This window comes from Cinclus cinclus, chromosome 6 (assembly GCF_963662255.1).
Source record: "Cinclus cinclus chromosome 6, bCinCin1.1, whole genome shotgun sequence".
NCBI classification, from domain to species: Eukaryota; Metazoa; Chordata; class Aves; order Passeriformes; family Cinclidae; genus Cinclus; species Cinclus cinclus.
In genome coordinates, this window is record NC_085051.1 from 48163916 (window position 1) to 48235442 (window position 71527).

At 37.3% G+C, this 71527-nt stretch overlaps 1 protein-coding gene across 2 annotated transcripts; it reads right to left on the reverse strand.

Annotated features, from left to right (window-relative positions):
* Positions 1-15889: 15889 nt before the first annotated feature.
* On the reverse strand, positions 15890-60659 carry DICER1 (dicer 1, ribonuclease III). 2 transcript variants are annotated; one of them, XM_062495518.1, is made up of 27 exons: positions 60611-60659; positions 54682-54874; positions 53627-53789; positions 53085-53215; positions 52064-52198; positions 51165-51325; positions 49749-49917; positions 47203-47675; positions 43501-43633; positions 42324-42566; positions 42069-42223; positions 40620-40752; positions 40091-40166; positions 38838-38977; positions 35087-35266; positions 34003-34216; positions 33768-33921; positions 32077-32259; positions 31657-31762; positions 31385-31560; positions 30335-31118; positions 28770-28925; positions 24779-25655; positions 22487-22755; positions 19802-19964; positions 19625-19700; positions 15890-19328 (listed from the first exon to the last, which is right to left on the reverse strand). In XM_062495518.1, exons 2-27 carry the CDS (start codon positions 54823-54825, stop codon positions 19163-19165), a joined length of 5760 nt encoding a protein of 1919 aa, XP_062351502.1. In that variant the 5' UTR covers positions 54826-54874; positions 60611-60659; the 3' UTR covers positions 15890-19162. The 2 variants fall into 2 exon arrangements, with proteins under 2 accessions (XP_062351502.1, XP_062351504.1); XM_062495520.1 differs by lacking the exons at positions 53085-53215; positions 54682-54874; positions 60611-60659 and having other exon boundaries at positions 53627-53659.
* Between the last annotated feature and the right edge of the window lie 10868 nt (positions 60660-71527).

A 71527-nucleotide genomic window follows, 5' to 3' on the forward strand; every position in this document is an offset into this window, starting at 1 on the left:
CCCTCACCTGTCCACTGTCAACCATTTCCAATGAGTTTCTTGTGCTGGGACCACAGGGCTCTGTACAGATGCATGTACAGACACATCAGCTCACCGAGTAACCTGAGCCCCAGGGCAGCAGCTGGTCCTGGTGACACTGCCATGGACGGTGTGATGGGAGACAGGTTGGGAGCACGTGGACAGAGGTCTCACAGAAGCTCACAACCAGGGGCAGGGGAGATTGCTGTCAGCTCATGCTTCCCCTGCCTTCTCTCTCCTGTTCATGTCAGTGCTCCTGAAATTATGCAGTAATTCAGATGAGGAACCTGATCCAGCTTAAAGCTAACATGACCTTAAAACAGAAAAATACTAAAAGATGGGCTATGACAAGAACAGTTCCCTTGCCCAGCTCAGTGTGCAGGCTTCAAACACTGCTGCTGGGGTGGCAGGGGCAGGAACACAGTGCTGGGAGGACAGGAAAGCAAAGTTGGAGGTCAATCTACATAGTGATTAGATTACAGGGATTGAAAAATGATAATCTTTTTCACCTTTTAGTCCTTTCATTTGGGAAACTCTAAACATGCTACCGACACAGCCAGCAGCCCTGGGTTTGCACAGCATGTTGTGCACAGATGCTGGCCCGTCAGCGAGGCTGAGTGCTCCCAGCACAGGCTGCACGGATCCCGTGTGCCCTCACAGCACAGGGACAGGATGTGAACGGGAACATGAGATCCAGCAGGAGCCTAGATAAGGGGAGCCTTGCAAAGAAAAGGAAAACAAGCAGCACAAGAGAGTCCAGGGACATGAAATCAGGAGAGAACAAGGTGAGCAAGAAGCAGATTTGCTTTCCAGAGTACTCAAGCTTTACCACAAGAGCTCTTAAACATCACATGTTCACTTGTTCTCCCCTTCCAGGGGCAGTAGCTGCTTGGACATGGTGGGAGGTGACATCTGATAGCCTCGAACCTCTCACCCAGATCTGAGAGACCAGACCAACACAATGGGCCCTGCTAGACAGGATGGGCATTTTCTTGCAGACCAGAACACCAAAGCTATTGTAACTGTGCTTAATGTCACCAGAATTTCAGTCTTATCTTAATGGATAGGCAGGCTCTATTTTTAGAATCAGTCAAGAATCTAAGATCAGTTCAAAAAACAGTTTCCTCCAGCAGCTAGGTTACATTGCTCTGATTGTGAGGAAAGAGAATAAACACAGAGACCAAAATTTTAAACTAGAAACACATGAACAGAGATATTTTAGGATATAATTTTCACAGGTCATGGAGCGTTTGATGGATGTGTCTGATGTGTGTTAGCATCAGAACTGCTGGCTCCTGATCCAGTAGTCTTTCCCTTCCATATTTCCAGAAGCTGAATATTTTTTTAGATAGTTTTAGTGATACATTAAGGATGGCAGCAAAGGGACAAGGACCATTGGCTCTGCCCCTGCTGGAGCTTTCCTAGGGAATGGTGCAATGACAAATGTACCCATTCCAGCCTTAAAGACAAAATCTGAAAACCTGGCCTTCATTCTTTCCCTCTGTAAATGTTGGCTTTTCCTTGCAAGCCAAAAATCATAGCACCTAAATACTTGGGAGAAGACGGTCATCAAGAACAGTATAAGCACTTCTGCTACACCTTGGCATTAGCAGTGACTGCACTGTTTTCTTTAGAAGCTTCTGAGTGGCAGGAAAGTGGATATAAAAAAGAAGAAATAGTTAGAAATTATACAAGATTCAAGGAGACTGTAATAATGTTAAATACCATTTTAAAGCGTCTAAACTACTTTAAAAACAACAAAAAAAGGACTGATTTACAATCTGCTTCACAGCTGAAGGGTGGAGTCCAGTAGGAATATTTGCCTTTGGATATGCTAGTAAAATAACAAACCTATATTAATCCAGTTTTGAACATAACTGCCAACATTTTGAGTGTATCCGTCTGTTAACAGTACAGCAAAACAGTCAAAATAGACTTTATTTTAAAAAGGAATAAAAAGATGAAGGCACCACTGAGACAGAAGTCAGTTATTCATTATAATATTTTTTTCAGCAGGGCTGGTGGTTTTCTTTGCTTTGTCATCAGATGTTTGACATGCAAGCCATAGATGAACAAGTCATGTACACACCCATTTACAGTGTGTATGTACATAAGTGTATGCATACAGATATATATGTACTGAAGATTCAGTTAGTGAACTTTTTTACTTGGGGAAGAAGAATGAGGTACAGACACAAGTTCCAGTGCACAGAGAAAATCATATTTTGATCGTGGTTCATGGGCACCGTGGTAGAATTAGGTCACCAATCTTGTACCCTCTTGTGACCAGCTTATCACAATGTCAACAGCTAATGGCTATGAAGCAAGAGAAAACTACCTTCCAAGCCATTGAACAGAAAGGCATGTTTGAATTGAAGTGTTGCATGGTGGGGTGCAATCATGACAGGAAAGCAAAAGGGGGAAGAGTTACCTAATACCAGCAGCTCCCACATTATGCTGCCCTGTAGGAAGAGATGATCTGCCAGAGCAAAGTGACTGTGAGAGACAGAACAGCTCAGCCATGTCTCTGCAAAACTCAGCTGATCAGATCATGGTGCTAACAGGCTTGCTCAAAATTGCAAACAGATTAAAATTATTCACACCACACAGAATACTGGGAGTGAGCTGAGATACCTCTTATGGAAACCATTACAGAGCAAATCACTGGGCCCTATCTTCTCTGCATAAATGAACAGAGCTTGACTGAGCCAGCAGAGGTTCCTCTTTTAACATGAGCAAAGAATGTGGTCCCCCTGCTTCAAGCCCTCAAAACATGCCAAAACTGTCACCTTTAAGGTCTCAGTGATCAAGGTTTGCTCTTTGCCTCCCAAACAATTCTTTCACCAAGCCCCTCAAGATAGGTAAATCAAAATAAATTGAAATATTCCAACTCACACTTGAAAAAAATTAAATAATAAAAAAGACAAAGTTACAGCAAGAGAACAGGTTGTGTTTGATTCTTGGTACCAAACTCTTCCTCAGTGAGAAGTTTGACTTTTGTCTGTTTGACATATAGTTGTAGACAATGTGGTGGAGGCATAGGCCTGCACCAGCACCTGGCAGATGACACATGGCACATGACAGGAGGAAAACACTTTTCTGTGATGTGCCAGGATCTTGAAGAGCCACACTTCTTATTGCCCTCACACTTGCCAGTAGTTTGCAACTAAATAATAGCATCCAAAGATGTCAGTAATAGCTTTTCACTGTGGGGATTACTCTAAAAATGAGTGAAGAAACCTTCCTTTCACCATGTAACTTCAAACACGAAAAGCAGAAGTCTAAGGGCATAAGCACAGGCAATTCTAAAATAAAACTATTTTATTATAACAGCTCCCTTACACACCTGTCCCAGAAAGTATTTGGGCATCCCTCATTGCTCATGGCAGCACAGGAACATTTTGGGTTGAAGACAAGTGCTATCACCATGCTTTTGTTTTCCTTCACAGTACAGAAAAGCAGCCCTCCACCTCAGCACCATTCTTCAGATAGCTTTCTTCTGGTACATCCCCATTAAATTCAGGATGACATTGACACCTCAGCTATCTTGGTCAGGTAGCTCCAAAACGACAGGTCTCATTTTAATGACATAAGTTTATAATTATGAGATAATTACCTGTGACTTGGGCTTCCAGGTACTATCCTTACATAAAGCAAAAGCTGGTGAGCTCCTGAATACACTGAAGCCAATGGGTCTGATGGATGGATGGACTGAGGCTGACAGTATGAGGTTCAAAATTTGGCCACAACAACATCAGGCAATGCCACAGGCTGGGGGCAGAGTGTCTGGAAAGCTGCCCAGCAAAACAGGACCTGGGAGTGATGGTTGACAGCAGCTAAACTCAAACCAGAGTGTGCCCAGGTGGCCAAGAAGGCCAGTGGCATCCTGGACTGTGTCAGCAACAGTGTGGCCAGCAGGAGCAGGGCAGGGAATGTCCCCCTCTACTCAGCACTGGTGAGGCCACACCTCGAATCCTGTCTCAGTTCTGGGCTCCTTGTGACAAGAAAGACATTGAGGGGCTGGAGCATGTCCAGAGAAAGGCAGTGGAGCTGAGGAAAAGGTCTGGAGCACAAGTCTTGTGAAAAGCAGCTGAGAGAGCTGGGGGTGTTTAGCTTGGAGGAAAGGAGGCTCAGAAAAGACCTTACTACTTTCTACAACTACATGAAAAGAGCTTCTAGCCAGGTGGGGATTGATGTCTTTTCCCAAACAAGGGATAAGATAAAAGGACCTAGTGCCAAGCTGTGCCATAGGAGGTTTAGATATCAGGAAGAATTTCTTCACTGAAGGAGCTCTGTATTAAGCTGCCCAGGAAGTGGTGGAATCACCATCCCTGGAGGTGTTCAGGAAATGACCGGACATGGCACATAGTGCTGTGGTCTAATTGACAAGGATGTGATCAGTCCAAGAATCAGCTTGATGATCTTGGAGATCTTTTCCAACCTAAATCATTTTGTGATTCTGTGACTTTCACCATCAGTATCAAAGGATCAGGACTTAGACCCATACTCTAGCTCAGCCTACATACTTGGCTGGGAAAATCACTTAACAAGCCATTTAGCAATTTATTGCTTTTGCGAGAGTTACTTACCTGCCTTTGTTTTTGCCTCCATGCAACACTCAGAGCTTTATAAACCATAATTAGCAAGATTTGAAAGCACTTAGAGGTCTTGAGATAACAGCACTCTACAGGTGCATGGCATATTTATTTTTAACACTTCAGGCCAGCAGTCATAGCTGGCAGAGTTGGGCTGCAAGTTCATTGGGAGTACAAATGGCTCACAAGTAGAAACTGTGACATGAACCTAGAAGTGGTATTGGGAGTGAGGTCACAAACCTGGTGGTGAAACCAGAAGAAATGTCCATCAGTTTTGCTAGTTTCTGAAGAGCTTAAAATAGCAGGCTTTGTGCTGATAAATATGTTTCCACTCAAGGCTACGATGCAAAGTCCCACAGACCTGCTTTTCTGTTGAGCTCTCCCTCAAGAACAACAACAGAAAGTTCTGCCTATGCCAGTGATCTACTCAATTAGATTTCACTTCAGTATGTGCTAAGAGATTGGAACAAGATTTTAAACAAATGTTTACCCCCAAAAAAAGAGCCTTAACAGACTCAAACCTATATTTCCCACGTGTATACATCATCCAAGTAATAATAATAAAAAAAGTCTCTGGGACATACTGTGAATATCAGTTTGGCTACCAGCTTTACTGCATGGAAAACTTCCCAGCAGGTGGTTGTAATCCTTGTAGAAAGGAACAGGGCTGGATCAGCAGTGCCTTGGGGTGTTAGGTGCCCATCTCTTATTGGATTTACACTGTGATAATCTAAGCACAAAACCATTGCTTCTTGGGTTACTTCATTAAAAAGCTGACATTTTGGTTCATGAAGCTGTGTCTAATCTAAGCACGTGGCTTGCATTCGGTTTATCAATGGTAAACAACTGTTGTCTTCTGCTTTTACAAAGCTTAGTGGTTTTTCTCTCTTTGTCCTACAAGTATATTAATTTTCCAGGAACATTATGTCCTGGAAAACATTTTTCATAGGGCAATAATAAACAAACAAAGAAATCCTCCTCCAAAGGGTTTTCATTTGTCACATGTAATTTATGCCCACATAAGATACATTCCTTAAAATAAGTACTGAAACCACAGAAAAAGCCCTTGTTCGGGTTTGCATAGGGGGAAAAGTGCCATGTAAATGGGAGTGGTGGTTCAGCACAGCCCGAGCCCCACTGGTACCCTCAGAGAGCAGAGCAGCAGACCGGGGTTTTTACTGGCCTCTGTTGTGTCTGTTGAACTGTTGCTCCGTCTTTAGTGAAATCTCAAGCAACAGAAATCCTCTATTAAAACCACCTGCACAGCTTTGTCAGCCGAGCTCCGTGCTGTCAAATGACTTAGCTTCTTAAGCCAATACAAGTCATTAAGAAGAAGGTGAATTAGAGATTTAGACGTTGCCGATAGTAACTATCTCTGATCAATTGATATCTTCCTCTGATAAAGCGGCGCTCCCCGGCCGACCCCCTTCCCTGCCTCATCCGTGCAGACCCCGACCACTGGATCTAATTATGGGTGAGGAACACCAGGCCCTCGTCAGCGCTGAAAGGCCATCAGTAGGCCTATCCATTAATAACTCTCCTGTGCGCTGTACATTGTAATTGTCAGACTGCAATTTACAGTAATCCTCCAATGCAAAAGCTTAAATAGCTGCAGCTGATTTGAAATTCATACAACCAGTTGAAAGAGAGAAAAACAAGATGCACGGGTTAAAAGGCCAAATTGTGCAAGTGTGTGCGCTGAGTGACAGACATTTTAGTACTAGCCTGGGACCATATTTTAAAAGGTCACTGAAAACTTTTGGCTTGGGCCCTCTGACAAACAATGAACTTTCCATATATTTATTTGCCATCTCTTTGTTTTTACAGCAAGCAGAATAAATGAGTTAAATGACGTTGTGCGGGTCTGCACATTGTCAGCACAGGTTATAAGTCATTATTAAACTCCATCAAATCAGACCAAACCCGGTCTAGGCAATGAGACTAAAAGTTATTTGCATTCCTTCTGTCATAAAAAATCATATCCCCTTACCCAAGACTTTCGTTTCTTTATTAAATGCAGCCACAGGAGTATTTCAGGTCTGGCAATGTGAGCTCAGGAAAACCTACTCTGTATAACTCAGTGTAACAGCTTAGAACCGATTCCACTAAAATGTCCCAGTTGAGTGTATCTGGGCACTCAATCAAGACACACATATTACTTTTAAATAAGATTAGCCTTTATATTTTGCTGCTTAAGTTAAAACTTTTCATGTCATTCTCTCATTTTATGTAAACTCCAACATAATTCTGTTTTAGAGAATACTTCAAACAAATTAAAATCCTCAACTTGAATGTGTCTAGCAAAACTCGCCTAATGGCATAGCAAGCTGTTTGGTGACACTAAAACACTTTTAAATAAGATGAATTTTCCCTGCGTTGCCCTGGCTTTGTAATTACTGCTGCTGAACAGCAGACGCCTTTGGTTACAATGGCAAAAGCAGCGGCTTGTGCTCTGAAACTTATTTGACAAATAACTTACAAGTGACCTGCAACATCTGTTTAAAAAATCGTCCTTTCGTATCTGCCTCAAGTTGAGTTCAGCATCAATTATGAAATGCAAACATATCATCTGGGGCCAAGGGCAGCTTTTACACATATACAAGGCACAGTGTGGGGAGGGAGTGGGCTGCAGGCGCCTTCCTTACGCCAGTCAAGGGGAAAGAAAATGTTTAAGACTCTGTCTGAGCTACCAGCTTGTAGCATCACACTAGTGAGATCCAATGACACTCAGCCACGGGCCTGATTGCAGTTGTGTTTGGCTCCTGGGCTCAGGAGGGCACGAGCCATGGTGGGATGCGACTTGGAGAGGTGGGCAGTGATGACCAGGACTTTCAACCACCTGGGCATCAACTGGAGCAGTAGGACCACAGAACCTCCAAAACCCAGCCATGAGCATCACTCATCTGGAAGGTGCCAGCAATGGCTACGGAGGTGTGTAAGTCACGTCCCTCCCTCTGGAGTTGAAAACACCTACTTAGCAAGCCAAGGACTCCACACTCCAAAGAACACCAGCAAAAGGCTTTCATAAAACGAATGACAGCTTGGTTTACACTCACAAAATCCTACAGTGATAGAGATGATGCTCTTCAGTCTCTAAAGCTCTCCTCAACCCTACTTCTCAACAGATTAATACTGTGCTGCTTGGCATAACATCAACTGAGGCTGAGATTTAGCTCATGGTACAAAAGCAGATGGAAGAGTGAAATAGAGCACTTCTCTCTTCTTCAGAGATTGGAAAAAAATTTTCAAGCTCTTATAAGTCTTTTTTATGTGGAAGTCAGTAAAAAATAAAAATAAGAAATTCTGACTGAATGTAATCCCGAATTACATTATTTTGGATCTGATTTAAAAGCTATACTACAAGGTTTGATTCAAATAACATGTGCAGTACAGATATCCCTTCACATCAATAAATATAAATAGTTTAACTGTTGAATATAAACTTTTAGAGAACTATTTCATTATTGCAATCAAAATAGTCTGCTTCTAACTCATGTGGAACCACATGTAAAATACAGGTTGAACAATACTGAAAATACTGATTTCTACAGCTTTAAAAGATATTTGCTTGTAAGAGATCAAAGGCAGACCTAAAAGTTTGCTTGTGCAGGTCTCTTTTTCTCTCTGCTGCTTTTTTCATTTACCTTACACATGAACTTAGTCAGCAACCAAGCTCAGCCATCAAGTGATAACATTTCTGCAGCTAATTGTAGCATATTGGAGTCTTGTAAGGAATATTATTGAACTGTCCTATAACTCACGTTTTGTGTGAAAAACTGGGACTTGAAAAACACCTGCCCAAACAATTCATAAACACACAGCACAGCAAATACCTATGGTAATTCACTGGATTTACAACCGTCATATTATATTAAACATACAGTATCAAAATTTATCACCTATTACACAGATTCCTGTTTTAATAATATCTTGTTCTTGTACAATTGCACCTTCTCTCCCAAAGGGTCCCAAAGCACTTTAAAATCATACATACAGGAATTGCTTCATTCACTGTGGAAATACAGCTGCCTCAGGGGTGGAGCGGGGGTTATGGGGGCAGAGGAATTGTGCACGTTGTGCACAGCCATTATAAACACTGACAGTCCAGAGAGGTGCCTGGGGATGGGGAGCGGGCAAAATTACACCCAAGTCTCAGGAGCATCGTATAAAAAGCACGATCACAGTTGCAGGTGAGGGAGGTGCACACGCACCTGTGGCAGAACTTAGCACAATTTGGGGCATTCTTGCCCTAAACACCACTGGTAAGCAATCACTGTAGGGCCAGCCCACAGCCAGTGGGTCATGGACAGGGAAGAGCCTCCCCGTGGTGCAGTTCTGGCTGGTGAAGGAGTTGAGCTGAAGGCTCAAAGGCTCTGTCTCTGGTAACACCACAGCGCAGTGCCCAGATTCCCCAGAGATAACCCCAGCTGGGTTTCTAGGAAACCACAGGAAAATGGGAGCACAGCGATGGATATCTCTGTGGTGGGCAACTGGATGAAATTGTAAAACAACAATGCAGTATTAGAACAGATCAGGAAATGCATGGATTTTTGCTAGGCTCTTTTCCCAGTTAGAACTTGACTGTCAAAGGCCACTGCTACCTACACCACTGAAAAACGTTTGTGCTCCTCTGCTGGCTTCACCTGCAGCTTCATCTCCTTCACACCTGCCAAAATTGTTAAAATAGTCTCTTGTGCCTTCACATCAGCCCCAAGTCTCTCCAGTTCACTCTCATCCAGGACCTTCTCTGACCCTCTTTGATCAAGGCAAGGAATCAACTTCTGAACTGTTAGATTTAGCTTTACAAGGAAATCAAGTGAGAAGCTTAAAACTGGCCCCTGAAAATGACTACCAATGGATTTATTCCTGCCTACTAGACTGCTCTGGTTCTGCCTGTTGGCACCACTGCCCAGTTCTTCCTCAAAATGCTCTCCCTTTTCTGGGGGTGTTATTTATGTGCTGGGTTGCCGAGGTTTATTTCCTTCCCTCTGTGTATTTGAAGTGTCTCTGAATCTTGGCATTTCTTCCAGCATATTTTCAGTCTACATCTTTCTCTATTTGTTGATACATTTCAGGTGTTTATGCAGGTCCCCCATCACTCCTTGCCTCAGTCACTGCTGTTTCTGGCATTTCCTGACACATATCAACACACTGTATTCCTACAGAAAAAAAGCAGCTGCTGTATATCTAGCCTAGACTACGTACTCATGTCTAGTTTAGCTCCTACAGCCTATGTGCCATAAAGCTCTGCTGCCATTTATTTAGCTGCTGCATTAAGTAACACTTCACCTTAGCTAACCTTCTGATATACCAAATCACCTTACAAGAAAACTTCCACAGAGGTTGCTGTATGGTTATTTTACAATAAATTCAACAGCTTGCAATTAAATGTTGAGTAAACTAAGGATTTCCCTCTCAACATGCATGCACAAGGATGTGTGTTTGATTCATCCCTGCAAGGTGGATGGGGAAGATCTCACTTGCTTTTCTCTGCCTTCTGAGAGTGACATTCTTTGGGAATTCAGCCTTCTGTGGCAGGCAGTATATTCCTGCTCTGTGCAGGGAAACTCTTCTAGCTGACAGATTCCACAGGAAGAACAACTTTTTAAAGCCCCAACAAAGGCATTTGGTCTAGCAGAAAATGGTTACTAGTTCTTTGACAGACCCCATCTCCACCACAAGCAATTTCAACACCATTGTTCAGGCAGAGTCCCAGGAACTTTTGCCCTTGTTCTATGCGAGACTTTTGCTGGCACAGCCCTGCACAGCAGCCAGCTGGCCAGACAGAGAGTACAGCTGCCTACGCCATGCTTTTTTGTATAATGAGATCTCTTTAGCCTAGAGCACATGTGTAAAGCTGGGAAAAAGGTGATGAGTGTTGCTGGTGGGAACATAATGCCCTGATATTGCAGCTAGAATCACACAGAAAGCAATAATTTTTAAATTTGAAATTGGTGCTGCAAAATAGCATAAATTGGTATAGCCGTGTGAGAATAGGGCAGATCTTAGAATAGGCAGGGAAGTTGTGGATGCCTAGTCCCTGGAAGTGTGGAAGGCCAGCCTGGATGGGGCTTTGAGCAAACTGGTCTAGTGGAAGGTGTCCCTGACCATAGTGGGGCAGGGTGGAACTACACTTTAAGATCCCTTTTGTTTAAACCATTCCATGATTCTCTAATCTTAGCTATCAAGCTCCTGAGGCTCTACTGAATTCAGGGAGGGCTCCATTCACATACTTCAGACAGACAGGTCTTGTCTAAAGTTAGGTGGTGTCTGGAAGATGAATACATAAAAGTAAAAATAACTGATCTAAGTGGCTGTAGTATAGGAACATGGAAGCAGATGTCTATGCTCAACAAGATGTGTTTGCTGCTTTTTTTCTAATGATGGTAGTGAGACAGGCAACACTCACAAACAGGAGTGCTCTCCTCTCCATGCTGCTGTATAGATGAGAAACTAAGTAGTTAAAAGCCTTACCCTAAAAGTGATGTGAAAGTGCCACTCAAGTACTTCTGTGATAACTGCTTTTTTAAAGGAATAGTTGAGGACTGGACTGATGATCCTGCAGTCTCCTCATGGAACTCAGTGCCTCAGTTAGTTAAGTCTGCAACTTAGCACCAGCTTATTAGAAATGCTGGAACAGCTGCAGCAGCTCATCTCCCCTGCTTCAGGCCAAGTGGCTGTAAAGAGAGGATGACCCTCACTTTGGCAAGAGATGAGAGTGATCCTGGAATAACAGGTGATTCCCTGGCCATCCTGCACTCTGATGAAATCTTCTTTTCTCCTTGTTCCATTGCTTTCCCTGGAAGAACACTTCCAGCTTTAAGCTACTGTGTGAGAGCCATGTCATCAGCTGAGTGCCATCCCAAGGTTAGGGAGGAAGGGACCTCTTTGTCATTCAACTCACCTCATTTTGAAAGGGTGATCTCTGGGCAGGAAAACCAAATGGTGCCCTGCAGCTCCACTGACAGCAGAGAAATGGGTGGGAGTTAGCCCCAGGGCTGTCTGCAGAGGGCATACCTGAAGGGGAATCGTCAGAATCACTGAGTTGTTTAGGGTAAAAAAGATCTAAGATCATTAAGTCCAACCATTAACCCAGCACCACTGTGTTCACCACAAAACCATGTCCCCAAGTGCCACATCCACGTGCCTTTGGAACACTTCCAGGGATGGTGATTGTACCAGCTCCCTGAGCAGCCTGTTCCAGTGCCTGACCACTCTTTCAGTAAAGAAATTTTTCCTAACAGCCAACAACCTGCACAACTCAAGGCCACATCTTCTAGTCCTGTCACTTGTCATTTAGAAGAAGAGACTGGGTTATCTCAGAAGTAGGCAGCTAGTGAATGTGCCATAGTTTATTTAAAAGCCCAAAAAACCAGAAACAGAACAGCAGATGCTGCCTTTGCACATCCCTGTGTTCCTCACCTTTTACTTGACATCTGGAATTTATACTTATCTTGTCTGAAGGACTTTTATATTAAATTCAAATACACACAAGTTACAGACCCCAAGTGGATGTCTTCCCAGTGACTTCAGTGAGAGCCAGACAGGAACTCAGAACTACAGGAAATTTTCAAGCTAACAGAAGAAAATTACTTCAATTTAAAAGCTAGCACGAGATTTCCAACAACATAGACATAAAATAATGTTAAAACTATAGCATAAGCCAGGTAAGTGGAGACGGTTAAGCAGCAAAGTAAATTATAGTTTTCTTAAAACTGGGAAGGTTCTCAGTTATTTTGCTCACCAAAATGAAATTGCTGTTCACATTCTTCAATAAGGAAGGACCTAATCACTGCCACGAAGAAATAAAATTTGCTTACACATCAGCACTGCCTGTGTCCACTGACATGGAGATTTCCTTTAAGGAACAGATCCTGCACTTGGGACTCTAGCAGCAGCTTGAAGGGAAGCCCCTACACCAAACCTGCTCCTCTGTGTTTCTGGATTGGAAGTTATGATTAACTTTGTTACTGCCTCCTTTCAGTCCAAAACTAACTCCCCTCAATTTTCAAACTCCTTTTTTTTTTTGGTAAGATTTTACTTGAGAGTAATAGCTAACCAAATTATTTCAACTTATTTCAACTGATGCAATCACGAAACATGTTTCTCCTTGTATTAAAGAGAAACCAGTACCTGTTCCCTCAGCTGGACAGGTGTGTTCTCCCTTCAATTCCTATAGGGTAAGCACTGAGGATTTGTCAGAAGGACAAATAGCAGAGCTTCAAACTAGCATTGAACGGGGAAAGGGACAAAACCAGGCTCAGCAGTGAGGGATGGGATGATGCGCCAGAACTTGAGGAAACAAGCACTAATGGGATCTCTCAATCTGCTTCACCAGGCATTGGCTGAACTGCATGACAAGTGAGATGCTTCTACACTAATGCACACACCATGAGGAGCAAACGAGGAACTCAAGGCTTTGACCTAGTCCCAGAGATTTGACATCATTGGTGTAAGCGAAAACTGGTGGGATGAATCCTGTGGCAGGAATTGCCCTGTTGGAGGGTTCCAGGCCCTTCAGGAGGGGCAGGCAGGGGTGGTACTGTAGGTAATAGAAGGGGGAGTATGTATGGAGATCACACCCAGCAAATGGCACAGTTGAGAGCCTCTGGGTAAGAATCAAGAAGCAAACAAATAATATAGATGGCATCGTGGGATGGATCTCCAAGCCAGGATGATGGCAATCACAGATTACTCTTTGAGGAACAAAGTGTCACTTCCAAGTCAACTTCCCTTGTCCTTACAGGAACTTCAGCTTGCCAGGAATCAATTGGGAACATCACACAGCTGATACAAACCAGGCCAGAAGATTCCTAAAAAACCTGGATGACTTTATGAAAACCACTCCTAAGTGAGCCAACTCAGAAAGCTGCCCTCCTTGATTTGCTGCTTGTCAGCAGAGAGGCTCATAAGCCAAGTGGAGACTGGTGACCACAAAGTGATCAAGTTTGTAATCTCTGGTGTCACAAGGAAAAACCACCAGCAAAACCTCAACTCCAAACTTTGGGTCGCATTACTAGTAAGTAAAGTCTCCTGGGACAATGTTTTTGCAGGTGCTGGGGTCCATCAAAGCTGGTCACTTTTGAAACATCACCTCCTCATCAGAAGCTTTCTGATTTGACTCACTTGCTAGAACTGGGGAGGTGGGGGCTGTGTTGTCATCCTGACTAGCCTACACACTGGAGCCTGAAGGGCCTTACCCTTAAAGGCCCCTTTTCCAAATCCCAGAAAAACCTAACATCATGGCTACCAGCAGCCCAGCAGGCTTTTCTCCGTAACTTAAGATACAATGGGTAGTAAAAGATGCTCAGTGCAGATGCCAAATAAGTGACTGCTACATTGTGAAGTTTTCAGAAAGCAAGACTTCTGATCTTTGTCTGGCAGGTCTGACTTGTCTCAATAAAAGATGCAAGACACTACTGTGGCCAGTCAGAACATTCTACAAACACACTGCCAATATTCAGGATAAGCCAAATACTAACAGAAAACAAACAGAAAAATAATGAAATTGACATTATTAATGCTGAGACTATTAGCTCATATTAACATAAAATTCTTAAAACAGGCACCAGTCATGCAAACCTGTCTTCCAGAACCCTTGTGCTCTGGGGCCTCCCAGCTACCACAGACATTTTGCAGGTATAATGGTCAACACAGAGATGAAATCATACCACATACACCATCATTTTTAACCTGAGTGTCCCTTAAGAGTCTTCACATAGCTCTGAAGACAGTTCATTCATCAGAGGAAGGAGACAAGCAGACTTGTCTTTAAACAAGGTGAAGAAATACTGTTTTCGCAAATGTTCTCACAAATTTTTAAAACTGAACAGCAATTTTTGGTAAACTGTAAGATTTATGGAGATATTACCAGGAATTTAAAAATACCACAAAACAACAATACAAGGTGAACAGACCATAACTTTATTGGAGATATACTCAGCTACAATTATTACAAAAAACTATTAAAGGTAATTGTGATCCATAAGGTGCAGATTGCAAACTTCTGCAGCATGATTACAGTATGAATGAATTACATTTTATGTCCCTTAAAGACAGCTGCAGCATGTGATGGTAAATATTTTATTGTCCATCAAATTATATTTGTTTTTCTTTCTACTTGATTTTAACCATCTTTTCAGTCACACTATTTACAATAAAAATGCCTGCAATTTCCAATTATTGTTCACAAACATTTTTCACCCCAACTTGCTGCTGCAGTAAATTCTGAGTGCATCTACAAAGCAATTAAAGTAGTCTGTGGTTGCCATTCAAATAAAAGAGTGAAAACCCAAAGGACTTTATTGGATGAAAATAATTTTTAAGAATTGTAGTTAGCTTTGACAGAAGTTAATTTTATCTGCTAGTGGAGTATACTACAATGACCTCTAGATATTTGCTAACATAATTCATACTGAGTTACAGATATTTAGATTACATTTGTTGGTCATGAACTGTAGTGTTTAAGGTTTAAATCTAATATGAAAGAAATTAACTTATTGAATATAAGAGCAATTGAAAAAGGATCAATGTCAGTAATTAAGTACCGAAAATCAAAATGCTTCTTGCTTCATTCATATCAAAAATACAGAGCTTTCAGCAACAATGTGTTCATGGGGAACCCCATCCAAAACAAACCCAGAATACTGTCAGAGTCAAGTGCAGCATCACAGCAGACCACAATTCTATTTGTCATTTTTGGATTGCGTGTGCTGCTGTGACTGGGATACAAAGAATTCATTTTCTGTACAGATAAATGCATAGAATATGTAGCATATGTTATGTCATATGCAGTAACATAAACCCCCCACATTTTCCAGTTGATGGTTCTGTATCTGCTCACAGGGAGGAAAAACGAAACTCTGCAACATACATACAAGCACAAGATCTTCAGGTATGTAAATGAATGCAGTTCCATTGACTAAAATGATACAACATCAATTTGCATTAGCTGAGGATCCAGCACCCCGTCCCTGGGCCACCGCTACATTCCTCCCCAGCACCAAAACTGGTTCTTGTTCAAGTTCTGTACTCGGCAGTTGCAACATACTACTGTCTAATGAGAGTTAAAAATAGTAGGCTCTTTTTTTTTTTTTGTATGGACTTTAGCAGCATCATGCTGAACAAACACTTCAGAAGTCACTACTGGGCATTTCATATTCCGACTGGAAAGATTTAGTTGAGGTTGACCAAACGACTAGGGGCTGGCTTCTTCCAAAAATTACATTATATGTGTAAAATGTTGGTTTGTTCAGAGATAATTACTGGAGTGTCAGTCAGAGGTCATTCTAATTTTAATTACTTCACATAACAGTAAAATGATGTAGTAGAAAAATAATAGCTTTAAAATACAATCAAGAGTTGTTACACATCTTTCTTGTATTTTCCACGTACAGTAAAAATGCCACAGACGTTACAAATGACCTATTTAAGTTGTGCAAGTAAATGACATTGCAGGCATTAAAAACTATCTTTTTCAAAGTCATTAAATCAGAACAGCAGCAAGGCCAAACCACATTTTTCCTCTCTGTTAAGCATTTTTTCCTTGAAATGAGGTAAAGCATGGTACCAAGTGCAATGCTTATTTGTGCTACATGAACAGAACAGCGCAAAAAAAAAAAAAGCCATAAAAATAAAAACGCAGCATAGTTAGGAGGACTGTTTAAAGTACAGTATAACAGGACTTAGATAAAAAACCCCAAGGTTCATGCCAATTAACCCCCACACTATTTATGATGAGCCTGTGTGGCTGCTTTTGAAGATGGGCTGCAACAGTCTGCTCACACTTGTGCTTATAGCATGTCAAGTGATTTCTATCCCAACCTTCAATTGATCAGATTTAGGTCTTTAATAGCGTATGCTGTCCAGTATCCAAATCATATCAACTGTAGGGCAAAACACACAGATGGATAACATGGAAACTAATATGGATTTTCTGCCTCAAAAGATAAATGTATTTCAATGAGGTCACACTGGAAAAAATCGTGGCATTTTGAACACATTTAAAAATGCATCAGCAGCAGCAACTACTTTATAGTCAGCCACCTCACATTTTGGATGTCAAATTCATACACTTTATCTAGTAACAAAGTGATCATTAAACTGTTCTGAAACACAGAGTAGGTTCAGCTGATTTTGTCTGCACCCAAACACTCCATAACCACTTCACTGCTAACTATTACCTGAAACCCCTGAGAATCTATAACCTTGTAACAATCAGTAAGAATTTTAGGCATTCAAAGAATAAGTGAAATTTTAGCTTTTTATAATGCAATTAAAATGACTTTCTAGATGGTCTGATTTAATCTGCTGATTGATGTCTGGCCAGAAACACAGAATTGTTGACATCAGTAATCATGTATTTCCACTAAAAAACTTCAGTCCTACCACAGAGAGCAAGCTATAGCTTAAGTCAGTGACTTTTTTTTTTTAATTTTTTAAACAGCTAACACAAAGCAATTTACATTTGAGAATTTGGACTGCACGTTTTTATTGTTCCATATCACCGTATCATCAACACTTGCAGTTCTCATACCTCCTTTCATGAATGAAGTACCAAACAAATACTAGACTTTTTTATAAGCTAGTATTTTAATTCTTGGTTTGACTCCTATAACAAGCAGCTTTCAAATACAAGAATAGTCCTTTTCACAGGCTGAAAAGTGACTGAGATAGCAAATATATATATGAAGTTTTGAAGACTGTATTTCAGAAAAGCTTAATGTCTGCCCCTTGTCACTAAGGCATTTACTTTATTTTTTTTGTTAAGAAAGCAAGAGCTGACAGCTTTTGTTTTGTTTTAGTGTGCATTTGTGAGGAAAGAAACAGGGTTTAAAAGCAGGAAATACAGTATTTGTCTGTAATTTAGTTCATAAGACACAGCATCAAGTTCAAACTATTGTGCTGGAAAACATTAAAACACCTTGCTCTGCTTTCTCAAACTTCAAGCATAATTAACAGGGCAAAATTGCAGCAAACCTCTACTGATACTGGTGGGAATACAAGACCCACAGCTTCTTTTAAAAGGTAAATTAAGAGGTATTATAGTTACAGTGCAAAAAATTAAAATTTCAAGCATAATATATAAACATAGCACCAAAACAGAAAAAAACCCAATGCATGCAAAAACAAAAAGGAAAAGAAGAGAAAAAAAGAACTGAGGTATTTAAGTGAAGAGTGCCTACAAAACTCTAATTAAAGAAGTATAGGCAAAGCCTAAAATATACAAGTATGATTTCCCCCCACGCTCCCAGTAGACCAAAACACCAATGAGCTAGTTTCTCTAAATTAAGGACCTAAATCACAGATGTATCAAAAGTACGGCAGTTATATCTCCAACATCAACTTTCATGTTATTTAACAGCACAGCTTTGGTAGATGAAATATGCATGCAACTCTGAAAAGTACAGTAAGAAATTTACGTGGAAATATCTCTAAGTGTAAAGGTGCTCTGTTTGTTAAATACGTAACCAATTGACTATAAAATCTGCAGCATATCTTAGGTGTGATATGTCTAAGGTTATTTTGTTAGTGACAGTTTGCACTGTGCAATTATTTGTTGCTGTTTCCAGTATTGGAACTATCTAGCTTGCAGGTTTGTGTAAAATTGGAATTTTAGCCAAAGACCATATTTTGTTTATGGTATTAAAAAAACTGTAGACTAACCACCTCCTCAGAATTGTTAAAAATAACCTAATTACATATATATGAATATAATTTCTATTATTATCCTGTAATAAGTCACAGCTATAGTAATGAGTTGTACTGTAAATATAGAGCTGTATCACTGTAAAATGCATAAGAAAATGAAGGGAATGTAAAACAGTTTGTTCCAAAAAAGATCAGAAATTAAAGATTATTAATGAGGGTTTATTTATTTTTAAGGCAAGAACCTTTTTTTATGCAAGACTGTGTGGCATAAGGAAACCAAAGTTTCACTCTACCAGTATGCCAGCCATTTCAGTTAAAATCTGTCCCTAACAAATAAGTGCAATAATGATTGGGAATGTCATCTTAATGTAAGAAGATGACATGGAGAGAAAAAAAAAAAGAAAATAAAAAGGAGAATACTGGCACACTTAATCTTTCTTATACCCAATCATCCAGTACAGTTTATCAACTGCTTTATGACTGGCACTAGTGCACAGATTGAAGAATTCCAAGATTACTATATATAAATCTAGCAACTGCATTAGGCATAAGCTCCCTGGCCTTCTAATACTAAGCAAAGCTGTACTGACAAGAAAAGTAAACCAAAAAGACCTGACAACAATTATTCTGAACACTTGCTAAATGTCATCATTAAAGCACTCTTGTGATTAAACAAAGCAGAAGTGAGGAAAGAAGACAAGATTGTGTTTGCGCAAAAAAATATAACTACAATTAGTTCCAAAATTTTTTACATGTTAAATGTTTTGTTATCTATTCTGTTATCAAACAAACTTTAAATTGTCTTCCAATTTGTTCCTCTCAACATCAAATTTTTTTTTTAACTTTGCTTTATTTGTATGTTGTTTTTTTTCCCGTTTCATTTACTTTTAAGAGGAGTCTCAGCTGTTTGGGACCTGAGGTTGATTTGCTTTGAGGCTTCGCAGTGCTCTTCTTGCTGCTGCAGATTTGGCAATCCTGTAGCTTCTGCCAACACCTTTAAACTTTCCCTTTCCTACAACTTCCACTGTAACTCTGACCTTTCCATCGTAAGTTCTTTCTGCAGGACTGCAAAAATATACACAAGAATTACTTACTGCCAAGGCAAGGTAATGTGAAATAAGAGACCTACATTCGTTTTTCTACAGAAGTTAAAGCAGTAAAATTAAACAGAAATCATTACATTTCTCAGAAAGCCATGCAAGGAAAAAAAAATAAAGAACAGTGGACACGATGATTAGGTTAGCTGCTTAGTGCAAAAGAAATTACAAGTACTTTGTGACATATAAAAATTCTCTGTACTTCATGAAACACAGTTTAGGAACACCTTCTCCCAGTGTGTATGGAAGAAACCATATTCTTACCTAAATTTGGCTGTCTCTGGCTCCATTTCCAGCAGCTCTCGCACTGGGGAACGGGGCACATTAGCAGAAAATTTTTCTATTTGGAAAAAAAGGTGAAAAACAAAAATTAGTTTTCTTTTCATAGTTCTTTTCATAGCAGATGACAATTATTAGTAATTTTCTGAAAGCTGGCAATACCTATTAGTGGCCTCATCATTGGATAGTACACTTGCCAAACCATTTCCAAAGACATTCCACTATCCATATAAATGGCACCAGCAAGGGACTCAAATATATCCCCCATGGCCTTTGGTACTTCAATGTCTTCCTCTTTTTCTTCATCTTCTTCAGATCTTCTGAGCTGTTGGCAATTAAAAAAAGACAAGGGTGTGAGGGAGAGAGAAGGGGAAGGGAAAAGAGAAATGATTGCTTCACTTACAGTAAAACAAAGATCTTCAGAAATGTAAGCTCTCTTACATCCTATATCTTATGCTTCCTTTAAGTTTTTGACTGACAACTTTCCACACGAAAACTGCTGTTTTATTCTCCAGAGAAACCAAGCTGCTGGTTATATAACTTTTCAAATATAGAAAAAAAAAATCCCAAACACCATCATCTACAGGGAACTTTTATACTTTGTGAATTCCTTCTGTGATAATTCTGTAGGATTTCACCACAGGTCTGTTTTGCCCAGTCAGAACCAGACTTCTATCAGTTAATACTAGAAAGCTACTCATAAAAAAGGAAGAGTTCACACATTACGTATCTCCCAAAAAGAGACTTTTAAAATCTCTTAAGTCCAGTCTCTGGAAGAAAGTTGCATGTACCTCTCCTTATCTTACTTACCCCTGAAGACAAGCATCAAAGAAGCACTTGGAAGACATTAATAACTGAAAAACACCACCACCAGACTGAGCTAACAGACACATTTAGGTGTTTAAGTGCAGCAGGAAGTGTATTCTTCTATGCTACGGATGTAAGACAATGGTCTATTCTCATTATCCAAAATGAACATTCAGTGTACGTCTTAAAGGTCTTGAGCTAATCTAATCCTTTACTAAAATACTTTAAACACGTAATATACATTTGCCTAACTCCAAACTAAGTTTCCCAACTTGGAAACAAAGATTTTGACCATTACACTACTCAACCTGAAGAGAAATAAGTTTCTGCCAGTCTTCTCCCCCAGCAGCTACGCTCTCACTCCATCTGGGGTTTAAAATCCAATTCAGTCCTCTTAAGAGTGACCATAATACTTCATAAATGTGTTCCACCCAATATTTCTACCTGAAGTAAATCACACACGTAGTCAGACCTGACACATACAGAAATACAAACGGGAATTCTGACGTTAAAAATCAAGTTCAACTGTTTTGAATAGGGTATTTCATACCAAGTGTAAACTGAACCACTTCTGCATTATACTGAAATAACAGAAGAGAGAAACTAAGAGCTGTAAGGCAAGGGACAGATGTTTCATGAGTGAGATTTGAAGAAACAGAAAAGCAGATGATGTGGAGACACACATGGAAGCCAGTCTAGCTGGCATGAACTGCAGAAACAAAGACTCTTACATCAAGTGATGAAATAAGAGTTTCAGTAATTCAGTGCCAGACCAAGATAGGGAGCAGGCGCAGGGAGAGTGAAACAAGGATTTTATTTGAAACAGCTATCGCACAATTTGGTCGCAACTTTGGTGAAAGTTTCTTTTTGCATACTTGCAAAAATCGAACAAAGCAAAAAACAACACTGTATGCTCTGAAAACAAGTTCCTAGCCTTTTCACTCATATTGTGGAGAAAACAAGAGAGAGGAGAGTTTAATTCTCTAAGGTAATTTATATTATCTAAACTTTAGTGACAAATTTCTTATTCAACGTTTAATAAATTTTTCCCTTAAAACATGGTTTTCACTCTGCAACAGAGTGCAAGGGTTGTGAACACATGTAACTTAAGTATTTTGACTCCTTAAGTTTTAAATTGTCTATCAGAAAAAAAAATACTAAATACAAAAATAACATGCTTATTTAGTCCTAGCATGTTGTCAGACAGAATATTTTTTAAGAGATTGATCAGTTTTTCTGAAGACAAATTATTATGGATATCTACTGGGTAATATTCTTCAAGAAGGATAATGAGAAGTCAATCTCTTCCAGATCCTGATCAGAACTCAACTCACAAGGTCCTTCCTCTCACAGATTTTCTAACCAGCTTATGTAAATAAATTACTTTTACCACATCCTCCAGAAAACAGAGGTTCATTATCATCAGCTTTCCTGCACAGCACAAAATACGACTTGTGTTTGCAGGTCTTCAGTGAAACTATTTTTCAAGTGGCTTACTTGAAAGATGCATATACTGTTTCCCTGGCTAGCAGAATGCCTTTAGGAGCATGTCAGACATACTTGAGTACAGTGCAGTAACAGCTCCTCCAGTAGAAATCACAAGACAAAAAGCAGAAACCTCTTGTCAGTGCACTACATTTAGTAACCCCAGCATTGTGCCATGGTAGCTTTGTTCATGGTGGTGAATGGATACCCTACCCTGAGTCAGCACTACGTGACTGAGCAACTCTTCACAATTTTATGTCACAGTAGTACTTCCTATCAACTGGCGAAAGCAGCAAGCTAAGCAAGCAAAACAACTAAAATCAAGTGCCACAGAGAAACCTAGAGGCAAATGGTATTCAAATTAATTAATTTTAGTAAATTCTAACTGATTTTATACTTTCTGAAGGCTGCATTTTACTTTGCATATTGCATCCTTTGATTACTGGGAGGTTGCTTCTTTGGCTGCTGTGTGCACAGAACATTACAAAAATGCTAAGAAATCCAGTGACATGCTTCAAATCAGATACTGAACATATTTCTTCTACTTCCACTAACCTCAGAATCCATTCCTTGCATTTCATTCTTTTCCATTTGAAACTGCACAAAGTCATCAATAACATGAAACAGTTCAGGAGAGACAGCTTTGAAGTACTTGTGGTAGTCATACTTTACAGCTAACGATGCAAAAATGGTATTATTGACTAGAGCAGATCGTAGGTCAGTAAGAACTCCTGGAGAGTGCTGCCGTGGGTCTTCATAAAGGTGCTTGGTTATGAGGTAGTCCAAAATTGCATCTCCCAGGAATTCTAAGCGCTGGTAACAATCTTAAAGCATTGGAAATAAAAGAATGTACAACACCACAATTAAGTTTAACACACACATTCTTTCCAGGCTTTCTGGATAAGAAGCTTGGTACAGTGCCATGTAAATTCCACAAAACTAACCAATGCTCAGAGAAGACAATCTGCTACTTAAGGAAGTATCCTTGTATTTAAAGAGATTGCTAAGGAAATACTAAAAATAAGAAATCAGGAAAGCCAGGAGCTATGCCTAATAATAAAGCAAATTTTGAACAAAATGCTGATTTGAGAGCTAGAAAAACAGCTGTGCTTATAATCAATTAATGTTTTTACTCAAGACCTTCACGTGCTGAGAAATATCAAAAAGTAAATTTAAGAGATTCTGCCAGCAGGCTGATCTGAAAACTGTAACAGCTAAGAGTAAAAAAAATAAATTTTTGAAAAGTAAAAATTAACAGAAAAATCAATGTATTAAGAGCAGGGGAACACAAAATCTGAGTTTTTGTCTGATTTGTGTTAAGACACTTTTAACAAAGATCCCTATTTAGGATATGCCTTTTAAACTGGAAATCAAAATTGTCAAGCCTTTGCTTTTTTGAAAATTGACAGGGGCTATGGGAACAGAGAGCTAAGAACATCTATTTTTAGAACACAAACAAAAGCAAAAACCCTCTTGCAAATACAGGTACGCAGACTGAGAAGGAAGAAGACAAACTACTAGAGAAGTTACCATGAGAGTGAATTGACTAGCACTAAGCTGCTTTTACAGCAGCCAAATATAAGACACTGCCAGGTCTCAACTGCTAGCTACTCCTTAAAGAGAAAAAGTCACAGATAACAGATATTCAGTTGTCTCACTTGATAAAGGGAAATGAAACAAACAGTTTTTCTACAGTTTCAACAATGTAATTTTAACTGGACACTATGCCCCAAGGTTTCTGGTAGTGTATATATGTATTTATTTATGTCTAAAAATGAAGGAATCATTTACTTTCAATATGTTTTGTGAAATATTTGTAAAAAGTAAATACATATGTGGGCAATATGCCCTACAACGAAAAACCAAAGAAGTGCTTCTGTGTTTTGTCAGAACTGTTTCTCAGTGCAGTAGCATTTCAAAATTACTTATTTCTTTAATGAAAGCAGAGCTTTCTCACTCCTTGGAATAAGGGCCTAATTCACTATGGGAAAAATTTCGACTGCTGACTGCAAAGAAATTTGCCAGTCGCTACAAATAGGGTTGGAATTTTATCACTGTTTGCTTTTGATTGCACATTATTGTAGGAAAATATAAATGTTTTAGAAGAAACAAATATTACATTAATTAATATAAGCAAGAGCAATTAAAGATCACAGAAATACAAATTTCTACGGCTGTACAATCTTTTATGAGATCATGTACAGAAACATTAAATGTTAATCTGAAACCAATATTTAGTCTGATTTAGTCAATTACTTCAAACTTTGATTTTAAATATTTACTCAATAAAATGCCTAGACTTAAATTGAGACTTTGAATTCACAGCTTCAAAGGGAAGTCTCCACATTCTGCACTCCTACAGATTATTCAGCTAATAAAAGCTGCAGTCTACAGTTAGTGTTCAGAAGTACAGACAAAGTGTAATTCTTGGGATTCAATTACAGAACAAATTTGCTAAATATATTTGGAAAATATGACTGCTATTTCCTGAAGTACATGGCAATTTTCCAGAGTTCTACAAGAACTTATTTCCATTAAATGAGGATCTAATGTCAGTCATACACAGCTAGCAACACAGCATTTATCATTGATGCTGTTTCTTAAAACTTGGTGAGGCCTCAGTAAAGACATTTTATCTGCATCAAGTCAAAATATGAATAATCACTGAGAAAATTTGTGCAAATATTCCTCTCTAAATAGTGAGAATAAATATTTAAGATATTGTATTCAAGACTATTGTAATGTGATGTCTAAAGAAGCCTCTACATATATGGGAACACAAGATAGTACTTCTCTTGCTTTTGCAATATGGAGGAAAAACAATAGAGCTTTTTGAAAACAACTTACCAGTAATGGTATTATAATGGTAAGAGGCATGAGTAAATGCCTGAAGAAGATAAGCCTTGTTCCTAAAACTGTAATTTATTTTCTTCTCAAAGTTTTCAAAACCAGAAATAAGGTGATTTAGGGTTTTTTCAGCATCTGGGTGATCAAACATACACCTTGGTGGAATCTTCAAACAGCCATACTCCAGGTCTTTACACAGAGAAGGCTCTGAATTAGCTACAGAAGCAGAATTTGGTGAAAGATTTTTCTGCTCACTGTTACAGTTCTCTCTGGTGGCACACAGAGTGCCTTCCCAATCAGTCTTTTTAATTACAGGGAGCACCTTCAGCCCCAATGAACACAGGAAAAGCTGAGCAGCTCTTTCACCACAGCTGGTCAGATAGCAGCCCAACAGGGCTTCCACACAGTCTGCAATGCTCTTGTCAGCAATACACTGCTCTGTATGCAAGTCATAGGAGATTGACTGTTTTCCTGCATCAACACCACAGTTTTCTTCTGATGGATTCCAGAAGCCCACTACAAAATCATCCTCTTCAACAGCCTTGCTAGGATCCAGATAGCACATGGCATCCCAAGAGCTATAGTCAAAATCATCAAAATCTGATGAACATTGAACATTACCCATGGATGACTTTTTGGGTGCTTTCCATTCATAGTTTGAATCAGTGGTTGAAAAGTGTGAGAGTGAAATTTTCTTCACAAAAGCGCCTGATCCCATTAACATATTATCAATGAATTTGATATGCTCCTGATCATACTCCAGAAAATCATCTTCAAAGTCTGTTTCTTCCTTGGGCAACCTCCACATTAGGTCTTCATTCTCTTCATCATCATTATAATCATCAAGTTTACCATTAGCCAACATGTTTTCCTTTGTCTATGAAAGAACACAAAAAAACTGGTGTTGAAGAAGGAGATACTTTTACTGCAGAAAGATCAGAAAAGCAGAACTTGAAAAGCCTCTCCTAATAATAATACAGATGTTTTAATGTCCCTAAGTACACTGTCTGATCAACACAACCTCAACTTAGTCAAGGACTGGAATACTTGTCCTGGAACACAAACTCTCTGTTAGCAACCTACACCTACACATTGCTGCATTTCATAGGAACTCGTGCTTGTACTTGAATGTGAGGTGCAGAGAGTGAACTTTATATACATTAAACATTACACACTTGCACATCAAAGTAAACAACAGAAAATCCTAAATTAACAAATTTGGTAAAAGGAAGTATCAGAAAATTCTAGGTGTATCCATCTCTCAAGCTGTTAAATAAGGCTATTACAAATGTTGAATCAATGCACTTTTGAAGATTTTTTTTCCTACATCTTTCTATATGGAAAATGCATTTAGTGGGGCTTTTCAGGTTTGTTTTTTTTACCAGCTCTAGTTCTAGCCCTAACTAATAAAAGGCAAAATTGTCATCAATACTTTCTAATACTTAGACATCCGTAACAGCAAAATTAATTGTCTTATGTCTTTTCCCTCCTCATATTGAACAAATTGGTATGGACTGACATAAATTACAAATTGAACATAACTATTCCCAAACTACGTAATTCTTTATAATTTCCCATGGCCCCTATCCAGGAAAGCACTTAAACATACTAACTAAATGCACTGGTAGTCTTCCTAACATCAAAAGGCCTACGAACAGGCTCAACACAGCAGCACTGATGTCAGCAGGAATTCTGCCACTGAATTTGATAGGAGCAAGATCAGATTCAATGCACTTTCCTGAATTGGGTCCTGAAAGCCAACAGCATCTTGAATCTTGAATCAAGTGAAACAGCCTTTATCTGCCCTGAACCTATGCATGTCATATTGTAGGGCTCAGTCTCTAAATCTTGCAAATCTCTGAGCCAGATGCTACCATGGGGGATGCTTCCCTTTGGGCAAAATGCACACCCATCCAGAGGTGGCAGCTGTAAGGGGCACCAGACAGCACTTCAAACTGTCTAAGGATCAAACAGATCTCAGTGCTCCTCATTGGGATGGACCAGGCTTAGTCAAGTTTAGAGAGGAGAGGGAAAAAAAGTGGCTACAAAAGTTCTTAGTTGAGACATTTCTGCTGAAAGAATTCCTGCTGCTGTAATTAGCAATCTCACACACACAAGGGATTTCTGTAACTTAAACAGATCAGAGATATAAAAGTGGATTTAAGATAGTTATTTTAGTTATTTATACTTGCAGTAACATAAAACTAAAGATTAATTTAACCAGTCCCAACAAGGACAAGTGCTACTTTTTTCTTGTTACATAACACCAATCACATTTACTACTGATATTTTAAATGTCTCTGAATAAGACATGTCTATATGGATTCTCCAAAACAGATTTTGGCATCTGTTTTACAAAGATGGAACAAATGATAAAGTTTTACTGTGGTTTCATTTACAGGTTTCTTAAAATGTAATTTTAAGTAGCAGGACAGCTACATGAACTATCCCAACATTGTCTGTACATTACTTCTTGTACATTAGAAAAGAATTCTAAGGGATAAGGATGAGCAGTGGCTAAAGGAAACAGAAAGCAATTCTGATAATTAAATTTTTTTATTAGCATTTAAGAAATAAATTAAAAATTAAACCCAGAATTATTTTTCTCCTAAATAATACCTGACTAATTTTCAGTAAGTTACTGCCAATTAAAAAGTGATGCAAAATACATGTTAAGTGCTTTTTTTAAAGCTCTTCTGGAAATCAGCCATTTGATAAAATGAATGAAGAAAGATTCCTTCCCTTAATAAAGCTTAATATATACTAACATTTGACTAAGATGTTTTAGTAATAATTTGTCATACTGAGATGTCTATTTTCAGTTATAGACCATCAGCCCACGGAAGAAGAATTAAATTTACACCCAAGACAGAAAAATACCTACTTGGCACAACCCCCCCACCCCCACTATTTAGTTTCATCACTCTCTGCATTTTGGTATGAAATGGTATGTTTTATTTACAAATAAATGGTGACTATCACAGAGCAAAAGGCCACTGAAATGTTGTGGAAAACTGAAACCTTTTAAAAATCAACCATAAGCTCCAGTCCCAAACGTACTATCTCATATGCCAGAAAGGTATAGCAGGAAGTCTCTCTGAAATGAAATCTTGGCACAGTACTGAACCACAATAATCAGGTTGTTTTATTCTGCAATAAATATTTATTTGCACAGTACATCCACCTAACAGTACTCTCATGTGCCCTCTGGTGGTTCTGCAGTCTGAGTGTGATCTTCAGAATGGGGAAGAAGAAAGATGTCCTTCCACCTCCTTCCCCTGAACTCCAAACCAGTCCCAAAGACTTCAATGTCATATCACTGACTGCTATGATCACTGGTATTTCTGCAAATGTCCTTCTACTCCTGGGATGTCAGAAAATAGTGTGAACCTTTCCTCATTAAGATTTATCATTGTCAAGCATTTGGTAAGACAGAGACTGTGTCAGTGAGAGAACTTAAGCCAGCAGTGCATTTGACAGGAGAAGTAGCTTTCCTCATGGTGCAGCCACCAGCCATCAATATTGAACATTATCTCAAGCCAGTTCTACTCTTCAATCTGCATCAGCACTATGAAAATCACCAACACTTCTCCACATATTCTATAAAGGTGAAGTCATTATTTATTAAAAAGCAGACAGCATTCTGCCTGAATGTATTACAGCTAAAGCAGGCATGATAATACCATTTAAAATTTCCAACAGAAACTTCTGAAAAAACTCCTGGGAGCAGGCTAAATATCATCAGAAAAGCTTCTCCATTAATATCTACACTCAATACTGGATTATGTGCAATAAATTTCCTTACTTCAGGTTCTGGTTAGAATCAGTTTTCTTCTCATTTTCTCAAGTATTAGAAAGAAAACAAATAAATGTATTTACCTTTCCTTTGCTAAAAAACAGCAAAATAACTGGGGGTGATGGGATGAGGTAGGGGTGAAAGTATGCAGACACACAAATAACTACTCATCAACATAGTTAAATAAATTCATACCATTTCATCTTTCTCCCACTTGTCAGTGTTGCTCTTGTCCTGATTTACTATGTAACCAGGAGGAAGCCAATTGACTGGGGGATCAAAAATCGACACCACCATGCGACTTGGCAGTCCTTTCTTTTTTCCAAGGCGATACAAGTTACAGTTGCTGACCTTAAAGAAGAACATTCTGATAAATCTTTGGATATACATTTACATAAATAGGCTAAAAAGCAAAAGGAGCAAAAAAATGTGACATGTCAAGCTGGATCTTGCAATATTATGCATTTTCTTCAACTCTCAAAGGGGATTAGGGGAGTTCAGTTTTCATAATACAGTAAAACCAACTCAAAGCAAGATACACATCTTCCCCCTTTTTTTTTTCCTGAGGCCAAGCATATTAGGTGTGATTGTCTGTTCAAGAAATTTAATATACTACATTCTCCTCACAAAACAAACTGATTGCTACTTTTAAAATAATAGTACACAGAACCTGTACTAGTGTAATTTATTACCAGTATAATTAATCATCATTCAGACTACATTTGAAATGAAAAGTTCTTATAGGTAGACTGACCTAAACCTTGGGGGTAGAAAGTGTTAAAACAGGTCCATGTAACACTTATTAAGTCATAATCCAGATGTTATTTTGATAGCCTCTAAAATGATTTTAAGTATTTTAAAGGGAAGGGAAAAAAGCATTTCTCAGATACAAATGTATTTCCTTTTCCTTTTTAACTATCAACCACTTATCGTTTTTTCTCTTTTTAAATGCACTTTGTATGTCTTAAAGTCCTGAAATTTGAACCTGAATATTCAATCACTTCTTTAATTTCAACAGTGCAACTTATTTAGCCCTCCTTATTTTCCAAGATTGAACCATACAATAATTTCCTTTTCAGAATGATGCATTTTATTAGAGGTAGACAATCAGTGTCTTGGCATTTAATTGAAATTAGCACATCATGTGGAAGTAAAAACAAAACGAAAAGTTTTCAGTTGATCTAGCAGCAGCAGAATTGAAGACTCCATTCCCTACTGCTTACATTAATTGTAAAATACTTTCACAAGTTTTGTTTCAACAGTTCTGTAAGACTTTTTTGTTGTCTCATTTTTAAGTAAGATGCTACAATTTCAAGAAAGTATCTTCTGGAGAAGATAAAGGAAAGGTCAAGCAAAGGTGCAGCATAAGGCTCTGTGCTGCTAATTCAATCCTTCATTCAAACACTACCGTTAAAGACCTTCTACTCAACACAGTTCTAGAAGCTCAGAGCATCAAATGTTCTCACTAACCCAGAACTCTTAGTTTCATTCAATCCTGTCCTTTCATAGGTTTGTAATCAGCTGGTTTAGATTTAAAATTGAACTGCAGAAAACAGTTTCAATCAATCACAGTTATGGCAATATTAAGCCCACAGTTGTCCTGCATTTTTATTCCTAATATGCACGATACTCAATGCATAATGAACAAAGCTGTGGAATTAAATCAACCTGTTCCCATTCAACCTTCTGGCAAAAATTTCACACATATGGCTTGTTACAGCACACCTTTTACACAGCATGACTGGATTGCTACTACTCACCTTTTTGCTTCTCATGTATGACAGCCGTCCCTCGTGAGCATCAGGGTAAGTGCAAAACAAGTATGTAGTGATGGCATGCTTTAAAAATGAATCACCAAGCATCTCTAGCCGTTCCAGGTTAAATCCATCACTAGCATTTGAAAGAGTCAAAGCTTGAAGAATTAGACCAGGATTAGGACCAAGAGTTTTTGAGGAGTACCCACTGCAAGGGCTCTTTTCAGAATCTGCTCTGTCTTTTGAAAGATTAATAGTTTTTGAAGTACTGGTGGTCACTGCCATTACGGGGCATCCATCTGAGGTAGATCTGTTAGCATTTCCATCAAGGTATTTATTACTCGGTAGAGTACATTCATTGCTGGGCTTGGGCTGGTTCTCACTGTTGTATAAATTCTGAATGGGATATGAGGTAGTTGGTTGTACAGGTATTTCCTGCCTGCAGTAATTCAGCTGATTTCCTTGGCAAAAGTCTCTGTTAACTAAATCACAATTGCCATTGGCAAGATTTTTATTATAAGAAACACCATTAATTGCTGCAAGTTCTACCGAGATATCAATTTGGAGTTTACTGGGTGACTCATTGAGCAATGTTCTGTAACTCACAGACATTTGGTCATGGTTTTCTGCAGAAGAGGTTCTATTAGCACCTTGATGTGCAGCATTTTCAGGGACTACAATTGTGCTGTGCTTACAGTAATTTTCATTCTCTACTACAGAGGAGTTAGGAAGAGAGATGAAGGATTTGCTGTCAATAGATTTTTTCCATCCGAAGTCCAAGTTAGGATATCTGTAAAGATAAACAGGAGGTTTGTTTAAAAAATTATTAGCAGAAGACAAGAAGAATCTACATGCACATACATGTTTAAAAAGAGACATAGCCTTCTGAAACGAATAGTAACTGCAACATGTAACTTCACCTCTCAAAATCAAGTATTTTTAAATTGTGTTTCACTGACAAGTGCCATGAGTTAAACAAGAGTTACCAGTCTTATCATCATGCAGTAATAGCTGTTTCCAGCTTGTAGCCAGATACCATATTGAAAAAATACATGCCTGAAATCTGCAGGAAGTGATTTAACCCCTACACCAGCATCGGTGGCTGTTTGAGCTCTTAGTTCTTCTGCTGTCAAAAGGCAGTGCAGACGGTAAAGTATGCTGGGGAGGCAAACTGCTTTTCTCCACAATGATGCTGGAATAGGATGTATAGCACAGAGCTCAGGAACCAGTATCTGGGAAAGGAGGGGGAAGAAAAGAATTTTCCTTGTTAAGGCAGCCATCAGACCACTAGTAAGAAAGTCCACTTGAATTAGATGCTTCTATTTTACCTGTTTATTCTGCAAACTTTCCCACTTTGCTTTCCTCTTCTCAGCACTGCTTAATGGAAGTGCTTTTCCCTTCTGATTCAAATGGCGAGGAGTCAAAAGATTAAGTCTAAAAACCATGTGAAAATACTGTAGTGTAAGTATATAATTAATGAATAGAACTTACTAGCCTAAATTTTCTTAAGTTTTTTTAGCATTCAACTTCAATGCACTGTGAAGTGACAGCACTACTAGCTTTGGGAAGAAAACAAGACTCAATTCATAGTTCTTGTTACACAAATTAGGTATCTCTCAAGAAAAAAAAAATCAGTAATTATTTTGGAAGACAAAAATCCTCATCTTTAACCATTATTTTAAAGAAGAAAAAAAGGCACTTTACTGTCAAACTACAAACATCAGACACAAATATATGACTGTTGTTACCTTGAAGATGTGTGGTCCACATCCAGCAGTGGCTGGTTAAGATTCGTAAGATCAAGATTATACTTTGTTTTATAATATTCAGCAAAAGTCTCATATTCAGGGGAAGGAAATTTACTGAGTGGAGTAAGATCAGTGTATACATCAGCTACGTAGAATCGATGAGGCTGATCAAAATTTCGATACCTAAAAAGAAAAAAAATGTTGGTATTAAAGTAAAGCTTTTGTTAAGTTCTTCATGTTCTAACATGGTTAGGAGATCAACAGTTAAACAGCGCAGTTGAGATTTTTTGGTTAATAAGGGTTCTTTTTGTTGTAGAAATAATTTTTTTAGCTAACCCAAATGCTACATGAGAAATATATTTTAAGACAAAGATAAAGACAATCTATAATCTGTGAAATTCCCTCTACAAGATAAACATTTAAATTAAATGGAGAATTTAGGTCTTCAGTATGTAATACAAAATCAAGCTCTAGACAACAGTAATGCTACAAATGATAATTTCTTAATTCAAAACACCCAACAATCAAGTTTGATAATCTGGCTTTTTTAACATCTGGTCTCCAATGTCATATTTTGCATCAGTAGAAACTGAGTTCCTCTGCATACAAAGACTATACTACCTCATGTTTAAACTGGCATTTTTAACCAAGTCACCCTCCAAATAAAGTTAAAACACAAAACCTCAAATACATAGCAAGGTTAATTCACAAGCCTTTCAAGCACAGTGAAGTAAGTCCTTGCATTACAGACAGAATATTAAAATTAAAGCCAGACTGTGCCAACATCTTTTTGTTGCTACCAAGGCTCATTGGAAACTACGGTGATAAACTTGCCCAGAAAATAATAGTAATAAAAAAACAATGAAAGCAATATTCAGCAATTAGATTTGCATATGAAGTTATTTCACACTTTGACCTGCTGCATCCATAACTTTAAGTTTCTACTGAAATATCTAAATAGAAATTCTAAACAAATAGTATCTCTAAACAAAATTTACACACTACTACTGAGACTTTCCATCTTCTTAAAATGAAAAAGTCTGAGACAAATGAGGCTAAAAAACAAAGCTTAAACTTAAATTTATCCTCTCTACATATGCAGCAAGTACCATTGTTTATAATATGCTAGGTACAACACAAGCCAGCTGGTCCATAGGGAATAATTAAGCCTCCACAAAGCATACCAATTCTGGAGAACCTTTGCATGCCCAGTACATAAAAATGAATATCACTCAACATAAAGATTCTATTACATGGTTTTCATCACTTGCAATTTCCCCACCTACCAACGTGATACCTTCCTGTAGCAGGCCTTTGGTGTGCATAAGCAGTAACCAGAGAACAGGACTCCCATGCAATCTTCCAGACTAAAACTGGTTTCAGTAAAGCAATTCTTGATGAAGTTGCAGTATTTTATCAGAGTACTATGCAATTTTTGTGGTAAGCTCTACTATTCCTTATAAAAATGTAATGAATCTTGGGATGCATAAACACTTAAATCCTACTAAAATACAATTAACTACTGATTTTAAAAAAAAAATCTTTAAATTATCTGAAACACAACCAGATACCTTCAGACTAACAGTATACACTTCTTAGAAAGCATTTCTGCTGCAGATACTAACATGCCCATATTATAAGCATTTGTATAAATACAAGAGGTACACACCTAAACTGTGTAGAGTACTCACCGTGGAATGATAACTGCATCCTGGTAATCTTCTAACTTGAAAATAAAAGGCATTTCTTTCGTATACTGTGTACTGGGAATGCCTGTACGTGCCTCAGATTTCTCAATGTCTTCCATAAACTTAAAGTCAATGTCCAAAGTGCTGGAGTCATCAACTTAAAAATGAAAATGCAAAACTCAGTTTTCTAGGCTGAACTTTTCTGACAAATTGTAAATTACGAAATTTTTGCTCTTACCAACATTTAGAGGTAGAACACAATAGGCTGAATCAGCTTCTGTAGGTTTGAACTCTAGTGCAGGTTTCTCAAGACGAAGAATATGTGAAAAAATGTACTGGTGGAGTCGCGTTATCAACTCAAGCATTTGCAGAGACAGAGTAAAACCAGATTTCTTAAGCTCAATGGATATTGTAACTTCTCCAGAGCGAGTATACACAGGAAAGTGAGGAATCTAAACAAGAACAAAATCAAAAGAAATCACAAAAGAAAATCCCAAGTGGGATTCCTTTATAGAGTACTGCCTGTTTAGTGCAGATTCTGAGGTAATGCTTGACTGACCCTACAGCAAATCAGATCAAACAGGATCAGAATTTGTGATGAGCTTTCAATTACAGATGAGACTCTGAATGTTAAAAAATTACTAATTTGGTTTTTTAAATAGTTCTCCTTGTGTTTTACAGCTTGTTTGTCTTTATAAAAGCTGAATAGAAAAGGAAATATTTTCTATTATGAAGAGAGAAATGTGAAAAACAGCATATTCCTGCAATGTCTTCTTTTGTGGACAACAGAAAATACAATTTGAAAAAAATCTTCCTCGGCTGACTCTCACAAAAAAATTAAAAATATTACAATTAAAAAATAATTTAAAATTTTCTTAAAAGCTAAACATTTTCTGAAGCAAGAGGTGCCAATTTCAATTAACATGGCCCACTTTTTCTGCTGCAGACTAGGAATGCTACAGAGATGATTTGTTACCACAGCTTTTGTATATATAAGATAGTGCAGTGCAGGACAATTCTGTATTTGGTATGCCTACTCCTATCATACCTCATATAAAAAAGGAGGGACATCTTGAATCTGCCAATGCAAAATACTAAATTTCTAAACCAAAAGTTCAGCAATAATAGATTATTCCATCCCTAAAGACAGAAACAGAAGTAGTGACTTGATTGGATGGATAGTGTTGCTTATTTTCTTGAGGTTACTTGATACAAACATAATTTATGGTCATTTCCAACTCTTCACTCTGTTGGGTGGCCAGTAAGTAGAAAATAACAGATTGCAAGGCATGAAGAATAAGGAAAGGAAACAGATTCTTTACTTGAGGTATAGGCTTGGCTGTTAATATGCCAAAACATCTTGTTGTATCCTCAGGAGGATACAGCTTTCGTCTCCTGAAGTTGAGCTCATCAGGTAGAGGAGTCGTTAACACCATTCCTATTACATACAAGTAACAGGGCTGGTCAGGTTTGGGATAACTATCCTTCAAACACTCTGGAATCTGAAAAAAAATAAGAAAAAGAAAAAACATTAACATGATAAAAATCAAACAAGTTCACCTAGCTATTATTCTTTGAATAACTTCTCTTAGGTTTATTTGAAAACATATTGCTAAAAATAAGGAACAAAAAAAGTTTATTCTGGGCTCAAGCAGTGTTTTTTCTTCTTAAGCAAAAATGTTTGGCCAGCAGCCTGGCATGGCAGAAATAAGATTTCCTTTATCCTCAGTAAGTGAGCTGGGGGACAGAGGCTGGCTTTTCACAAGAAGACTTGCCAAAAATTCTAAAGGAGACTTACTAACACCTGCCCCTATAGGTTCCTATAAAGTTCCTAAAACTTTTCTAGTAGATACTGGAGCTCAAATATCTGCCCTAAAAGTTGAAGACACCTTTTCATATGGAATCATTTCCTCAAACAAAGGTACATTGGTGGTGAGTGCTTTTGGAGATGCCCAGCCTCAAAAGATTGCTAAGGTAAGGTGCTGCTCCTGGGGAAGGAGAAAGCTATTGAAACTCTAGTAGCTTTGGGACACCTCCATACAAATCTATTGGGGCTGGACCTTCTGAAGACAAAGTCATGGACTGATCATGAAGGTAAAATACTGGCATTTGGGAAAGAAACTCACCTGTCTATGCCTGTTAGGTGCTGCCCCAACTCTTCCTCCCTCCCTTGTAACCAATGCCAGGCCTTACCCCTTACCCTTGGGAGCAAGTACAGATCACCCCAGTTACTGACTACTTGAAAAACAAAGGGGTATTGATTCCAGCACATTCTCCCTGTAATTGTGTTGCATTACCATCCATAATGTCTCATCCTCCACCTAGGAGGCACGAGCCAAAAATGAAAGAAGTAAGAGATCAAGCTGAAGAACTATTTCAATCTACTGAAACACAAGACTGGTTTGATGGATCAGAACCTAGATCAGGGGTTACTAACCTCCCAAAGTCTTTAGAGCTTACAAGATGGGAAAAGCAGTACAAATTAAAAGTTGCAAGTGTCACTGGATTTGTATTTTTAATTGTTGGCACTAGCCTGGTTATGTACATGATAACATGCTTATTATCTCGCTTTCCCCCTCTGTTTGCTGTACTTGTATCACCACCATGGGAGAAGAAGCCTGCATCCCGTGTTCCTAAAGGCAATGTAGAAACACAGGGTGGAATGCTGTGAACAAGTAAAGAGTAAGGGATGTTTCTCCATCACCTTTTTGAAGATTAAGGTCCAAAAACTCAAGTTTCAAATTGTCTCTAATGAAAGTCTTAGAAACTGCTTTCTTTTAGAAAATTTAGCACCCTGTTTGAAAATTATTAAAAGAGCTTGTAGCTGATAGAGCAAAAAAACCAACTAGCAGACTTTTGATACATCACGAGAGTCAGCCAAAAAAATGTTATGAAGTGGATGTGTTGTGGCAGCTCTCAAAACCATCCATAAGCAAGTGCCCAACCTGCCACAGGTGCTGCCAGATCTAAAAAGTGCTGGAACCTACCTACACTGTCCTATGAGACTGCTTGGGATCCTACCCCCCATGCTGGTCCTGCTGCTGTGCCTCTGCTCCCTCACTGGCATGCCTGACTGCTCTGGGAGGGACTTCACTGGAGAGAGACCCATCGCACCCGATGCAGATCTGCCCCATCGCACCCCGTGAGCCAGCGCTGGACCCATGGTAGTGGTAGCCTCTTTCTCGTGCTTCCTGTAATTATTCTGGGTACTATTTGACTTTCCCATTTTCTCTCTTTCCTTATTCTTTTATAAAATATAAAGTTGCATTATCGCTTTGAATCACACCATTTAACCTTGTTTGTGTTTTAATCTTGCTTTCAGGTATGCTTAGAACCTTCTTTTCTGCAATAGTGGATGAAAGCAAAACAGGCCTCTCCTCACATTAAGCAAATTGAAACAAGCTTTGATGCAAATTCCTACATTTAACCAGTAACACTAGAGCACATTTTATGTCTGAGACCTTTGGAACTTAACAGCAGAACAGAAAAAAAAAAAAAAGGTAAAAAGGAAAATGTGTGTACTCAGAGCAGAAAAAAAAGCTTGACTGAACTCACAGTTTCATTAACAGATTCTTTTTCCAGCAGAATTGTTTAAAAGTATCAAAAATGTTTTGATACACTTGGGATAAACACAAAACCAAAATTCAATACACTGTCCCTTTGCCCAGGCACTACAGTATATGAATTCTCATTACAATATTAGCTTGCAGATGTGAATACTCGCAACAGCCACAAGCACTTTTAATTCTGCTGCTTGTATTTGTCATAGACATTAAGAAACCATGCTTTACATTTGGTAGAAGTTCATTACTTTGCAGGTCCCAAAATGATCCTCCTGTTTATCTAAAACTAAATTGCAATACATGTAGTCCTGGATTTTAAAAGTTACACTGCAGTAAAACTATTGCCTTGGCTTAATGGAAAATTACTCATAAATTTAATAACTACATTAAACCCAAGAGGATCTTGCAGACCTGAAACATTCGCCAAAGCTTTTTTTCCAGATGTGAGAAGTTGGGACAAAGGCAACGGGAAAGCATTCTTAGATTCCCTATTAAAAAAGAAATAGCTGAGAAAGAATGATGCATCACTTGACAAATCAACTCCTCTGAATGAGATACCATAATCATGCATTTTATGAATCACCTCTACCCCAACAATTTTACATAGTGAGGTAAGAGGACAGAAAAAAGCACTTGTAACAAAAAGCACTGTGCAAAAATGTAAACTGCGCATCTTTGTAAAATGCAAAGATTATCAGATTCTATGAGAGTTACCTGTCCTATTCAAAAGGCCTTAGACAGAACCTGCAACAACTGCAGAGGAAAATGGAAGGTTCCAGAGTAGTTGCAAAATACTCTGACAAAACTTCTTTTCTCCATTTTCTCTTCAAGTATTTCCAATTCCCCCACAAATACCATTTAAGAAGTCAAATTTTACAAGCTGGTGTGGTTGAAACCTGTTGTAACAGACTGTGAATACAGGACTTAACACAGAGCTGTGTTTTCGTATGTGACCCTTTCAACAGACCAAGTGTAATATTAAGTATAATATTCAGAACTACTTTAGAAGTGGGAAAAAAAAGTACACTTGATATTATAAGAGTTAAACCAGGAATTATGAAATTCTGTGCTCAACCAGTAAACTTGCCAAACTAAACCAAGCCTCCAAAAACAGAAACCCCAAACATATTCCTGTATTTAGCCCAGGGCACATCTTTAGCGTTCAATTATTTGCCCTGAAAGCCGGTAATAAGGTAAAGATTTTACAGATTATTAACGGAGAACTACTTTCCTCACAGTTATTTTCATACTAGACAAGTAAGTATTTGCCAACAAGCCCTACAGAAGGTGAATGTTCTTTGAGCTCACAGACATGTTTCCAAAGCATGTGGTATCATAAACTCAGGTAGCATTGCAGGCTTCCACAGAATTAGAACAGCAAAATATATCCACTGTTAAGTACAAGACCTCTAAAAACTTCTTATCAGCTAAGATTAAGAGCTGGCAATTCTGTCTTATTGGCACATAAAGCATTAGATCAGAGATCTGGACAGCAGTAAGTGATACGAACAGCTTTAGGATAGCACTGTCTTCGTTTTGTAGAGCCTGGCCTTCCTGGAACGCTGGTTTCTTCTTCATCATGTAAATCAAGTTCCTCCTCATATTTAACCGTTTCTTTACCAACTGGCATCAAATGATCATCCAGTTCACCTGAATATTATGAAAGAGTACAAACAAACAGCATCATGAACACTCAAATCTTGGCTCCTTCAGATCCTACACAGTAGTGAGACTGCTTGTGAAAACACCTCATATGTAAGGTTGTAAAACACATGGACTACTGCAAGGCTCCGGAAGTCCAACTTGGGGGAAACAGTAATAAAGACCAAATTTTGGGCAAAAATTCTTATTTGTAATAAAAAACCTCTTATATTTAATTTAAAAATTGAATTCTATAACAAAAATATCCAAGAACTCCTTTTGCTCATAAAAAGTGATCTTTGAAACACTTATTTTAAAATCACTCACATAGAGTTATACAAAGGAAGAAGAAAAATTCATATTTCTCTATCGTTCTAAAATTCTAATTACTGCAGTTGAATGTGCACTTCCAACACTGGGTTGAGCCACCATCAGGGTGCCATTCTTGGATACACTTGTTGGTATGAATTCAATTTTTTTCAAAAGGTTTAACTCAGAAAAAAGATATAAACCCCAGATCTACAATTCTTTTTTGCTTAAAAAATACATAAATACTTCTGTACTTCATTAAGAAAACAGTAACACAGAATTATCTTTAAAATGTTCCACAATGAAGAACATACTCTACTATACTTACTAGAAAAAAGAGCTGAAGTAGTCCTGCAATGCCTTATTTCTGGACCATTACTTAGAACGCAGTAGAGAAAGCAATACATTTAGGGTTGTGTATTTTCTATTTTGTCACAATTCACTTTAAAAATCATGTTCTTTTGGCTGTAGGATGACCTGACCTACAATCAGTACCTTCTAAAGAACAAGACTCTTTTCCCCTATTAAGCATATTCAGTGCCAAAATCTTCGTCAATTGTACTAACGTTGCTTTTGCTGATTAATACAAAATTTGTTAAATAACCAGATTTCCCTGGAAATTTTAACTTCAGCTTAAAAGGTGTAAGCTAAATTACTAAGTACATGACTGCATCACAAAACAAGGCAAGTAAAAGAAAGCTGCAATAGATGGGTACAGCAGAAAGGCATGTACATATATAACATCCATACCATATGCAATTTCTCAGCTATGAACTATACTGTTAACAAAGACGTTGTCTTCCCAGTTCTTACCAATTTTGTGCAGTTTTTCACAGCAAATAAGAGCAACAACTCTTTCAGCCAGTCTTGCACAACTCATTGGAGGGCCCTATAAACATTTAAATACTTCGTAAAAACTTTGGTTTACTAGCAAGTTACTTATACATGCTTAGTTTAACACAAACATTTCAGGCAAGAAAAAATTTTGTAAGAAACACGCTGATGGCAGTTTTGTGAAGATACTCAGGCTTTTCCATGTTTTTCCGTGGAAATGAAAAACTACAAGAACTCAACTACACTATTGATCAAAACCAATAAAGGATGAGTGCATGAAACAACAATGTAGAGGGAAGAACATCAAAATATTTTTGCCTTTGGCATAAACAGTAACTGATGGGAAAAGAATCATAACAAAACAGACAGTGATCTAAAACCAGTTAGAGAGTACAATACAAAAAAAATAGTTTTAATTAACAACTGAAACTAAATCTAGAAACGACAGACCAATCCTTAGCCCAACATATTCATATATTTGCATGCTTTTCTTTCCCCAAATACCTACAACAATTGAAGCTCGAAGAGGTGAGTTGATTGGCAGGTAGAGAGTAGAATAAAATGTATGGTCAGGTAATTCCCGGGTCTTACACTTGGGAGCCAGGTGTGTAAATGGATCACTTGGTAATCTAGCACAATACCTAAATTGACAAAACATTTCACACATCATCAAAACCTGCAAATTGAAACCTAAACACATTTCAGTGGAACATTACCTTACTGGTATGAATGCTAGAGAAGATAATTTCAGGCATATTAAGCATTGTAAAGGTACACTACTGACTCGTATTCAACCAACTTCTGAGCAGAACACCTCCAAGCCCTTTATTATGAACCTGGTCTCCACAAAGGTCACTCCAGCTTGTCAGGATGCAAAAGGCTATTTCCTGCCAGGTCCCAGGGTTCCCATTATGTCTCCTGAGTTTACTGTTGCCTTCTTCCTCCTGTTTATGATGGTTTCCCCCTCCTGCCTGTCCTCTCTTGTACTGACTTCCCTCCCTCCTAACTTAGTACTAAATGCAAACATCCTGATGTTGAACTCTGCTGGACCTCCTAACAGTCCAGAAGTAATGCCACATATAACCAGCTGCCAGACAGCCTTTGAACCATTTACCATCTGCCATTCATCCTTCAAATCTGACTGCTCGGAGAGGCTTTATTTACCAGGCAGTCCATCAAAATGGTGTGCATCTCAAGAATTTAGTTACTAAGGTAGTACTTTGGCAATTGCATCACAAGCTTAACTTCATTAAACAACATTCATTGCTTTTCACAGTCATCCACTTCATGACACTGGAGATAAAAAGCCCTCAGTAAAACTTGGTTGCTTTCAGCCAACCCTGTTTTCTTTATGGGGCTAAAAATTGTTGTCATGAGGACTTGGTCCATAGCCTTCCATATGACTATAGTTAAAACTGACTGGTCCACAGCTCCCTGGATCTTCTGTTTGTTTTTATTTTTGTCTTCCTATCACTGAGAACCTCCTCTAATTACTACTGCCTTACAGATATTTGAGTAGCTCCCATCCTGTCTTGTGGACTTTAATTACTGTGGTTTTGTTTATAAAGATGATAACAGATTACTATTACAAATATGAGTATTAGAACTGGAATATTTAACTACTGTTTTAACAGTTCTTTATTTTTAAAAACTAGCTTGACAAGAGCAAAAATGCAAATTTACTCCACATTTTGAAGCTGAATGTTTTCAGGGAAGCTTTTAATTAAACAGGAATCAACATCACTACATTTATTATAGGAGCTAGAACTTGTGCTAGGATAAAGAAAGCAAATAATCCCTTCAAACCTCTGCGACCACTTTCTTTAGGGGAGAAGATTCTGTCAAGATGCCTAAGAGGAAATGCGTAAAATGCCCCAGCCCATGCATGCATGCTGCAAGACCAACAAAGAAACCTTTTATTCAATGACATGAAGTAAGAAGTGATTATACATCTTACCTATTTATGTGTCCAATAGCTGTGTTAATAGTAACCCTTGGACTGGTCTCATCTGGCCTCAATACATAGGGTGGAAAGATATCATCATCATCAACAATGGGTTCCATTTCAGTTTCATTGGCATCAACAGATTTTGAGCATTTGTTTCGGAGGATCTTAGCATTTGAAGAACAGAACATGATGAGAGATTTTTCCCTTAAAAAGTACTATGATATATTTTAAAAAAAAAAAAGGCCCGTTCCTTTGACCTCATACCTTCTCAATTGCTTTGTATGTCTTAAGATCTTCTTCAAAACTTTTGATTTTATCTGTATCTGCTAGCATAATGTAATTGGAAATTGGTGCTCTAGCTCTTCCTTTTGATTGCACATAGGAACGGTACTCTGTGGGCAAATCAAAACGCACCACCAAGTTGCATTTTGGTATGTCAACACCCTCTTCTACAATACTAGTAGCAATAAGTAGGTTGGTCTCATGTGCTCGAAATTTTCTAAGAACCTGCAAAAGTAATGAAGACAAATTTGACATATTAGTCAAAGATCTGTTTCCATCATGAGATTCAACAAAAGGCAGGAAAACCAAGATGAGTGGTTCAAACACCCCCAAAACATGTCCAGACATGAAAATACTAAACTTACAAAGAATCTTTTCGGAAACATAACAATTTAGTTATTAAAAAAAGTTCTATTTATCAGAACCAGCAGACTTCCAGGAATAAAATCAGGTATGTGGAATCAAATGTGTCTAAGAAGGTACTATAACCCCTAGCAATGGAGAGGACCTCCCCTATTTACTTACAAGTTTTCAGTTGTGGTATTAAAGAAAAAAACAAATGCTGCTTTCAGGACACTATCTTTTCCCAAACATTCCTCAGGTTGAAGCATCCTCAGGGGGTAGAGCACATTCTAGACACTTCTGATATTTACACTATATATGAAACAATACTAAAGAAAAGTGTGGTGTCTGGAGCACAACCCAGCCAGGATGAGTTTTAAATTATGTAAAATCAGGGGTGGGGTGGGCGGGTGTTTAACATTTATAACATTTAATGATCAATCAAATTTAGAAAAAATAAAAATCAGCCTAATTACTGAAAATGTCAGTAAGCCTGACATTCTTTACATTCTTAACATATTATAGTACCATTAACACAACGCAGAAAAATTAGATAATGATATGCCTACAGATGATTTTACATGAAGTTTTAATTTCTATTTGTGTAATGTGACACAGCAATGTCTCCAAACATGCTTTTATTGTTTTACAAACAACATCTGTATCTCCAATAAGAATGCGTATCTGTTAAAACAAAGCTACAAACTCCCAATGACTGTGCCCCAGACTCTGCTTGTTTCATTTGTGTTTTCACACACACACACACCCACCCAAAAAGGGTATTGCCACTTTACTTTTTTTTTTTTCTTTAAGTTACCTCTTCCTGTTTTCTAAATTCTACTTCCATCTGCTTGTTACGAGGCTGGTTCTTGCCAATGCCATGTCCAGTTATAAAATTGCTACTGATGTAAGCCAGTTCTGGATCTTGCTTGCCAGCTTCTTTTATCAACCTAAAAATATTACATGTGTTTTTAGAAGTTACACAACCTACAAAATAGGGGAAAATCTATTATTTGTAAGACCTATATTAAAAGGAAAAGTGGAAGCATGACAATTAAGTCATGTTAACACATAAGTTGGACTGCAGTCTTCTTGAAAATATCTGTAAGGTTACCACAAGACAGACTGCATACAGAAACACAAGGAGTGCTCATGCATCGCACACATTTCAGACCTGTCACGGTAAAATTAGATATTTTTAAACCCATCTATTACTCTAACACTCCCTGTTGTTAAAGCACTCTATTCAAAATTGCTTTGTTAATTTTTCTCCTGTAAGCTCTAGCAGATTTTAGAAGAAAGACCTGTAACTGCCTCCTCAGCAAAAGTATATTTCTTCAGTATAGAATGTAAACTTCTAGATTAAAATGTAAGACTGCAATTCTGTTTAATATCAGAATATACATTCTGTCCAAGTATACTGGTGACCTGTTTTTCTCAAGCGATGCTCAGCCCACACAGTGAGATGTTCACTGCTTGTGAAATTAACCCAAATACAGGACATAATACAATTCTTTAAAAGGAATACTCAACAGGGATGTGAGAAGCATTCATGCTTTCACTTTATTTCCACTTTGTTTATTCTTTATGTTACAGAAGCACAAAAGGTTGGTTTCTGCAGTGCTTTGATTTCACAGATAAGGTAGAAAAATGCTCACCTAAATAAAGAATGCACTAAATCTAAGAATGAGGCCTTTATGGATTTAAAACCACAATTACAATGTGCAACCAAAGTAGGTATGCTGGAGCATCATTAGTTGATCAGTTTTCAGGATGAACAGAATTTGAAATTACTCAACTGCAACAGACTTTTGAGCAGAAGAAGCAAAAAACCCCCAAGGGATTATATACAACAACTAATCCCTTGCATGTGTCACTATATCCAGCCCAGTACTCGTCTGCTCAAAGCCTATCCATCATGTCCCTTACCAGGTGCTCCCTACAGCTAAAGAACGGCCTGCCTCTCGACAACTCCAGCAGTAACTCGAACCTTTCCCAAAAAAAAATCTCTAGCACTTCTGCCTCACACAGAAGTAGATGGATGCTGTGCCAGTCCCCAGCTACAAGCCTACCATCTGCCCAGCAAGCTGCTGCCAAACCAGAGGGAAAATGGCTCTTTCCACCCTTGGAAAACTTCTGAAGTCTTGCCCCCTTTCCTAGTTCCCATTTTAAACAAAATATATGGGAACATAAAACACCTTGAAGGCTTTCCTCTCTGCAATCTGTTAAAAGTGGACTAAACAGGGAGATAAGCAAGAGGACAGAAGAGCCATACAGCTTGCCATCCTTAGGGAAACAGACTAGAAGGATCCTCCTAAAGTGAAAACGTGGCTTGTTAGCTCAAGGCCAAATGGGAGTTACATTTCTGTATGCAGTCTAGGCTCTTGAGACAGACACTCTGAGAAAATATGGGTTAATAACCGGACAGAATTTTTGTTTTTCTTTTTCAGCATGGCATTTCTGTGAGATCATACAAATTAAGTACCTATTTAACATCTCAAATATCCTTACTTTAGTTCACTTGTACAGAACTGGACAATTAAAAGCATTTGAATAAAGACTTCATTGCAAATCTTTGCCAAGTTCCTGAGAAACATATAGGACTTCAACCTTGTGACTAAAAAAACCTATTTGTGGTAGGTAATAGGTGGTGTTTTTCAAATAGATACAAGAACTTCTGCTTTCAAATCCTTCTCTTAAGGGAGCTGAGAGGTGCTGCAATGCAAATAGAAGGAAATGAGCTTTAGAAAATGTCTTCTGTTCTGAAAAGGAGCTTATAGACACCAGAACTCAACTGCATACACTAAATTAAACAGTGAGCGAGCCACTACATCAACTGCATGTAATAAAAATGTAATGAATTTTGCCCTTCTTCAGTCATCCTGGATTTCATAAAATGGTGTTCTAAATACTACCATAATAATTCTGTTTCAAAAAAAATTATACTTCTGTTTTAACTCGGCACCATTTAATGATCCATACTGGATTACTGGAAGTAGCTGTGATACAGTAATTCAAACACTCATGACTTTCTCATTCAGTCGTCAGTCTTTCCCCTACATATAGCCTAAGTACAGGTATCAGCAGAGACCCTTGAATTAAATGCACTCTGCTGAAGAGGGCCTACAGTGAGCTTCTCCATCAAAGGCCTCCAGTCTTAATTCCAACGGCTCAAGTGTGATGGTCAATACAATATCATGTATTCTGAAATCAGGTGCCACATGAAGTAAAGAAGCATTTTTGCAGTCTGGCAGTTAGCTTTCAGAAGGGGATAAAATGATATATATAGTTTTATTATTTACCACCAATAACCTCTACTCAAAATACCTGAAGCTCAAAGATGGAAGAATTTGATCACCTATTTCATCTACAGTCTGTATTCTAGCAGGTTCAACAGCAGTTAGGCTATTGTACAGTGTATAAATCTCATAATACAAGAATGCACAGTGGAAAACCAGTATGATTTAAATCACATTCACAGCTGAACAGAGAAGAAAAAAGTTTTCAGAATTCTGTTCATTCCCTGTAGGGTAATAAAATACTCATTTCAGCTCAGCAAAAGACTTTGTTAATGTTATTTCTTCAGAACTTATTAACAGAGTATGTTCATTTTGCTGAACACCTTGGTTTGCCTCATATTACAGATTTATGCAAACATATTTAAAATGCAAAAAAGGAAAACTGCAAAGATAAAAGCTGACAAAAAACATAGGCAAGTCTGCAGACCAAAGTTATAAGTTATGCACTTATTAACTCCAGCAAAAATGTATCAACAAAGGAGTCAGATTTAAAGGTATCCAGAATGCAATGAACACCTCGCACAGCACATTTGCTACACTGTCAGGGAAACTATCAAAAACCAAAACCAGGATAGGTAATCAGTCACATCATTCACAGTTGTGGCAAACAGCTTTTAACAATTAAGTGCTATACATAACTAACATATATCACATTCAAGAATACTAACTGATAAGGAACTACAATATTGCCAGTTGGCAATTACTCCCACATTCATATTTTTCTTGGTGGAGACTTTAAGAAAGTGCTTTGTGTTTGACTAAATAGGTGCTTTATAAATACCAACGGTGAAAGTAGTACTGGCAAATCTGGAGAGATATTTGTGCAAGGGTAAAGTCGATTTTCTCTAGACTTTGATAATATAACACTGATTTAGTAGGGTAATGGTGAGATTTCCAGGAGTATTGCACACAGTAGGCTAGAGCCTATTACAACAAATCAGTATATGCTTATTTTACAGTTTTAGTACAGTATTTCACATTTTGCCTCCTAAAGAAATCAAAATAAAAACTCAGGTCCAAAACAAGTCCTTGAGTACAACTTTCAAAGACATACGCTCTTCCCATACGCTTTAGAAATATTTTGTATGATCTCCTAAACCAACTTTATGAATAAAGTTCTGAAAATACAAGGCAATCCCCTACATATTCATGATATTAACATCCTGGCAGCTGAGTCTGCCTTTTCAGAATAATTTTTTTTTTTAAATAAAAAGCTTTACCTATTTAGAACAACTGCTGTGTATCTTCTTTCCACAAAAATAATTCCACATAAAATATTAGTAAAGGGAGATGGGAAATTAGTCTCTGGCTTCTCTTTCTCCTCAATTTCTTCATCCTCATCATCATCTTCAGAATCACTCCAAGATACGTAATTATCCTGATTCCTATTGTTATACCATTCAACACTTTCAAACTGCTGCCGTTCATATGGTTTGTATTTGCGCAAGATTTCAAGCAGCTTTATTACTTTTGGGGTCACAAATTTCAGGTCAAGTGAGGCAGGCGAGAAGTGCTCTTCACAGAGTGCATGTATTTTCCTTAGGAAAGTGTCTGTAAACAATAAAAATTTCCTGTGCAGCTCCTCTTGTTCATGTTTGATATACTTCTGCAGCTCTCTCACCATCATCCCAGCTACCTTATCTGCACACCACGGTCCCAGAACAACCAACACAGCTCGACAGTCTGACAATATCTACAACAAATGAATTCAAGTATCAGTTCAAAGAGTACATTCATGAACTATTCATTTAAGACTAGGGGCTTTTTTCTCTTACAGCACAGTCTTTGTAAGGATTTTGACAATTTTTCTACTTAAAAAAATGCAGAAGTCTGTTTTTCTTATTTAGGTGACCTTGGGAAATTCGGTGTTTCTAATGGAGCAAGTTCTCCCCGCCCCCTTAAATTGCTACCAATCAACTTCAAACTGTACATTTCTGAAACTCCAAAAAACCCCAAGCTTTATCAAAATTTTGCCATTTTGTAGAACTGCAATTTGAAATTTATACGAACAAGAATACTTTTTGAAGCCGTTAGATAAACAAAGCAAAAAAATTCTCATATTTATTATATAACATAGAACTAATACAATAAACACGACTTGGCATTTTTACTTTATTTACTACTGATAGCTGGCAGGGTTTCAGAAGTATATAACCAGAAAGTTGCATGGTGGCCTTAAGGTAGCTATAGGAAGTCTAGCCTTTCCAAGGAAAAACAGAACACAGTGGTTTGTATGTGTGGGTGGAATAGCAAAAGGAGAGATTACTATATTCATAGGAAACAGAATAGGCATTAGAGTACCATCATAATCTTATCTGATGAGAAGTTGCTTCCTCCAGAAGATTGAAGTTGTCAGGCAATAAACTAGGAATTCAGAAATGGAATTCAAAGGACTATTAATAGGACACTTATCATTTGGATGCCCTATATTGTACCAGAAGAACTACAACTGAACTATAACAGTCAGGATGCTGATTTTCAGCTGGTGCTTTAATTTCTCTTCCTTCTTCCCTTCTGTGAGGAAATAAAAGAACAGGCTATCATACCGCTGATGCTATTTTACCCTTTGTGAAGTTTATTAGTTTTAAGGGCAAAGCTATCTATTCTAATTGCAACTGCATACAGAGGCTTGATACTCTTCATTGCCAAGACATAAAGCACTGAAACTTTTTTTTTTTCCTTAATATGGTTGCCTCCATCTTGGAGAGCTACTGGTTTAAAACAAGCACAGAGGGTTACAAGCTTTATATGTATAGCAGTGAATCCACTCTTCTGGACTCTGCAAGTCATGAAGATCACCTCCAGCCAGCACTCCTTATGTATTTTCATCTATTATAGTTTAAGCCTAGCACAGAAGTAACCAGGACTTCCAATTCCCCTGCACTGGGATAGGCTATGTGCCATCTTTCCCTCTGGCACAAATAATGTTTTATAGACAGTGTCAGAGCCCTCAGTTTCTAAGAATGCTAAAAGAAATCAGAGTATTTTGGGCTGAACAAATACATTCTCCAAATTTCTCATGGACAGCTACATGAATAGTCACAGTAGTGACTCACTACTGACTTCTTGTAGAAAGACTTAAATACCTACACAGCTCTAACTGAGCAGGCAGCTTCAAACCAGGAAGGCCAAGCAGGATTAAAAAAGGTACCTGGACCCCACCTGTGTGGAGCTGATAAATGCTGCACACCTTCCGTACCATCTTCTGCCAAAGATCAGGACAACAGAGGAGCAAACACAGAGAAAGTCAGGGGCAAGCCTGAAATTGAGATTCTCTCCCAGCAAGATGGAGCACTAGTCCAACATTGTTCTAAGATAAACTACAGACACCATACATCTCCAGGTGGAATTTTTGCCTAAATTCTTCCTTTATCAACTTTTAATAAAACAGTGTACACTCCAAATTCCTCCTGAAGCATTATTTCCTCCTCTGTACTGAATTATTCAAAGGCCATAGGATATTGTGAAAATGTCAAATCCTTGACTTCAGAGATAAGGACCTACAACATCAGGGTGCAGAACGTTTTTAGTACTTCAAGCAAATCTGAATCTCAAACTAAATGAATTTCTAATCAATGCCTTACATTGAAGCCCCACTTATTTATGAAAACTGCATATTAATGAACACAAAAATCAGAAGTTGTTTTGCTTCAGATAATCAAGGACGGCTAGCTAAGGAGGTTACAGTTATGCAGCATACATGGCAAAGAAAAACAGTAGTAAGATTTCTATTCCCCAGGTTTCTCACATTTCTTGATATCCTTACCTGCTTAGAAATTAAGGTAGAATCTCTTTCTTTTGAGTGTACAGATATGTTGCAGTCATTCAGAAAACCAAGTGCTTCATCCAGTTCCTTTAATAATCTTCCATATAACCCACTTTTGTCAGTATATGGTCCACAGTCTACAACAATCTCACATGGCTGAGAAGTGTATCTTAATGAGGGCAAAGATCTAGTTAAACACAGCTTCTGAAAGACAGAGCTATTTCAGCTCTTGAGGTTACACAACAAACACAACAGCAACATGGTGTGTATTCAAGAACATTTCTTTCCCCACCATGAATCAATAATTACTAAAAGTTATACAGTTAAACCCTTCAGAAAAACTTCCACCACCCAAAATACTGACCCACTTCATTCTAGATACTCTTCTAATACACTCCTAAAAAGTAGGCTAATATTGCTATGCTAATTTCAAATATTGGAAAATTTAAGCAAATTCTATTTACTTCACCAACATCTTCATTTGTTTTTCCATAGTGCACTCCCTTGCTATACAAAAGAAAACAAATCCACATAATGTAAATTTATGCCTATATATATACATTTACACAAGTATAAAAATGACTGTTCTTGAATGGCAGAAATAAATTCTTAAAAAGGAAATTTTTCAGCCAAGTTAAAAAAATGCATTTAAAACATTTACGCATGGATGAAGCACCTGTTCCATAACATTAAAAAACCGCCTTTAACTTTTTCTGAAACCCAACAATACAGTACATGTGGTAGAAGAAAACATCCTACACAGGAATCATTTCACCCTAATTTCCCCTACAACAAGTCATTGCATTATCACCACCTTTACTTCAAACAGCATTCACAGGATTCTGCATTCTGTAACTCATTTGCTCTGTTATTTAAATATTTACTGCCTCCTCTCATCTCCCTCTTTCGTTAGCCTTTAAAACCCAGGCTATTTCGGGGGAGGGAGGCAATTTCTCTGGCATTAAGAGCACATTGTACTGTGGATGTTGCCACATTTTCATAAATAGTGACATTATGGCACACACTGCACATGAAATAGTTACACTCCACACAAAAGAGTGCGTTTTAAAAGTTCAGAAATATTTTGTGAAATGTCAGGTTTTTAGCTTGGTGGTGTGTTGAAGGGTTTTTTTTTGTTTGTTTTGGATTAGGTTGGGCTTTTTTATTTGAGGATCTGATTTGATGTGTCTTGTTTGTTTTGTTTTTTAACTACAGAAAATCTCTCCCCACCAAGGCCAATCAACCTTTCTACTCAAAGGCCATTTAACATTCCATCTCCATCCTAAATGGAATAGCAGCATCATATACACACATACTTTTCTAAAATTTAGAAGATGAAATATTGCTACTGGTTTATTCCTCTACCCAAAATGAAAATGCAGGCATCAATTTACCAACAATCATTACAAAACACACCTGTCTAAGACCACCAAATCAGTTGCAGTTTCAGCATTGCTCTTCAAAATTTGCTCCAGTTTCTGGATCTTCTCCTCTAACTCAGCAGGATCACATTTCCCATTTAAAATGGAAGCTGTCAATCCCAAAATTCGAGGACATGATGGATAATCCTCACAGATCTGAGAAATAAAAAATTATTTATGAACGGTATCCCATTAATCTACCTGCAAACTTACAATGTCTAGGCTGTAAATTTATTTCAATAGCAGGTGTTGCAAAAGAACAAATATTGAATTATTATTTTCTGTTCTACTGACTGGAAGTTAAACAGCTATCACATTTAAAGGTAAATATTTACAAGATGGAAAACCAGAAATGGTTATCATTAAGCAGAATACTCTTGTCACATTTACAAGACATTACATAACACTTCCACGCCATATAAAAAGGCGTGTGTGCTTGAAAAGAGATTTGCAAAGATACTTATTATGAAGGTATCTCTCTCACTTATAAGCCAAAAATGACAGAGCCAATAATATTCAGGAAAGAGCCCCAGAAACAACTTTGGAGATCAGCATTTTTAAAAGTAATAAAACAGCATATCCCATTCCTTAACTCAATTATTTTATAAGTGAATTTTAAAAATTCCCCTAATTCAATGAATTCAGCTTCTCCCTTAAGGACAGATTTTTCTTTAATCCCCACTGTAAAATACAGTAAACACATTATTTCCTACCACATAGTATCACTGAAGTCTCACTACAGTAATTTCACAGTCCCAGGAAAATGCTAACATTGGTTCCGTTAATATCTTTTTTGGTAGCAAAAATTGCCTTAAACAGTTCCAAATTCTCCAGCACTCCCACTGACTTTTCCTCCTCAACCAAGTATATTAAACATTCACACAGAAAATGCACCTTCATAATTTCACGGTATGGATGATCCTGGATTGCAAGATGGCACTCATCAAACACAAGAAGATTAATATTTGACAGGGATAAATACTCATTTCTCAAAACAGTCAAAGCAACATGACATGTCATAACCAGAACCTAGATCAAAAGGAAAAAAATGTCAGCACAAGAAAAGCACAAGCTGTCTGAGGTCAAGGTGAAAGAGAAAAAGCCTTCTGCAGGTCTTGTAAGACAGCATTGGCAAATACCAACCCCTATTCATTTACCTACATCAGGTAAGGACAAAAAGGAATAAAACATTCTCTACTGGAGAAAGCCATCTATGTGAATGGGGGTGTATTTAAATATATGCCTGTATAGCTCCAGTCACATGTCTAGCTAAAAAAGGAATGTAACAGACAATCTCAACACCAATCATACAACACAGAACAAGTATCACTAAATCCTAAAAAATTTAGTGTCCTTATATGTGTCCCATCATCGTGTCTGTCAAGAAAGATAGTTCTTTATAAGGTCTTAACTATTTGCACCTGTAACATAAGCTGGATGTTACCAGAATTTTTTAAAAGAAAAACTTGTACACAAAAATATAAAAATTGAGTTTGTTGACAAAATTATGTAGTTTTTACACTCACTTTGAACTTCACTAAGTATAGTAACACTTTCCTCTGTCAGAGCTCCTCAGACATATTCCATAGAGCATTACTGATCACCAGAAAGTAAACTCCAAAATCCAGCATTGAATAAAATTTTAATAGCATTTGAAGTATAGTATGCACACTCAAAATTTCTTCTGCAATCAACATCATGAACAACAAGTCAGGGAGATTAAAAACAAAGGACTTAGAGGATGGCTTTTTAAAAACAACCTCATTTGCCATATTTGCCTCAAAATTAACATACAAATATTACCAAATGCTGAATTTCTTTTTAAAAAAGACTGAATGAATAATTAGAAGAGATCACTTCTAATGCAACCTAACTCTCTGTATGTTTTGCTTATAGATTTTACTTAATACATTACCTGATGCTTAGAGAATTCCTGACTCCACTTCTCTTTTGTCCATGATTCACTTATCTCCAAACTTGAATACTCTCCCACTTTAAGGTCTGAATGTGTCCTGACAGCTGACACTTGTTGAGCAACTTGATTTGCTTAAGGATAAAAATAAATCTCATTTACATAAAGGTCTTCTCATACTTGAATTTATAAGATGTGTGTCATATGACCTAGCACCACATTTCATAATGTGATCTTCAGCTTAGACTAATGTTAAACCATGTGTACAGGGCAACTGCCTCTATGCAAAACCACATCAAGGAAACAGATTGTTAACTAAACTGCGCTTCAGATTATATGTCTCAACTTTAAAATAGAAAACAGAACATGTTATATATATGAACAGATTATATTAAACAGATGATGAAACAAAAGATGAAAGGCATCACATCCTTGCTGTTGAAGACATTACACAAAAGTTTCTCCCAACTTTGCTTTCATGGAACTTCTGTTACGGAATATTACATGCAAATGCTAGCAGAGTGTTTAGGAACGTTTCCTCTTACCCGAGTTGACCAAGAACACAGTTCTTTTTCCATTTTTGTTGAAATCTCCCCTGATCTGATAGGACAGCTCTTTAGTGAGTAGTACTGCAATAAAAGTCTTCCCTGAGCCAGTGTTTAAGCAGACTATTGTATTATGATCCAAAGCTGCTTCAAGCAGTTCAACCTATGTTTAAAAAAAATAATATCCTTACTTGCAGCAAAGCAGTGAAAAAACTGACAAACAACAACAAAAATGATAAATAAACTGTAGACAAGTCAATAGTATCACTTGAGATCTTTCAAGTGCCATATAATTAACACAGCTCTTTCATAACAATGTATTCTTACAATCCTTCAAAAATATTAACACACTATATATAGCCCAACTTTTAAATCTAAAATCCTTCAGTACCAGAATCTGCTCTTAGGTAGCTTTCTGAATATGTATTTTTAATAGATGATTCTGTTGCTACATACATGGTGTGAAAAAAGCAGCTACAGCTTTTAAAACTAATTGTGCACATCAATTAATCCAAATAAGCAAGTAGACTAGCTCACGGTGATCCAAGTTTCTCAGTAATGCTAACAAATGCTTCTGGGCACCTCTGCAGTGCAAAGAGAACTGGTATTCTAGAACTCAAGTTTTCCCTAAAGTGAAAAATAAGGGTACCCTGATGGGGTGGGTTTCTGACTTTAGAGGGCTGCTTTGACCAGTATGGGAACCAAAACTCAAAACCAGTACACCATGTGGAAGAAGACATGATGTACGTGTACAATTGAGAGGCGCAGTTTATTTGTCCTTAGCAGCATTCTCCAGAGAATGGCAGGAGAACACCCAGCTTAAAAGCTGGTTCTGCTCATTAGAGCAAACTGAGAAGAGGGAAGGGGAGATGATATAACAAATATCAAACAAAGCCATACTAAAGAATTAGCTTCCAACAGGTGGAGCTGAGAGAGACATGCCTTGACAGTGTGCGTCACAGCACATTCTCCACCTGCTCTTGGTTCTCCTTCCATTAATTAATGGATTTCATGGTACTTTTTTAATGTTACTGTATCAGTACTATCGCTCGTACCTGATATTTTCTTGGCGTGTAAATGTTATCATGAATTGCTTCTTGTTGCCATGGTAGTCCAAAAAATGGACCCATCGGGGAGGAAGCAGGGGTCATGAGCTGCAGTCCTGCCATGCTGAGGGATTGCAAAGCAGGGCTTTTCATTCATTCATCCAGTGTTTCTTTCATTGCATTTTTGTTCCAGCACAGCCTACTACGAGAAGAAAATGAAACAGTATTAGATATACTTACAATCTCAAGCAATGAGAGAAATTTTTTATCAAGAAAAGCACATTACTTGATTTTACTTACAGAAGTATTTCTTCTCATACTATTTTCAGTGGAAAATATTAACTCTAAATTTATAGGCACTTCTCTATTTGAAGATCTGTGCTTATCAAAGTACCCCAGAAATTCAAAAGGAGCTGTACTTTATAGGACAATGCTCATTCCAGGCATTTGGATTTACACACATACATTTTAAGATGAAGTTCCATTTATGGTCTAACAATCTCATTTTAAATTTAAGCTTTAAAAAGTAAAGATGCCTTAGCTTTACTCAGGAAATAAAAAAACACTGAATTTTGCAGCACAGGCACAAGTATCAGATTTTCCATTTTTATTTGCAACCAAAAAGATCTTTGACCAATTCAAGCTTTAAATACACGCAAACAGGAACTTTATTCTAATTGCTAGGAAAAGAACAGAAACTGCACAAGAATTTCAGTATTTTCAAATCACCACATTCTGATAAGTTATCTTTTTAAGAACTGGCAGAAGCATTATAGGTAATTGCTGATGACTGGTAAGGACTAATAGAGAATGGAATCTTTACCAGGTTAACCACCAACTTCCACAAAGACACTAATTCAGAAAGGAACAAAGCATTCAGAACTTCATGACAACTGAGCTCCAGTGAACACTTCCCTACTGAGGCTATGAAGTCCTCTTTATCAGTGTGTGTGTGTGTTAAAACATTTGCTATTTGTCAGGAACAATCAAGGTTAAAACAAACAAAACTAAACAAAAAAACCTACCAAGTAAAATAAACAAACAAACCCCACAACATAAAAACCTTTACCCTGTGAAAATGATTATGGCCTTCACTACTAACCTTAGTGAAGCTTTTGTATGAACTGACAGCTTAGGTGCAGGAGAACAGGGAAGAAGGGAGAAAAAGCAGGCAAAGGGGTCATTCCCCAATACCCCATACTCCAAGCTCATAGATGAAGCTCTCCTTTAATATATCTAGCTTCTCTTTTTGTATTCCAGTGAGTGGAAGCACTAGTTGGTAACACAGACAAAAAAATCCTTAGAATCATAGAATGGTTTGGGTTGGAATGGACCTTAAATATCGTACAGTTCAAACCCCTCGTAGTGTGTGAAGAACACAAAGGTCATTCGCACGACTACAGTATTTCATTGAAACAGTCTCAATCATGCTTCTGTGCTTCCACTGAGTGACTGTAAAAAACAACTAATGCTTGCTTTGTTTAAAATGACACCTCACTGTCATAATAATTGCCAGAACGTACCGGGGAAAAAACCCAGACATTTTCCACAGTACAAGTTGAAGCTGATTCCTCAATCATTCCTGTACATAAGCCCAGCCACTCCAGTTTTATAAATCACTTTAGATGAGCAGCTCCTCCTCTTTGTTTACTTTCCATTTGTCTTGTGTTTCCTTTTCAAATGATAAATACAACTTTATGAACATATGAAATAGCTATGTCACATCACCAGGAGGGAATTAAGGAGAGAAAACCAACCTTATTTTATAAGGATGCTAATAAAAAACAAGTACAGGATCCAATATTATAAATAATTCACCTCTTCTGCTATGTACCTAATAACAGTGATACCAGTTTAGCTACCCTGCTGTAAAAAGCAAGAGGATTTATGCTTACATATGGTTCACCTTGATCTGGAAAGGCTGTGAAACAAAATATACTCTAAACTACAGCTTTGGTTTCCGTGTACCTTCATGGAAGATAGGCTCTTAAATACAATCATGTCACTGAGACCAAAAAGCATTCTCAAAAAAAACCCCTCTGAAGCGTGAAGGAAGAAGTACATGCAGATTTATAATTTGAAGTACACACGACCAAAACAGCATTGTGTGCCACTGCAATCATAACCTGCATGAGATATGAGCTTGCATGAGACACAACACATCTGAAAGAACATACAGGGGACGGAATTCAGGCTAAGTCAGGTAAAAAGAAAAAGTTATCCTCCCAAATCAATGTTTCTTTCTGCTATACTAAGGTTTCCTAGTCTTGGCCCTCACTTCTATGATTTGTGTACTGGAAGTATACAAGATCTGACAAGATCAATGTCAACAATGTTATGGGAGTAAGCCAAAATAATACAGTAATTGTATCATTCTAGAGTGTCTATTTCAAGAGCAAGGAAAAATATCAAGTTCTTCAATAAAAGAAAAGCAGTACAGGATCATCTAGAAATAAAAAGAGAAAGAACACATCTATTTGAAGAACAGATTTTAAATTGAAAACATTTGAGATATAAGCACATATGTTCAGAATCTGTGGACCGAGAACTGAATATGAGCTAACTGAAACTAGCTAACAGTAAAGCAAAACAAAAAGCCAAACCAGTCCTGCTCAGCTTTTATTATTTGGGTAATAAAGATCCTTGCTAAGATGTTCCATCTTTGTCCACTGCATTATTCTGAAGTCTAATAGAACAAGAAACAAAGAATTAACTGAAGCTGAATTTGGAGCAAGAAACACCTGAAACAAATCATACCTCCTGTAACTCTGGACAAGTTATGGAAGCTGGATAAGGCAGCACAGCGCTCAAGCTTATTTGTTCTACTAAAGTAACTCTGAAAGTTTCCATTTCATGGCCATCAATCTTCAGAGTTTTAAGAGCAGAATTCACAACCTAGCATCCTTACTTTAATGCACATTTATGTGAACAGATAGTGAACTGCAGAGCTAAAATTAACCCATTATTCCATCATTTAAAGAACTGCTTTTCAGAAAAATATACAATGCTGGAAATGAGGTCAACATGCAATAGCAATTTTTTCCAGTCTGCAATAAATGTGGAACTGTGGTGTAGGTTTTTCAGTCACAATATCCAATTTGAAGCCATCCCCTGGTGCACAATAAATTGAAGGTTTACTGCACTAAGGAATACAAGCCACACTGATCAGCAGCTTCACCTGGAATGAGACATCCTGGATCTAGTCCTGCTTGGAGGACAGTTTAAAACATTTATAAAATGGCACTGAAGTATGCAGAGAAGAGAGTAAAGCCTTTCAAGTTTTTAGCACCATTTGTGAGCATAGTTTGTGCTGTATTCACAAGTTAATGCAAAATTATAATCATCTCCTATTAACAACAAAAATTTCTTACTGCCATTTGCAATCTATTTAATTTGCTTTCTACTTCACTCATTTGTAAATTTGTACCTAAAATAATCCTTGTGATACAAACATTATTTCTGATGCTTTAGCATCTCATCTTGTCTAGGAATGTCTAATTTATTATCTAAAAACACTTTCAGCACCAAAACAGGTTAGCCTCAAGAGGTAAAAATAATCCCCTTACTCTAAAGGAAATAAAACACAACTTATAAAAAAGTATGAACAGAACCTTGCTGCTTGAATATTCTCTTACATGAACACTTGAAGAGTCCTAATGCAGTTTCCTTATAACAATTTCTATGTTCAAGTGGTACATGAAACATTAACTTGCTGAATGATCTAACACAGAAAATTCTTACTGGAGTAAAGGAGGACCAAGTAAAAAGAAAAAGTAAACCATTACGAATATAAAATACAGAGTAGAAAATTAATGTAAATGCTAATATATAAAATGCAAAATATCACTGAAAATGTTCCATACCAACTTACACTGTAAGCATTCAGAGGCAAGAATTGCTTTTGCATTAATTTAGGTGAACTTGCAATATTTCTATGTTATCTGGTTTCAAAGCTTTCTTTTAAAAGAAGTGTACTTCTTAAAAGATTTGACTTTTTCAGTGACAGCCCAGAAGAACACACTACTTCTTCCAGAAAATAAGTTAATACCATTAACTTACAAGTTAATTGTTTTATTATTTCTGCAGCTTTAGTTCTCTTAAGAACTTAAAAATCCCAAAAACCCCCAGTTTTATCTGAAAAAAAAGAAAGTTCAAAACTCAAACATCAAACAACTGTCAATATTAGTCAGCAAGATGAATCAGAATTTTTTTTTTTATACTGTGGTCTCTTTAACACAGAACACATCTTATAAGGCATTCTTTCTCTCTCATCCTTCAAAGATCTTTATCCCATGCATTGCCTAACAGCAATTTTTACATTGGGTCTTACAATACTCTTAAATGAAAAAAAATATATGTATTTCAGATGTGTTCCTTTCCAAGAAGGGAATGCATAGATGCTTACAAAGCTCAAATACAAGCATTCCTTTAAGGACCATCTTCCCTTGTTTCCCTGGCACAATCAGAAATATTCCTTGTGAATTTTCATTTTGAACTGCAAGAATTCTATTTTTTCGATTTTTCTGATACAGAAAAAGTCTAACATTGGTCTTTAATATCCTACCAAGGCATACCAGCACATTGACGGCTGCTTTCTGTTGTACAGGAAAAGTTTCATTAGAGCTTATTAAAACAGAAGTCAAATTGAGACTCTACATTCGGATGAGCTGATTCTGAAGCACTTCTACAAGCAGTACAACAGTTAACAGCAGAAATTCCTGGCAGACTCTTCCTAAATGTCTCTTTGTAGGAGTGAAATGGAGTACAACATGACACTTAAGACTTAAAAAACCCCTGAAGTCCTTCGTGTAGTGTTCAGTATGACCAAACCTGGACTTGGGGCAAAAGCCTAATAAACACTTTGTGCTGCAATTAGTCCACCTCAACCAACACTGCCAGCAAGTCATCGTTCACACAGGAGTTGTATTGCTTCACACTGAACAGTCAAATGCAAAATGATTATGCCACTATTTATCAGCATAACACACACAGGCTGCAGGGCATCTACAAATAAAGCAATAAAATGTAAAAATAAAAATCAGTTTTGTAGTACATCTCTAGTGATACCAGTGCATGAGCCATTCAGAATAAACATTCAGAAAGGGGATGTTTCTCCTTTAAAGAATATAGACATGCAGCCAGACTCTGGAACAAACTTTCATTTTTTAAAATGATATGTACAAGGCCTGTACAACAATCCTAATTATGCAGTTGCTTAATCAGCAGTGTAGAAGTGGTGCCATGCAGACTCCTTTCAGCTCTCTAACACAGATGACAAAAGATAAAGCATGAAGTATATGGATCTAAGATGCAAGGCAAGGTAAGAACGAGCAGAACTAAATACATTTAATATATTTATGTCCTCCCTATGTTATCAAAGCACATTTTTATGCTATGTAGTTTTAATCAGACAGAGTATTTCCCTCTTTCTGGTGAACTCCTATTTCAAACTGAAGCACACTATTGAAACTAATTTACCTACTGAAATTCATTTACCTGTAATTTCTTTTCCTTACAATTTACTTTGCATCTCCTATCTGGAGCAACATATTAATTCACTTGTAATTCTAACTCCTTGTGTCAATTCTCTATTTTTTTTTTAAATTATCACATTTCACCAACACAACATTTGAATATAAAATCCACAAGAAAAACACACACACATCCTTTTAAAATCCTGAATATATTTCTAATCATATTCAGCTTCATGAGAAGTATCAGGGCAAGCGTTTCATGATAAACATCTAAACTTCCATGAATAAAATGAAGTAGCTACTTTCATTTTTCTTTTCAAAGAAAATCAGTCAATTTCTAGAGACTCAAACATGGGAGTTACTCTACTCTCTGGTTGTGAAACATCTTTAAATATAAAACAGTAGAACACAGGGCAGTGGTACATCACAACCTGCTTCTCCCATACGACAAAGCTCAGTCCTACCGTTTTAATTTCCGCAGTCTCTGTGTTTATGCTTCCTGAACTGCATTTTGACATCATGATATCAGCTTGTAGATTAACTACATAATTTGCAAGCCTTGACTCCTAAAAACAACAAGAACAAAAACCTATGAACTATAAAAATGATTTGAAAAGGGAAATACAACAGCAAGATCATTTGTGGTAATTCAGTTGCTTATAAAGATTTATATGCATTAAGCCTACACCTACAACTTGCTGACAGAAATGAACTATTTAGGTTCACGTGGAACATGACTTACTTTAGTTTACTATCAGAAACTAAAATTTAAAAGACTTAGAATATTTAAAAGATAATTTCATTTAAATATGCACATACTTCCCTAGTCCTATTTCCAGGTTACTATCAAAAATAACTGGCTTACATGAGGAATACAAGAGTAGAGTGTTTGATATAATTTTACCATGGTTTGTACAACTACAATGCTTTTTCCATTCACATATATTTTCACTTTGAGTTAGACATTTAAAAAAAAAAAAAAAGAGAATTCAATCTTCTCTGAACTATTCAAATTTGAAAAGGCAACTCATGAAAAGCAGCAACCATTTCTCTTGAAGTACACCAGGCACTTTAGTAAAAGTACTGTGCACTTCAGATGGTGATTTAACCTTTAAAGTAAAATTCAGAAAAGATAGAAATTCATGACAGTAACTTCTAGACATATTAGCCAAATATACATTATATATTTATATCAAACATATTAAATATATAACACTAAAACTTAAAGTAAAAATACCATATTTAAGCAGATCTAAGAGTGTCCTTAAAGCTATAAAAGAAAAAATTTGCACAATATATACACCTAAAAGTGAATTTTGCCAGACCTAAAAAGATATTGTGAAGTCCAATTTTTTAAAATCAATACTGAAAACTTAAACACAAAATGAATCTTAATGAAAATTTCACCTCCAATCAATTCCATAAAGTTAACAAAGAGGACACTCAGAAGATTAGTTCAGTATGTTCATTTTTACCTCAAACGCTGATGCTGAGCTTTTCCAGAGTCTTCAAGCCTGTAATTTTGTTTCACCCTAGGAAACCTAAAAAGCAACATAAAGAGAGCATTTTACCATGAACTGCCATTAAAATCATCGGTGCCATGTGGTAGTCTGCTTTCTTGCATTTTAATATTTAGCTCCGTAGCAAGAGCACATCGTCCTTCAAAATCTAATTACCATATGCCTGTTTTAGGCTAGGGATGCAGACAGCCAGTGTCTGAATGATTACCCTTAAGTGATCAGGAGATATTTGCATGTTTTGTTTTTTCTGCTAAAGTAATTGCTAGCTAAGGCCAACTAGATTCACAGCCTTCCTCCCCTGTGTTCCATGCATGTTTCACCTAACACAGTAGGGAAATACAGAAGAAAAATATTATTCAACACATTTAAGAGACAGATCTGAAAGAACTGATGTTTTTCCAGAAAATAAAGTAAACAGTTATTTTATTTTACAAGAACACAAAAGGAATACAGCACAGAAAATCTGATAGATACTGCATCCATGTAAAAAACAGACTGACAAAAAATTTAATCCCTGGGCTACATTTATATTTGTTTGCAGCATACATAAATACATCCTTTATTTTCAGCACAAAATACAGCAAATTGCTTCTAAGATGTAGTAAGCAGAACTTAGATTTATTACAGCACGTTCCTGTTATGTCTAGGTTATTAATTTGCTCCCTCTAAACGTGAACCTGATAACCCAACAACAGAAGACTGCCACATCCACGGTAGAAATATAGAAATATACTCCACTCCATATGTTTGCAAGAAAAGCTGAAGGGAACAATGCAGCATTTGGATACCCCAGCAAAGAGCAAACATGAAGAGAAAGAAAGGTTCAACCTTTGTCAGTAAAGCTAATGCCGAATGTGTGGCTTAAACAGAGCAAATTTACTTTACGGCCAAATCGCAGATGGCAAACACAAAGCACAGAGACCAGTAGGTAAGATCTGGAGAACCAATAAAGATTGTAATTCTAATTCTCCACCAGCACCACCTCTTCCTTCGGCACACTGAAGCCAGAAGACAGCGGCTTTAATCAATGGATTAAATTGGGCAGGAATTAGAGTAGGCCCTTTGAATGCCAACCTAAAACCAGACAGGCCACATTCCTGAGATGCAGTCAAGGTCTAGCACAAAACCGCAGCCCAGATCACATTAACATCTAAATGGCGCTGGTGCACCCACTCAGACAAAGCCTGGTGGATCCTTCCCCGCGGGCAGGTGGCACCGAACATGCCAAGCATCCCCCATGCTGCAGACACAGCCGCCAAACACTTCACACCACTTTAAAAAAAATTAAAAAAAAAAAACCAAAAAAAACCCCACAAAAACAAACAAACGTATGTGTGTATATATATATATATATATATATATATATATATATATTTAATTTTGCTCCATAGTTCCTGAGGGTCTTGTTAAAAAAACAAGCAAAAGAAACAAAAAGGAAATATTATTTTAGAAACCTAATTTTTAGGAATGCCAATGTCTTCTGTCAATCAGCAAGGCTCCCCCTTTTCTACACATCACCTGGGAAGAGCTCATCGTTCCTTCGTGTATTTTATCAAGTGGTAGAAGGCAAGAGTTCTAAGATAAGCAGACACTCTGAGTATCTAACGCTGAAACGCATGACAAATGCTATAAACACTCAAAGCACTAACATAATAAAAAAATATATCAGATTCTATAAAGACATCAAGAGAAGCATCCAAGAAGTGAGGAGGCACAGCAGACCCTTCTGCAAATCTCCTGCGCTCTAGAAATCTGCACCCAACCACAAGTTAATTCTGCAAATCTCAGCCAAGATCTTCAAGTATCTTGGCTATTTGCTACTGAAACACAACTAATCCAAAAAAACAAGTACCCAAATGTATCAGAGAATACAGAGTATATCAACAGGTTTTATTTTTATTTCATGGGTTTGCAATTCAGTCCTTCAAAATAACCACATTCATATGATACCTAACTTGCTATTAAAAAAGGATGGTCAGCAGAAAGGGTAACTGAAATTTACAGTATAACACCTGCTGTCACACTGTAAGCAACAGGCTGAATCTGAAAGACTATCAACATCCTTCCTCCTCAACCATTTGAAATTAAACAACTAGTCCCCAGAGCAATTAAATCATTATTCAAACTATTAACAACTTGAAAATGAAGTTAGTTTGTAATAAGTTCTATTTAACTGGCCTCTTAAAATCATATGATCTATTTAGTGAATCTTTATGCAAATACAACTGAACTCCAAAATGAACAAAGTCCTGCATGATCTTTAGGGGGTAAGGTAAAAACTGCATTTATGATTGGGAAGAAAAAGTACATCCAGGCTAGCATCCTGCCTCTATAAGCACAGCTGGTCGCAGTCCAAGAGGGAAGAGGTGATTATAGAACAGGACTTATCCTTTTCTTCTTGTTATTCCAGCAACTTCATATTTCAGTTATTTTCTTTGGTTTATTATGGAACAAACAATAAAGTTATGTCAGAAGCCATAGCACAAACTCCCTACTGTCTCAGATTAATCTGAAAGCAAAGTATTCTTCAACATCCAAGGACCTAAGCCTTCATGGAAGTCAGGAAAAAAAAATTACACACAGGACACACCCCTCTCCAAATAAAAAAAACCCATCAGAACCATGCAAACACTCTGAAACACATTTATTAGTTTTAACAGCAATTTGAATTAAATTATGCCACATATTTGAAGGGTTTTTGCTTCATAGAAAAATTGCAGCTCAACATGTAGATTCCAATTTATGGGTAACTATAATACCAGGACCACAAATAGGGATAACTGACCATATCAGTCAATTTATTTATCATTTGGTCATTTACTTGAGTACCAAAGTATTTACTTGTGACGATTTAGTTAATTTAAAGGTTATGTTCAAGCTTTTCAGGCACTTAAGTCTTTCTACAGGAAGGCAGTTAAGCAGACATTAAAGCAGGGATTTCTCTCTTCCCCAATTTGGGGGCAAGCTGTGAGGCAAGTACAGTTCCAAAGCATTAATTATTCTTGCTTTGGATAAGTAAAAGCAGCAGCTGCCTCCTGAATATAACCCCATGTAGAGACTTCAATCCCATTATTTGCATAAACATAAACCCTTTCTCTGCATGTGGCTCAGAGTTAAGCTCCCCAAAACATGGGTATTCAACAGCTCACCCTTATCACTGTGCCACAACATCCAAAATCACTAACTTCCCTACATTACAAAAGGCTTTCTCTGAAGTCAGTAATTGTATGATGCAAGGCCAGCAGACACTTGGACTGTAAATCAAGCTCTAAAACTTCTACCAACTCTAAAATGAGAGTTCAAATCTACTGCAGTCAGCTGTATCAACCTATGTACCACCCCAGAACCAGTGCTCCAGTTCCAGCCTTAGTTCCAGAAAAACCACCAACAAACAAAAAAAATGTACTTTCTAGTGCAATCTTAAAATGTGCATTATATGTTGGTTAGCACATAATTTACTCCACATTTTACACTTTGCTATTTTTAATTTAATCCTAAAAAAGAAAAACCTCTCACCAGTTACACTACTTGTCTTCACATGGCCTTTCCCCGAAATGAACTTGTGGGCACACTACTGGAATTTTCTTTTATGTGAAACCAGGATGAAGTCAGTATTAAATTCATAAAAATATGTAGTACAAAGAATAGTTTTTCCTCCCAAATTTGTTTGTTTGTTGTTAAATTTGTCTTCGTTGTTGTTCTTTTGGAATATGTAATATGTAAAGGTGAAAATGCTACTCAGGTTGAGTCAACAGCCCTGGAGGTGTTTAACAAAATGTGTAGATGTGGCACTTACAGACATGGTTTTGTGTGGACTGGGCAGTCTTACACTGATAGCTGGATTTTAGGAGCCTTTTCCCTAAGTCACATGGATTTCTACAATTCTATGAAAATGCTCTGTGGCAAATGAACAGTGTTGCAAGGGCTCTCACACAAGATAGGAGCAAAATAAATGTGAACCAGGTAAAAAGATCTGACTTAATTCCATTTCCCTCTATGTAAATACATCCATTTAGACTAGAGTATGAGCATTCCTACATATTCTTTACAGTAAAACCAACCTAAGACTTCAGCAGCTCATATAAATTAACAACTTTTATTTTTAAATGCAATCTTTATTTTTCAATATTGGCCAATAAAGCAAACATTAGCACACTATCTGGGGTTCGAAAGTGGTGAGAATAAATATTACATTTTACCAGTACAATGCTTCAAGTCTCATGTAGCATTTTCATACCACAAGTTATCTGTAGCACTGCTGACCTTCCAGAACTGACAATACTGAAAGTGAATCAAAAATATTCAACAATTTACTTGGCAAAAAGGTTGTGATGGAAGAGTGAAGTCTTTATCTAAGTTAAAATGGTAAAAAATACCTACAAGATGAGACATGCTTGTTCTGTATACCATCAGTCCTGAACTATCAGTAAGAAAAACTGGAACGATTTGCACAGATTTGAGGACTTCCCCTTGTGCTAAGTAATTCTAAAGGATTTTGTCTTCAATTAAAGCTTCTTTTTAAACAGATGCCTTAAATCAAATTATTAGGTTTAGGAGTAAATATGGAATCCCAACTGAATCTGAAAAATAAAAATATTTAAGATCCACAAAATGCAATGTGAACAGCTTCTTTTCCCAAATATGTGGGATCATAGGTGTCTAAATATTGACTGAGAAGCCTTATATTTTCTTCTCTTCTTTGAAAGCTTTTCATATTATGATCAACCATGAAAGCTGGAGCAAAGTCAAACATATTTCACTGCTAACAAGGAGGTGGTTTAACCAGTTAATAAAGATCCTTAGCTCCAATCCTGCTGCAACTAAACACCACTAAACCTTGCAGTGCAGAGATCCAAATTAGAAAACAGACCTATTTCTGATTCATCCATCAGTCTTTCACAGCAGAACAAATGCAAGATGAAAAAGAATAAATTGAGATAAAATAGATATCCTTAAGAGAATTCTCCAAGTGTATATTGATAGGCACCTTTCCCTAATGCCAAATGTAGAATACAGTCCAGTGCAGCATTAGTCCAATTTTCCACATTAGACCTGTTTGTGACATATACAGTGATGGATACTCAACTGTGTGGGTTAAAAAAAATATCCAAGCTGTTCCTTCCCCTTGAATGGTAACAAAAGCATCAAAAACTGAAATAAGCTGCTTTGCTACAGCCACCATTAAAAAAAAAAGGCAGGGAGGCATGAAGGGGGAGGTAACTTTTTACCTTTCATTTTTTCACGATGGAGGGAGAGCTATTCCTGCATGTATGCAAAAGCATTCCCAGATACGTAAATGACAGGATTGTTCCAAACATTAAAGCAGTTGTGGTTTTCTGGATACAGCATTTACTGAATACTCATTTAATGATTATAGAACCAAGTTGGAAGGAAAGAAATTAAATTATAGTTAAACAATTCAATTTTTTATATTATTAACTAAAACTACTCAGGCCTGAGAACTAACATCCTAAAGGAGTTAAATCCCTGTAAATGGTACAACTGAGGGTTTCTGACAATATGTTGGGTTCTGGAAGCAACATAACTAAGTTAATACAGTACTAAACTGTAAATTAGCTCTTCTGCTAAGCACAACTCAGAATTAATATATTCCTATATTCATTTCAATTCCAGACCCTGTTTGTATTACTGGCACAATATTGCATTAAGAGACACACATATGTACATGACCCTAGTCCACAGCCATCAGTTGAAGAGAGTTCTTTTTTTATGTAGTATTAAATAGGTAGTCCTGTAATTCACTCAGTTGTGAACTGCATTTTCAGAGCAGAACACAAACATACAAGTTTGAGTAGAAACACTTGTCTAAAAACAACATAGCAGATTTTGCTTTATTCAGGATTACCAGCTCCAAAAACCCTGGTTATCAAGAAACAGAAAACACAAGGCAAAAGAAAGAATTCCATCCTGTTCTTACCATGTTAGTTGTAGTTTGCATCGATGTTGCCAAACCACCAATTATTCTGCCTGGTATCATCTAATTACCAGAAGTACAGCAGCTTGACTGCAGCAACATTAAGTAGCCAACATCAAGCAACCACAACCAAAAACTCTGAGGTGTTTTCTTAATTCAGTAGTTGTCAATTTTCAGAAAAAAATGCAGTCAAGGTCTGTGAGGCTTTCTGGCAGCTGCACTGGCAGAGCCTGGAGTAGCTCCCCTTTCTGCTGCTGCTGTGCTCAGCTTCTACTTCGGATATATTAAGATCTACCAAAAGAAAACAGTAACAGCCTGGCAGGTACATTCCTGGTGACTGACAAGGAACGACCTGGAAAGGACAGCAGAATGAGATAAGCAGCAGAACACATCTCCACCATTCTAAATGTGGGAAACAGAACTCAAATTCACACACAATCTCTCACAGTTATCACTATATCACTCCTCGAGTCTGGGCAGCTCTGCACACGCGTCCATTCTTTCACTAGGTGAGTACTGGATTAAGGACACTTTCTTACCCTCATTTGTTCACAGTACCCTGCAGATGACCAATTCCAACAGGTCAGACTATGTTTCTCCAGAGGTCAATCAAACCCAGACTCTCTGAAGACATCCATGAAGCAGCACAGTGAAGTGAAGTGAAGGGCAGCAGTAATGAATACACAGTCAGACTGGCTGGATCAGAAGAACTGGGAGCATGCAAGCGACAAAGAACTCGACCTAGTTATAGGGAATGAAAGGAAAGGAGAAAATTTCTAGAGGCAAACAAAAAAAAGACATGAATGCAATCAAGGATTCGGAAAAGCTGAGATATTTCAGATTTTTACAAAAAGGAAAAAAACAAACCAAAAACCCCCAAACCTTACTAAAAGTCTTTAGATATCAAATAATTTATCAACAAGGAATAATTAAGCATTTTTAAGTAAATTACTCCACCATTAACTTGCCAATAAAGCAAGTTCAATTAAATCAAAGAGACATTAACATCCCTAATTATAATGTATACTGGTAAATATCCCAGATTTATACTGGGAAAGCTTACATCTAGGGTTATTACAAAACTACCCTATTAGTTGAAAACTTATATTGTTTTTATAGTTTTCCTTAGAAACAAGTGCATCCACTTGCTTCTAAGGAAATTAGATCCATTGGTATCATTTAGGCTGATCCACAACATAGGTATCTGACTAATTAGGAGAACAGCATTACAGCCATCAACACTGCAATAATCATACCATTTACCTTATTAATTGTTAAACTGAATTATGTAGAACAACTTTCCCCTGCATACTGTGGTGTATTTGGAAAGGATTTGTAACTCAATTAATGCTAAAATATTACATTTATAATAAATAAAACCTTAAGTCATTTAGAATAAATATTTAAATACAACTGAATTTCAATTTCATTGACTGATCACATTTGCTTTCATCAACTAATGAGCAGCTTATTTGAGTAGACATACACAGATGCATTAAGATGTCTGAAGAGGCAGATAATTGATGACTTCCAGAACGACTTAAGCAGATTACGTGCTTAACTTTCAATGGAGATTTCCCTCTTCTTCCTCAGCACTGCTTCCTGAACCCTGAATAGGAAGTCTCTCACTTCTCTTTATCTAATGATTTTAAGAAATTACCTTTTTCATAATTTCATAATTTGCAATTCAAGCTACTTCAAATGCATACTAAACCTGATGAAAAAAAAACCACCAAACCACTAAAGCCAAAAACCAAAGAATACCAAACAAAAAAACCACAACAAAAACAAAACAACAAAAAAAACCCACAGCAACCCTCTAGGCCTCTAAGACTTGCAATAGAAAAGTAGTTTTGAAATGAAATTTTAAAGGTATGTGATTTTTAAGTTAATAATTATTGAGTTTGACCTTGTTGCACAGACAAAACTTCAGAAAAACAGAGTAATTAAGTACAGCAAGGAAGCACACTGAAAAGGAAAAGCGCCTTAAATCCTTAGGAGCAAGCTGTCACTGAGAGTGACCTTATCACTCTGTTTTAGAAGGATTAAGCACATGGCATAAGTAGAGGTTTTACATCCCATCATTTTACCAGACTGGTATTTCACTTCAGCTTTCTCAAATATGCTTACAAAAATCTGTAGCTGGTTGTAGAGTCAAATTTTTCTAAAACAATCAGAGAAGAAATAGATTTCCCATGTAAACAAAGTACAGGAAATATTATTTTCATTTTATCACTCTTCTTTCATTTTCACTCAGCAGCAAGACAAAACGCTGTCTAATAAAGACTTCTTGATCACAGCTTACCATGCATTTAGTACAGCATGGTTATTTCCCCAAAGCATCACTCTTACTCTCTCCTCAATCTGCCTCCACAGCTGTTTCCAAGTTCTGTTACCACACCTGTGTCACACCCTAACTCAGTGAAAGAAATCACACAGAACAAGTTGGTTCTTAGTTATTTGGCTTTATCATAAAACTTGAGAAACACTTGCTCCAATGAAGCTTAACAACAAATACCTGACCTGGGGGGGGGGGGGGGGGGGGGGGGGGGGGAAGTGTGGATTTTTTTTTTTTTATAGGCAGAAATGCCATTTAAAATGCGTCTCAAACTAGAGCCCCAGATACAACCTATGCTTCTCAGGTGCCTAACAGGAAAAAAAAAAAAATATTGTTTTGAGTAGCAACTCTGTGATCATGTACCCCTTAATTAAAATGCAAAATTTTAAATAATCTAAAGTTTTCTGATTTTGTCTTCTCAATTAACCCTCTTGACAGTATCATATTCAATATTTGTTGGAAATACTCGTCACCTTAAGCATTGGCTACTACTTCATATAAAAATTACATACACTCAAACAACATTCCTAAAGTATGCCAGTAAACTGAAATTTGTAAACATTGTTTACCTTTTAAATCCAACAGGATACAAGTATTCAGCCCACACTCAACTGCTCAACTCGTAACATTGAAAACCACATCATTTACATTTTGGACATTCTTGCTTAAAGATTCAATCTACCCATCTATGATACATCTACCACAGTTGCATCACCATTCAATTATATGCTTTAACAAAAACTGCAGCCAATTTTTACCACAAATTTGAGTTTAGCCTGTGGAGATAAATAAAAAAAACACCAAAACCATGTTTTGGAAAATCTGTATAGCACAAGACCACCCCTAGTTCTACTCTAAAGGCAAATGTACGGGGTGGGGAGAAACACCTTACTCAAGAAGCTGGGGAGGGGTGGCCACAGAGGGGAAATCAAACAAGAAAGTTCTCCTGATTTGCAAAGGGAACCTACCTCTCCCAACTACTCCAACATGTTACTTCTGAACCTCCCACAAAATTATACATAAAATTCTACTCTGGACAGTGTGGAGTCCTAAAGCTCTGACTTCAAGTGAGTGATTACAAATCTCTGCTAGGTTCATGCTAAACAGACTAGAGAGTTATTTGGTTTTGTTTGGGGACAATGATGATTTGCTTTAGGTTTGTTTTTTTTTTGTTGGTTTTTTTGTTCTTTTTTTTTTTATCAGGACAATAATTTCCCCTTCCCTCACAAAAATGGAAACACTGAGCTTTGAAGAGCGTATAAAGCCAATCAAATTATACCCGAGATTTTGAACTTATCATTACAGAAAAACTCCCCCCACCACTTTTATAAGAATGGAAAACTGAACAGAGGAAAACGTTATTTTTTAATAAAATTTAGTAACTTGAAGTTAAGTCATTGTTTTTTATCTAATTCTATAGTGTGCTGGAACTATACAATCACTATGTTTGAGGCAAAAAGGAAAATAAGTCCTAGAATTTTAAGCAGTTTCTTGTACAGATTCCTAATTATGGAGTCACAACTACAAATTACGACTAGGTAGAAAAGAGAGGTTTTAAACTAGGCATAACTTCAGATGCAAATTTTCC

Bases quoted from the DNA above. Each gene is read 5' to 3' on its own strand.
- DICER1 (XM_062495518.1), bottom strand. From the start codon at position 54,825: ATGAAAAGCCCTGCTTTGCAATCCCTCAGCATGGCAGGACTGCAGCTC. The intron at 43,634-47,202 runs GTAAAGCTTTTT...TAATATTTTTAG, and splicing joins ACAGCAGTTGTTCTAAATAG to GTTGATAAAAGAAGCTGGCA. The intron at 31,561-31,656 runs GTAAAATAGAAG...CTCCTTTCCCAG, and splicing joins AAAGTTTGCAGAATAAACAG to ATACTGGTTCCTGAGCTCTG.